Source organism: Capsicum annuum, chromosome 2 (assembly GCF_002878395.1).
Source record: "Capsicum annuum cultivar UCD-10X-F1 chromosome 2, UCD10Xv1.1, whole genome shotgun sequence".
Lineage (NCBI taxonomy): Eukaryota > Viridiplantae > Streptophyta > Magnoliopsida > Solanales > Solanaceae > Capsicum > Capsicum annuum.
In genome coordinates, this window is record NC_061112.1 from 145,005,927 (window position 1) to 145,070,613 (window position 64,687).

The following is a 64,687-nucleotide window of genomic DNA, read 5'->3' on the forward strand; positions in this document are numbered from 1 at the left end:
GTGGTTAAGTAGTAAGCCTTAATTACACCATAAAGGGTGTCACTTTAAACCTCTTATACTCTAATTACATTCACATGCCATGCATATTCATACAACATCCTCCAATATCAAGTTTGGATTCATTTATCCTTCCAACCAATCCATTAAACCAAATTGATCCATAGACATAAATAATCATCAATTCAATAGTATATCACCATATCCACCTTCCATAACTCAATTACCATATCCACCTTCCACAATTCAATACAACCAAACCATGCAAAATAGTCCATAACCCTATTTTCATCACCTTTCAATAACAACCAATACATATAATCCTCTATCACACATATACATATGGAAAAGAACAAAGGCAAACAATATTCATACCTTAGAATTCACCTCTTGATTATGTAATCCTGTTTGCACAAATAATAGGTGCCATTCGAAGCTCTCGAGATGACAAACACAGTTATCAGATTACTTTGGAATTTCTACGGTTGAATTAAAAGTAATTTAAAGGTCAAATTTGGCTAGGGTTTGTTCTTTCTCAATGATTGATGATGAAAATGAGTTTTTGAACTCATATACATGTATATATACACATATTCCCGTCCATAATATAATAGAAAATGACCAAAATGTCTTTAAAATTTAAATAATGTCAAATATGTCCTTTGGTGGACTGTTTTGATAAGCTAAAGTAGATCGACCAAAACTCTTTGCTCCGATATCGTATTTGGGTGAAATTGGTATTGTTAGAAGGAAAATTCAAAGGTATTTCATTTCATATAAAGTAGGCCACTCAGTTCGTCCTGTACAAGGAGTTATGGTCGTTTGAAGTTGACCCTAAAAATCTATTTTGATAGGCTGAAGTAAAACGAGTATAACTCCTTACTCAGACGTTGGATTTGGATGAAACCAATTGCATTGGAAAGAAGACACAAAGATATTTCTTTTCATAGGTTACAGCTCTCCCAGTTCATTATATTAAGGGAGTTATGATTGTTTGAAGTTGACCCAAAAATTCGGCTGGCCTTAGTAGTTTGTGTGCAGGAAATTTTCCTGCACATTTACTATTCCCAAATATCCCGGCCACCGTTTTATAGTTTTGAACGTGCTCGATTATATCCAAAACCTATCCGTTTTGGAAAATCTTTATATCGTTGGAAAGCTTATTCAATAACCTTCACATGGAACCATCGATGGGCAAATTCCGGTATAAATAAAATAAAAAAATTAATTTCATATAAATAAGACCAATACACATACTTGAATACGGGGAGTTACAATTCGGCTCACCTAAAGACAAACTACCATTCACACTTAGTTGGCTACTAGACTCATTCACTAGAGTGCAAGAGTTAGTTTGATTACCTTGTAGCTCATGTATAGCATGTCCACTCACAAGAACTTGATTAGGAAGGTTTGGATTCTCTATCAAGTTATCCAACTCCTTGCAAAGAGAGCTTTCCGTCCCTTCCATTATTCCTTCCACTCGATTCATTATTTTTTCCATTCTCTCCATTCGGCTACTAAGGTCATGTTTCATACCTATTATGGCATCCATCAAATCGTTCATGGTCACCTTTTCCAATGCCATAGTTCCTAACAAAAGAAATTCTAAAATAAAAACACGAAAAACAACAAACTAGTTAATGTTAGAAAATAAAATATCCTCACAAGCTCTCAAGATCTCACACTTTGAAATGCCTCTCAAATAGCCTCATAATTGTTGGTAACTCATTTATACTCCAAGGAGATTACTTGGTACCAATTGGAGCTCGAGGTCGGAATAGATTCTCTTTTGAAATAACTCAAAGAAAATACGTACGGACTTGAACCAAGAAACTACAATGAATTTTAAAAAGATAAAAGCACACAAAGAAATGTAACCACGAATAAACGGACCCAAAAACTAATTTACAACCTAGTAGACAATTACTAGTTTGTTAATTAGCAATAGAATCAACAAATTGCAACTAAGAAACAAAGATTAGAAACTAAGAAATAAAAAATTTGAGCCTAAATTTGTCGTGTGAACCGTAAAACGTAATGTGGCAGCCACGTATTGGTTGCGGTCTTAACAAATTTTATTTTCCAAAATTGAAAGTCTTGAACAATTTGTGATTTGGAATTGGTGGGAATTGATTTGGAGGGAAACAAGTCTTGAAATCCTATTGTCAAATTCAAAAGTGGAAGACTTGATTTTTTTGTACCATCCCCCTTAAAACAAGGAAAGTTGTTGGGAAGTGATTGACTAGTTGATGGGTGATGGTAAGTCTTTCTAGAGTAACAATCTTTCAACTTTTCCTCTTCAACTTTATAGATCTAGTATTCACTTTATTTTAACAAGTCTTGAAAGTGATGAAGAACATCAAGAACAACTTCAACGATCACCAAGAACACAACAATCCCAACAACAACAATGCCAACAAATCACAGCCAAGTCCACCAAGATGACAACATAACCAGCTAAGGCTTTAAGTTCACAACAACACTTCAACAAATACAAGCTCAAATTTAGATATTGACTCAAGAGTGTTAGTAATAAAGAAAACTAACACTTGAAACACCAAGACAACCAAAATGACTCCTAGATCTAATGTTCAAGTCTCGGCCAAACACAATAAACTTTCGGCCAAGATCCAAACTCAAGAATACTACTTTTTTTTTGTATTTTCAAGCAAGCTAGCCCAAGATTGATCTTGTGGAAACAAAATCAAGACAGGCTTTGATACCAAATGATAAAATATTGATAAAGGAGATACAAAACAAACACCAAAATAGTCCACAAGTTGGAAGAACCGAGGACCCCTTTGGTGACCACTCTCGGATTCACTACAACAACGATGAAAACACAATAACAACAAGATATTAAGGTGTTCAACACCTCTAAAATCAGTGAGCCAACAAACTAGATTAACAACACAAGCACAAGAACAAGAAGAACACAAAGTCTCCATTTTGGGACACCAAGCCCGAGAATGAACAACAACAACAATGAAATAGATAGATAGATAGATAGATAGGTAACTTGATATACAAATGTACAAACACTATGAACCTAGGTGTATATTAAACACAAAGACCCAATAAGTCATACAAGTAACACCAAGCTCTACGGTGACCTCAAGGGAACAGGATTTCCAAGCAACCAACGTTTCAAAACTAGCACCAACACAAGTGATATCCACACTTGTTTACAAGAAATTCACCTTGCAAGACTCTCTCTCTAGAGCTCTCAAAATATCATCAAAGTTATGACAAAATGACCCAAAGTTATGACAAAATGACCTAACATGTTCTATTTATAGCCTAGGTTTCAACTTAATATAAAATGACTAGAATGCCCTTAATGAGCCAAGACAAAGGGAGGCCTTGGAGTGTGCATATTGGATGACTTTGGAGTGTTGGTACTTGTTCTCTACACTTCAAAGCTTGTTCCATTGGTTGGGCAGACACTCGAGCTCGAGTCTTTACGTATTGGTCCACAATCACGATCGTACTTGTATCAAAAACTCTTGTAACCAACAAATAGAAATTATAAACTCTAATCCCTATAACTCAACAACTAGTAATTATAAACTCTAATTCCTTTGACTCAACAACTAGAAATTATAAACTCTAATTTCTAACTACACACACCTCCCAAGGTATGCTTTCCCAAAGTCTCTGAGTTTTTCTCAACTCGAAGACTAGCTCCTAATTCAGTTTATAACTCACTGAAACTAATATTACATCAATAGTTCAAACACAATGAACAACTCTAAAAATCAATGCTAAAATTCTTAGCTAGATCTATACTTAGGATCAGGTTCTTCAATGTGTTTCTTCAGTGATTGAGTAGCACTTCGTGGAGTCAATCTGTCGATTGTGATTTTCTGCTTTGTAAGTGCGTGAGTTATTCTGAATAATACATCTTTTATTTAAGCACAGCTCTCTAAAGAGTCATTCTTTATTTTAAACTCCTCCTTTAATCAAAACTCTCATTGCATAGAATTCTAGTTCAAGTGAGACTCCTTCTTTAATTTCAAATCTTGTCTCCTTAGTGTTGTAGTCAAACTCCAACTCTCCAAAGAGTCCTTCAAATTATACGTTTTGCATAAACTTCTGCAATTTTTAGATTCTTTCTCCTTCCACACAAAGGACGCTTAAGAATATGCTCAAAAGTGAAACTCCTTCTTTACATAGGACTTCTCTTTCAACTCAACTTGTTTTCCCTTATAATCAAGTATTTGAATCAAATTAAACTTGTTTTATTCCCCACATGATCAGTAATTTGAAGTTTCCAATTGTACTGATTTAACTCATTCTAATTTTTAATTATTTATACCGTAGACTGCACTTCTGAACTTGTCGGATCAGTGGAACATATATATCAACTTGTTTCATTCATATTGTCATTCATCAAAACTCTAAGGTTCCAATAAATTTCACCTTTTTTATGATGACAAACCTCTTGTCTTTGTCCATTCAAACGTCTTCACCTGTAGGCACTAAAGTATAAAACACTAGAATGAACAAGTTAGTCAATGGGTAATAAACATTGCACAACCCTCCTATCTTTCCCTTTTTGGCATCATCGAAAACCATTTCAATGCAATAATATACTAGCCAAAGTGATTTGTTATGCTATTCATGGTCACTGGAGCTATCATCAAAACAATCAGACAAAGACTTTAGCCAACATAGTAATGTATTAAAGAGAGAAAAAATATGAGTCAATTTAGCAAAGATAACCATTTCATTTAACTACTAGAGCATGTTCCACATTAAATCTAAACTAGTACTGAACAAAGCAAAACAACTGAGCATTAAAAAGGTATAAAAGTGGGACATAGCTAAGGATACGAATAGTGAGGAGCTAATGAGGAAGGTCAAACAGGTGTTATCAAATGTGTCAATTGCCGAATGACATCAATATTTTCATCCCTTTCTCAATCAAGGTCAAGCTTCAAAGTCATGATCCTAGCCTAAAGAACCACTTACTCCGCTTCATGACTGTCAGATACAGCTTCTAGTTCAGAATTTATCTTAGCTAAATCATTTTTCTTATTTTTTTTTAATTTTTGCAATGAGTTTTAGCCTTTCTTGTTGAAACAGGTAGAGCAGCATGATTCATTTGTTCAAAAATATCTATTGTTCTTTGAAAAGTCAAACCTAAACTAGGACTGAGAAATCCTAAAAGATCTGAGCCAATTAAGAACTAAAAGGGAGAGCATGTCCCTTTTCGTTCTTCAGAAACATATGATGCCTGTGATTGATGATCAAGCTTGGCAAATCCATGGTACAAAACTGATATTTTGGTTGAGAAAGAAGAAGGATTTTCTGGTGTAGGATTAACACATTTATGCACACCCATTTGGAGAGAATCAAAGAAAGTTTGGTCAACCAATTAATTAGCTTTATTAGACAATGAGAGGATGAAGTGTGTGAAATTGAACAGGTATGCTCAACTGTTTCAACTTAGACAGCCTATGCTTATGTCAGTGTAGAACATACCTGATAAGAAGAACTTTGTGGTCACAATTGCTTGCTTGTACCTATTTTTCTGCACAATTTAATACAAAATTAGGTTAGAAAAGTCAAAAATCTGGAATTAGGACACACAACTAAATGTGCAAGACTGAATAGAATAACTTTTTAATCATGCAATTTTAATCATCTCCAAGTCTAACCTATTCCTTTCAAAATGCTCTCTACTTAGTGCTTTTGGTGCTTCTCCAGTCAATTAAGTAACCCACATAGTCAACATTTTTATAGCTCTCAAGAGTGAAATTACTTTCATTTGAATAACATAGTCTCAAGCCATTGATTCCTATGAGATATCTTAAGATTCATGTGACAACACTAATTCTTATGAATTACCAACAAAATTATCATTAGCTTGTGTTGGTATTATTGGTGCATCAATTTCTTGATTTGTTGTTCCCCCTGTCAATATGCCCTCAGTCTTTAGAATAGTTGAACCAGGTGGTACAACATGTTCTTGTGCATGCTCATCAGTTTCACACTCATCCTCTTTTTTTATTTTTTTTAAATCTCCCTTGCTTCCCCCTTACACGAGCACTACAAATCTAGCCCATCTTTCAAATAATCCATTCCCTCTTTAAATGTGGTGAGTAAAAGAAACTTTATTTTCTTCTAGTCTTATGCCTTGAGCAAGCTTTATCCATGTACAAATTTTGCTTGCCTCCTTTCACTCTCACCTGCAAAACAAATTAGGGGTTAACTTTAGGCACCCAAACAAGCTTGGGTCCTTTCTTATGAGAAAAAGAATGTATGAGGTTTCTTCTAGCCCATCGAGGCAATAGGTTATGTGACCTGTTTCTCTGATCAAATTTGACATTCTTGTTAGCTTGTGCTAATATGGAATCAAATTTTTTTGCTAGGCTTATGCTTCTTGATTTGCTTTTTGCTGCAACTGGACATTCAGTGGTTGGATTCCCCTGGTTACCACAAATATAACACAGATCTTTAATAGCATTAGAACTTTTATAAAAGCCTAACCCAGCCTTTTCATTATGATTTCTTTGACCTAACTTATGAACAATTCTTGAAGAATGTGTCCATCTATTAGCTCTTTCAAGATCAAGTTTCAATTTAGGAACTTCTTGACTCAATTGACTAAACTTTTCTTTTTCACAAAAGTATTCATGTTTAATCTTAGTCAATTCTGACTCAATTTTTTCTTGTTCTTTACTTTTGACCTTTTTTCCATTTTCAGAAAGAGTCAGTTTCAAGATTTCAGATTTGAGGGTCAGGTTTGATGAATCAAGTCTGCTAACCTATTCCTTAATAGTGCAGTTTTCTTTTTCAACAGTGTTCTTACCAGTTTCTAGATCAATAAAATCAAACTTGAGACTTGCAAGATTGTTGAATAGCTCATCCCTATCAGAAGTTAATTCTTGGAAATCATCAATTAGAGCACTCATTAACGAAATAAGTCTTGTTTTAGAAAACAAATGCAACTTTTCTTTAAGTTCAAGTATACTTACCTCAGAAGTATCATCTTCTTCCTCCAATTTTGAATCTCCAAGAGCCATGAGTGTTGTTTCATCAACTTCATCATCATCTGAGTTAGATCCCCATGCTGCTACCATTGCATATTCTTCCCTCTTTTTGATTTTTTCTTTCAATTCCTTTTCAGCCCTTTCCTTTCTCCATTCTATTTCCCAGACAGAACAATCCCTGATCTAATGATCAGTCTTACCACACTTGTAGCATCTATTTGGATTGTCATTGGACCATTTCTTGCTACTTGTTCCCTTCTTCTTTTTAAAGAATTTGCTAAAGTTCTTAGCTATAAAGGCAAGTTCAATTTCTTCATCACTGTCAGATGCCTTCAGAGCTAAGGTATCCTCAAGGGCTGCTAGCTCTTTAGTTCCATCAATTTCCATTTCATAAGTTCTCAGATTCCCTCCTAGTTCATCTAGTGTCATGCCTGTGAGATCCTTATTTGCCTCCCAAATAGCAGTCACTTTAACATTCCATTTTGATTTTGGTAGCACCCTCAACACCTTTTCAACTTGTTCTTCAACAGTGATGACTTTTCCCAAAGAAGTCAACTCATTTGTCAAGGCAGTAAGCCTTGTCATTATTTCATGCAAGGTTTCATTCTCCTTCATTTTAAAAGCTTCTTATTCAATAAAGAGAAGAGAAATCCTGAATTTTCTTACCTGAGAGGTACCCTCATGTGCATTCACCAGTACATCCCAGATTTTCTTAGAAATGGTACAGGTTGACGCTCTGTTGTATTCAGTCGGTCCTAGTCCACAGACTAAGATGTTCTTAGCCTTAGCATTTTTTTTAATGCCACTAAGTCATTAGCGGTAAACTCACTTCTTACCTTCTTGACCTGTTCACCATCTTCTAACTTCATTGGAATAGTAGGACCATCAGTGATCCTGTCCCATAACTCGTAGTCTTCCCTTTGAATAAATGTTTCCATCCTAGATTTCCACTAAATAAAGTGAGAACCATCAAAGAATGGAGGTCTAATAGTGGATTGACCTTCACTATGACCAGTAGGTGGTGCGAAATTCATTATATTGATCTTTGTCTTAGGTGCCAGACTTTTTTAAGACAACCTCGCTCTGATACCACTTGTTAAGAATTTGTACCCTACTGATTATCTTATTTTTATCAAACTGTTGCTTATCGATGGAACAGGTTGCCTGACGTGTTCCAAGGAAGTAGTAAAATAGAAAGTAAGAACACAATGATTTTTACGTGGAAAACACCCGGCTCAAAAAGTTGAAAAAAATCACGAGATGTACCTCTACAGGATTTAACCCCAACTTCACTAAATAACTCTGAGCCTCAACAACGACTAATTAAAAAACTCTTGTAACCAACAAATAGGAATTATAAACTCTAATCTCTATAACTCAACAACTAGGAATTCTAAACTCTAATTCCTTTGACTCAACAACTAGGAATTATAAACACTAATTCCTAACTACACACACACCTCCCAAGGTATGCTTTCCCAAAGTCTCTAAGTTTTTTCCAACTCGAAGACTAGCTCCTAATTCAGTTTATAACATACTGAAACTAATATTACATCAATAGTTCAAACACAATGAACAACTCTAAAAATCAATGCTAAAACTCTTAGCTGGATTCTATACTTAGGACTAGGTTCTTCAATGTATTTCTTCAGTGATTGAGTAGCACTTCGTGAAGTCAATTTGTCGATTGTGCTTTTCTGCTTTGTAAGTGCGTGAGTTATTCTGAATAATACATCTTCTATTTAAGCACAGCTCTCCAAAGAGTCATTCTTTTTTTAAACTCCTCTTTTAATCAAAACTCTCATTACATAGAATTCTACTTCAAGTGAAACTCCTTCTTCAATTCCAACTCTTGTCTCCTTAGTGTTGTAGTCAAATTCCAACTCTCTAAAAAGTCCTTCAAATTATACGTTTTGCATAAACTTCTGCAATTTTCAAATTCTTTCTCCCTCTACACATAGGACTCTTAAGAATATGCTCAGAAGTGAAACTCCTTCTTCACATAGGACTTCTCTTTTAACTCAACTTGTTTTCCCTTATCATCAAGTGTTTGAATCAAATTCAACTTGTTCTATTCCTCACATGATCAGTAATTTGAAGTTTTCAGTTGCACTGATTTAACTCATTTTGATTTTTAATTATTTATACTGTAGATTGCACTCCCGAACTTGTCGGATCAGTGAAACATGTATATCAACTTGTTTCATTCATATTGTCATTCATCAAAACTCCAAGGTTCCAACAGCTGCATACCTAATAAATAGAATGCCTTCCTCAGTTCTTAACTACAAATCTCCTTATGAGATATTATATAAGGTTCCTCCTTCACTTAAACATCTTAGAACTTTAGGATGTTTATGTTTTGCCAAGACAGTGAATGAATTAGATAAACTTAAATCTAGATCTATTATTGTTGTGCATATGGGATATTCAAACTCTCAAAAAGGGTATATACTATTCAATCTATCTAATCACATATTTTTTGTCAACAGAGTTGTTGAATTTAGAGAAGAAGTATTTCCTTTCAAGTCTGTTGAGAAGAATAAGCAGCTTCTTTTTTTTAGATGTTTTCTCCAATCAAATTCTACTGTACAATGATGAAGTAACAGCTTCAATAAGTGTTGATCAAAATGGTGATTCAATAAGCAGGAATTTAGTTAATCAAGATTCAATTCCATCCACATCAACTAATCCGAATCCTAGATGCCTGCTGCTATATATCAGTTGCCTGTGTTTACAAGTGACAATTTACCATCTATTCCAACAGAGTCCAGGAAGTCTTCAAGAACTAAAGTACCAACTCTTTGGATGAAAGACTTTGTCTTTACTCAAAAAAAGTCAAAAACTTCTTACTATTTAGCAAACTATATATCCTACGATCACCTATCTACCTCTTATCAGTCTGTTATTGCTGCTAGTTCTCAAGAAACTGAACCCTCATCCTACAAAGAGGCTATACAAGATTCAAGGTGGATAGATGCTATGAAGGCAAAAATAGAAGCATTGGCTAGTAACAACACTTGGGAAGTGGTATCACTACCAGAAGGGAAAAGACCAATTGGATGCAAATGGGTGTATAGAATAAAGTATAAAGCTACTGGTGAAATAGAGAGATTCAAGGCAAGATTAGTAGCCAAATGTTACAACCAACAAGAAGGTATTGATTATCAGGAAACCTTCTCTCCCATAGTAAAAATGGTGACCTTAAGATCAATTCTATCTATTGCAGCTATTAGTCATTGGCATATCCATCAAATGGATGTGTACAATGCCTTTCTTCAAGGGGACCTAGAAGATGAAATATATATGGATCTTCCTCAAGGATTTAAGAGCCAGGGGGAGAAGAGGACAGTGTGTAGGCTTCTTAAATCTTTTTATGGCCTTAAACAAGCTCCAAGACAGTGGAATACAAAACTTATGGAAGCAGTTCTTCAACTTGGATTTATCCGAAGTCAACATGATCACTCCTTATTCATAAGGAAATAGGAAAGTGAATTAGTGATTATTCTTGTCTATGTTGATGACATGTTGGTTACAGGTAGCAACTTAAAACTGATAGAAGAAACAAAGACAGCTTTACATAAAGCATTCAAAATGAAAGACCTTGGAGAGTTACAATACTTTTCAGGGATTGAATTTTCCAGGTCTAAAGCTGGAATCTTAATGTATCAAAGAAAATACGCTTTGGAACTAATTGCTGAGCTTGGTGTAGGTGTTGCCAAACCAGTTGCTACTCCTCTTGAAATGAATGCAAAGCTGACAACCAAAGAACTAAGTGATATGATAGATAAGACAAGCTCAAGACAGGGGGAGAATGAAGATCCTTTGGCTGATGTTAGCATGTATCAAAAAATCATTGGAAAGTTACTGTACCTCACCATAACAAGACCAGATATTACTTATGGTGTGCAAACACTAAGTCAATTCCTTCAACAACCAAAAAATTCTCATTTAGAAGTCGTTATGAGAATAAATAGATATGTGAAATTGCAGCCTGGACAAGGAATTTTTCTGTCAAGTCAGAGTCAAGAACAAGTTAGTATTTACAGTAATGCTGATTGGGCAGTATGTCTAAATACCAGAAAATCAGTAACAGGCTTCCTTGTTAAACTAGGAAATTCTTTGATCTCTTGGAAATCAAAGAAGCAGAACACAATCTCAAGAAGCTGAGTATAGAAGCTTAGCATCTACAACTGCAGAATTGATTTGGATACTAGGATTGTTCAAGGAAATTGGAATTCAAATTACTCAACCAATATAGGTTCAAATAGAAAGTAAGGCGTCAATACAAATAGCTTCCAACCCAGTGTTCCATGAGAGACCAAAACCTATCGAAATCGATTGTCACTTCATAAGAGAAAAGATTCAAAAGGGCATGATCAAGACACAGTACATTCCTACAAGGGAACAACAGGCAGACTTGTTAACTAAAGGGCTAAACAAAGTTCAACATCAATACCTATGTGTCAAACTAAGAGTACTAAATGTATTTGCACCTCCTACACCTCCTAGTTTGAGGGGGGAGTATTGAGCAGTCTATTACTTAGAAGTATTAAGGGCAAAACAGACTTTGTATATAAAGTCAAAATAATTAGTTAAAGTGTTAGTTATAGGTGATTAGTTAATAACTACCTTGTGTATAAATACACAAATCGATCATATTGTACAAAACAGTTTTTCATTCTCCATCGATAAGAAATCACTCTCCTCTTCTCTCTTCTTCTTCTTCCTCTTTTCCTTCATCAAATTCTCTGATTCTTAACAATATTCACCATACATGATGATACCAAGTGTTATGTCCCAAATGCAATATTCCTGCAGGGACAATGAACAAGATGAAAAAGTTTTGTATAAATTTTGATCATTGAAAGTTGAGGATGAAATCATTTTCTTCTAACATCGAGCTATGAGAAAAGATATGTATTAACTTTTAAATTTTGATCATTGAAAGTTGAGGATAAGATATGTATCATTATTATTATTATTATTATTATTATTATTATTATTATTATTATTATTATTTGGTTATATAGGACTACACTATTTGTTTTTAGTGTTTTGAAGTAGGACTGTACGAATGGTCTAGCAGGACTTGTTCTTTTTATTTTGTATTTAGTGGTTTAATATAACTTCTTTTAGTTTCCCTTGCTTTTTTAATTTGGAAAGATTTGCTAAAAAAAAAGGGAAGCGGAAATTGAAATATACACTTAGAACTAAACTAATTCATATTCAAATTTGCATAAAGAGACGGAAAGTACCGGGGAAAAAAGAAGCGAGGGACTCGGTGGCGAAAGGAGATATGAAACTCTTCCAACGAACTTTTATCATTCTGCCTTTTTATCTAATTCATAAATTTCAGTAAGCTAATCGATATTTCTATTCTGTAAAGTGTTGAATGCATCCAAGGGAACCAATATACTTATAGATCTTAGCCACAATCAAATAATATGATTACAAAATGGAAATATAATTCTAGAAGTTAATTCTCACACGGACCTCAGCCAAAGTAAAGAAAAGAAATTGAGTCCTTTTCCTTTTCTTAAAGATAGGCAAAACTAACAAAGAGACTAGTAAGTAAAGCCATCAAAAAAAAAAAAACCATCAATGGGAGGAGTGTGTATGTCTATACAAAGGAGAGATGCCTAATCAGTAATCACCCCTATCCTAGCGGAACTCCTGGCCTTATCCTGGCAAAGCAGCACAATCTCCAACCCTTGATCTCTACTGATGGAACTGGAGGGAGCAGAACTGCTATACGTGTTTAGAGAACAAAACAAGGTTGCTGATCGACTGACACGAGAAGGAAGGAAGGCCAGCACTTTTGGTATTACTATGTTATTGCAAGTTCCCCCTGTGTTTGTCCAGCAAACCTTGGAGGTAGACACATTGGAGACTTACTCTGTCAGACTTGTTAAGAACAATTCCATTAACCTACTATGCCCGGATGTGACTGGGAATTCTCATGTTTTGACCCCTGCTCACGACAGGGAAACTACTCTGCCTTAGTTTTTTCTTAATGCAAATCCACCGGTTTACCAAAAAAAGAAAAGATGCAGTTGGATCAGTCGAGTGGCTACAACATTCTAGACTTAGTGAGATAATCAGTCGTAGATCATGGCATTTAGCTATTTTATATTAATTATTTGGTGACAATATTTGAGAAAAAATTCAGGATGAGGTTGATGACTTTATACTTTGATGGGAAGGATAAGAAGTCCCCGGCTTGCTAGTTGTATAATCTAAAGACTATAATATACATTCTTTAAAACTCCCATTAATATTGTTTTCTTTCATTCTTGATGAATCAGGTTTCGCTTCTTGCACTTGATCATCATGGTTGGAGGTAACACTAAACTTTGTTGCAGTTAATATGTACATTTATTTACATGCATATATTTCAGTATATAAGTTCTTACACTTTTGAGACGTTGAGATGAAAATACATATGCATCATTGCATTACTAATTCCTATACTATATTCTCTGCTTGAACTTATCTACCAGCAAGAAAAATACAATTTTATTTTTTAAAAAGCATTTCTACTGTAAGCATATACAAACAATTTCGGAACTCTGCACACATAGGTATTCACACATAGTTGTGCAAAGGAATAAAATAATAGTCAATAGATATTCACATTTCACATAGTTGTGTGCAAAGGAATAAAATAATAGTCAAATATATTTTGTGACTCCAAACAGTTAGCAAAGTAGCTTGACTAATTGTCTAAGGTGTAGGGCTGCTAATCTGGTATATATTTTTCAACAAACAATGAAATGCAAGTTTCTCCCAAGTAGTGATCATAATAGCCTAAAATATTGAAAAGTGCCAAAGCCAATGTGGTTGTGGCGTGGATTTGGTTGTTACACATGGATTGATGTTTGACTAAACTCTGAAACTTTCAAAACTAAAATCGTTCATCACGTTATGAAACCCAGTAACATTTCACTATATTAATATATATGTCGGAATCTCTTTTTATTGTTAAAATAATATAAACATAATAATATAATTTTGATAAAGAACGATTTCTTTTATGTCGTGTCAAATTCACATTCAAAAAAAAGAAAGAGATTTGTCCTCTCCTATACTCCTATAAAGATATATAAAAAAAAAAATCATAAAATTTCGTCTAAGCTAATATCTAATCACTAACTAATCTAAAATGTAATAAAATAATAATTACTAACAATTAAGGTTCATACGCAAAGTATTGGAAATCGTATTTTCTCTTTCCCTAGTCCCAAATATCCCTAATTTAAGTTATAACGCCGACCGTTTACCGATTTCTTTTTATATCAATAGTGTAATCTAACATATTATAGCATGCCACTTAATATCTATTTTAGCACGTTAACGACAATGTTATGAAATAAAATTACATATTAATTAGTTATTTCCAAAATGATTTAATTTTGTAAATATTTTCTCTATACAATCAATTCATAGAATTTACGTGTGCAAAATCATCCCTCCGAAGTCAAACATTAGTTTGGTGAGATTTTATCATAATATATAGCTGGCTGCCTTGACCATTAAAATTAAAATTCAAAGAAACACAAATAAATTTAAACCCTGCTATACATTGGACTATAGTCCGTTAAATTCAATATTTCTAAGCAAATTAGAAACCATAGCGTCTTTTATTTTTTCATTTTCCAAAATTAAGAAACTGCGTGACAAGTTCCTACTTTTGATAAATCAATTGATCTAACGTCATATTCCTCACTGTTCATTTGAATAATGTTATTTGCCCCCATTAGTCCATTGAATGGTCAAATGTTAGCCTCCCTCATTAACTAGTATAAATATGGCATGGATATATCACCAAATAATATACGTACCTACTAAACAACTCAACCAAAAGTTCTAAAGTTTTCCATTCTCTCTCTTTCTTTCTCTTCTTGAACAAATTAAATATGGGTATTACCACAACTAAATGCATGAGCTTCATGTTGCTGCTTATTATTTTGTCTATTTCATTTAACATTTTGGCCTCCGAAGCAAGGCCTCTTGGTGACATCTTGAAGGTTCAAGGTTCTGGTGGTGCTTTTGATTGGTTAAGTGTTGGAAGTGTCCATAAGTTTAACACTCAAATATATCTTGGAATTAAGAATTCAGGTCCAAGCCCCGGAGAGGGACACGGAGTTACCACCACAAGCAATCATCAATAGTTACGTCACTAGAATTGAGCGTAACTTCACTTTTTTTTTTTTTGTTAATAACGAGGGAGATATATGCATTTGATCACTTTTGTCATTAGTTTATTGCTAGAACTTAGCATTATTTTGCAGATATACATCACTTCATTTTTTTAATTAGCAATACCAACGTAACTAGCAAGGGAATACATGCATGTACAACGTGGAATAACGCGATATACTTTAGCATTTCTTTTACATATACGTCTTTATTTTTATTCGATGAACCTTCTCAATACAAAGAAGTTTCAGTAGATCAGTTCTTGTTTTTGTATGTATATCGACTTTGATTATGAATAATGAAGGAAAGCATATTACTCTTAACCGGTTTCAGTTATCTATGTGGATATGTACTGTAAATAGCTTATGGCCTCCAATTAACATACAATATGATCCAATATTGTGCTGATCTTCATTATAATATTATACATCTATAGCTAAATAGATGAAAATAATCAAATTGGACAATGTGATTAATTATGATAGTCCTTAAAATACAACCGTATTAGTTAGAACTTAGACGTTTGAACGACATATTATATTATTACACATAATTGAGCAGCTTTTAAAACATCAGGTCCAAATAAACTACAAAATACTACCCCATGATGAATAATGATAATACAGAGTAGCATATATGACAAAATTGTATAGTTAGTTTTTTTTTTCTTTTTAAATTTAAAAGTTAGGTATTAGTCTTTTAACTTTGTCTAGTCAACATGTATCAACTAAGAAACATAGTCATAATTCCTTAAAATTAAACTCGAGAATATTAATACTCAAACACGCTTATATATACACTACTGTGCAAGGTGACGAATGGTGATATTTTCACATCTTAATTAAATACAAATTTCTCCAAGGGAAAAGGAAGAGCTCTATGGAAAAGTATATTATCCATGCAGCATTTAACCAAATCAAATTTGAACTTTTGAGAGAAACAATTGTTAGGTTGTGGAGCCTGATTAATATGTGATGTACTGTTATATGCAGCAAGTAATTCTCATTCTCTGTGTAATTGTACATGCTTCAAGTTATTAATATAAATAGTCTGTCCGCCGTGGAGGTTACCCGTGTTACCACGAAATTAATTATCTCTCTCCTAAAGAACTCTCTCTCTAGTTTTCTTCACCCTCTCCACAGATTTAGTGTGTGAACTGCTAATCGATCCTAACAACAATGTCCACAAATTGAGGCATTAATTAATTAATCAACCATTACTTATGAGAAAGTATGCAGCAAAATCATCAACAATAAAAATTTATATAACAAAGTCATTTAAAATTTGACAGGATGATAACATTAAAATTTGGGTTATCTTAAGAAGCATGTATAAATTGTACTATCGTTGTCTTTAATGTTTAAACTTGGATGCAATTTTTATGCCATTGAAATAGATCGTGTGAGAAACTCCCACAAATGCTTGCATATTAACGAATTTTCAGATACGAAACATACGCCCTAACTGAGGTAAAAAAAAATTGCAATTAGTCTTTTCCTCTATAAAATACCTAGTAAAAAGTTGATATTTGCTTGAATGGAGAAAAAAATGAGCTATATATATTTTACTTTTCACATTAAGAGAACCTAATACATATTATCAATCATGATCCTCATTCTACTAAGTTCACTAATAATTAATGTTAATGCGTATTAATCTAAATAAATGTCAATGCCAACAAGAAGTTGAAATGGTTGTTTGGCTGAGTTATTGGAAACTAAAAGCACTTTTCTGTTTATTTAAGATTTGAGATATTTTTAAATCAGGTAATAAGTAAGCAATTATACCATTTATCCAAAATTATTCCATTGGTTTCAAATTTATATTGGATACACTTGATCAAAGTTTTTCATAATAAATATTTAAAATCGATTCTTTGATTTTATATGCTAATTGTCTATGTGTAATAAATATTTGTTTTTATGTGTAATAAATTTATACTACATATACTTAATCTATATCTATATCTACAACCTATAATCTATATATCTATATCTATATCTATAATAATATATTAAAAGTGTTAAAACCCTTAAAAAAGTGACTTGAACTTTTTGTCTTTCGTTAAAAGATTCTGCAATAGGCAAAATTGTCTTTTCACTTATTTTCTTTAATTATTATTTATTTTTATAATATTTAAAATTAAGGAGTTCTAGAATATTTTGGTAAGACGTACAGTAATATATTTTAAAAATTGAAGAGCCCTAAATTATTTGGTAAGAAAAAAATTTATGGTAATAAATATTAGGAGGATTAATATTTAAGGAGTTCTAAATTATAGGGTAAGAAGAAGAACTATTTTCTCAAATTAAAAATTCAAACCAAATAATATTCTTTTTACAAGACTTTTCTATTCAATGTTAAAAACTAGATTTACAATTGAATACTATTCAATACTCATCATATTATAAGAAGAGAAATAATCATCCTAGCGATTAATGAATACTCGTTATTGTAGTTTTAAGAAAATATGTCAAAACCATGATAATTTGTTCTTTTTATATTCAAAGATTATAATTAACGTGATATACACGTGCAAAACACATACACTTAACGAGTTGTTTTAATAATTATTGGCTAATCTCTAATATACTTCCATATATGTAAAAAAAAAATTAACAAAAATAATTACCAACAACACTTGTTTAAAAATTCGACCAACCAAACTTCCCACAGCGGTAGAAATTAGCAAAAGAATAGAGAATTCAAAATTTCAACTAGGAAGGGGAAAAAAAGCTTTTTCATTTGTGCGCCTTCGTTATATTTCTTTTACCTAATATAAAAGATATATCGATCAAAATACACGTTTGACAGCGGAGCGTATTAAAAGATGACACGCAACGATCGATGTCTGTTCAACTTCAACTCATCAAGAACAGACACTAGGAATAGTGTTAAGATAAACTCAGAGATGATGTTCTTATGCACTGTAAATTCGAAATAAATGACGCACATGCACCTATCTACCTTCAAAATGGGAAACATTAATGAATGTGTCATCGACCGGTCAAGATAAGCTTGATCCGCCACAGTTCCCGAAGAATTTGAAACTTTTTTTTGTCGGTTTTGTAAATACGTACATAACTCTGTCATGAAGATAATGATAATTATAGGGGTTTCCGATAGTACATAATACGATATTTAGGGTTACATTATAAATTCACCTCTGATACGCGAAAGACAAGAGAAGGCTCAAAAACTACTCAAAACAGTCCACAAATCAACTAGAACCCGAGGACCCCTTTGAGAGCAACTTTCGGCCAACAATAACAACACAAGGATTACAAGATACAAGGTGTATTTTATACACCAAAACAGTAACAATGACACAAGATGAAACAAGTCACGAATTCAACAAAAACACAAGGGAAATTGCATAGAAAATAAAGATAGATAGTGACGCCAATGTTATGACAAGAATCAGAAACCAAGTGTATATCATACATTAAAAACCCTAATAAATGTAATAATAAAAACCACACTCTTATGGTGACCACCAAGGGAATGAACTCACCTCAAGATCTACTGTTTTCAAGCAAAGATCAATATTGGCTTTTCCAAGCCCTATGCTAAAGATGACTTTTCCAAGCCCTACAACTAAGGGTGTTACACTCTCAAAAGAGAGAAAATATGTCTTTCAATTCTTCATCATTCAAAATCTCCAAAGAAATGAGCTAAAATGACCATTTATAGTGTAATACAAAAGAAGACAAAAAGACCACTTTGCCCTTAATGATAGGTGCGGCCACGGTGTGTAAATACACCATGTGTAATGTCCAAAATACCCTTAATTAAGGTCTAAAACCGTGAGTCCTCGATCTTAAATGCTCCAAGCAATCTTCCACACGCGAGATTGCTTTAAGTTATGCTCAAAACGGGTCCTCCATGCATGTTCTTATATTCTTGAGGTGACCAAGTCTTGAGCCTCTATGTGTTGGCCTCCAAAGATGTCATCAAAAGATAAGATGGTCATTTGTCCCGTATCATCCTCCCCTTCTTAAAAAGGATTCAACCTCGAATCCAAACCTTGCAAAACCCAAGAGAAGACAAGCAAATACAAACTCCTCCTGGCATGTGGGTTAGGTTTAGCATAACAAATCATCTCAACATGCCAAGGCTGCACATATTTGCAATATAACCAAGAATCCTTTGAAAGGAATATTAAAAACTCAATAAAAGATGTACAAAGGATTTGATTATAGGATACATCAAGAGTGACACTTTGCTTGTCATGTAGACCAAGCAACAAGTTTGGTGCACCAACATCACCATTTCTAAATTTGGCACCGGGTTTAAATGGGAAAAGTGGCCATAGACACGGGTCTCAACAACACTTCCCTTTCCCGTGGTCTACACCCAAACTAAATGACATACTCTCTACAATAACATACATATCATCCAAAGCAAATAGAGAGTAAAGAAAGGTATCACTCAAATTGACTTTTACTAAGGTGCTCTCATGTGTGTACTCACTACTAGTTTCCCAATAATCACCATGAGTACTCTCAACAATGAAATCACACAAAGTAGAAGAAGAAGTAGCTTCCGCAACTACATATTCCTTACCCTTAAGAGTACTCTCATCTTCCAAGAAGAGATTTCCCTCTTCAGGAGGAATGTTGTCACACCATAGTGGGTTAGCATATAGGCTATAGCTTCCAAGGCAAGCTATACCATCATTTTCACCACTAGGTTCATTAGGAGTGTTTAAATCATCTTCAAACAAGACATTATACCTACAAAGAGTGTGATCTACCTCACGGACAGATTTGGAACAAGCAAGTTCCTCACTCTCTAAATGATCAATATCAAGTTTCAAGGATGTTTCAAACACAATATTACCCCAAGAAGAGCTCTCGGGTTCATTCTCACTTTGTTGACCAACATTTTCAAATACTTCACTCACTTGAGTCCTATTAAGCACATCACACACATACTCAAGTGGTGGACAGTTTTCACAAACAAGTTGATCAATACCCATTACACAAGACGATGTACTTCCATTCAACATATAGGCTTCAACATTAGGTGAACATAAATTGATCTCACAAGAGGAGTCAATTTAGTCATCAATAGGATCAACTAGTGTATCCACACTCACAATATGTACATCATCAACAAGAGGCAAGAAATCATTAGACTCGTAAATAAGTAAGCTACTACTCACACTCAATGGATTACTAGCCATACAATTATCATTCACATGTATTAAAGTGTAAGAATTAGCTATTTTACCTTGAAGATCTTGAGTAGACTCTTTCTTACCGTGAGGTGAAGGTCCTCCATAAGCTTGGGCAGCAACTTCCTTTTGACATTGGTCGCCTTTGCTTGCCATGTTGGTACCTACACAAATGTCCATAGAAATAGAAGGACAACCAAAGTTAGCACGTTTTGGTGGTAATCCCCTCACTTCGCTCAACACAACCTTTCCTTTTTCCACTCTCGGATTACCACCTTTCACTCTCTTACTCCTCTCAATCTTTTGTCTCTCATAATAATTCGAATTGGAGTAGGTAGGAACTTCTTTTTGCGGCCCGGGCAGAATGTACGTCTTGAGGCAATTTCTCCATCGGTCTCTTACAATATTAGGCCAATTTTGCATATTTGGAACTTTATGTTGTACAAACCAATCGGCGCCCAAGCTCACATGACCATAGGTTATGGGAAAAACATCACACCACACCTCCTCATGGTAATTAAATTGGGAGAAGATAATCTTTACCCTCTCGATAACCTTAAACCTGTCCAAGAAATATAGAACAAGTAAAGGCTCGCAAAATAACCCCAAGTAATCAACCATGGATGGAACAATGTAGTTTCTATAGTACCTATCATTTAACACAACGAGGCAGCCCGGTATCCCACAAATGGTCACCTTTTCAGAGTGTACACTCCTTCTTGGATCAATATTATAAAGCTCACGAGTACCCCTCAGTTTTGGAGATGCATATCCTCTTCTTCTCGTTGGACAACCTCCACTAGAGCTAGTATAACCATTCACACTATATCAATCTTGATAAGGAATACTACAAGGTGGAGAATATGAATCTCCGCACTCCTCACGTGTACTCTCATCATAGCTCTCGTAAGTTTTGCGAACGAAAAGGTTATACTAACACCAAATCTAGGTTCAGAGTGAGAATTATAAGACTCCTCACATGCCCCAACGTCGTTATAAGATCCATCACGAGGTCCTATATCATCTCCAAAGTCACCATAAGCACTAGGTACTTTGTTCACCTCATTTTCTCCCTCAAAACAGTAACTTTCAAATCTGCCCAAGTTTTGATCATGGCTATTTTCATAGCCTCCGCAATCTCCCTCAACTTCATAGCCATAAAACCCCTCATTACAATCATATTCTCCCATGTTATAGTCACAATAATCCCCGGCTATCAAAGGCATGTTCCCCTTATATTATCTTTTAAACCTACAAAATGAACAAACAAGATTAGTAGTAAAAGCTCCTCACCAACACTCGTATTCACTCACTTTTGTGATCCTCACAATTTGGAGCAGCGAATATTGAAAGTTGCTTATACTCCGGTAGTCAATAAGATGTCAATTCTCAAGACACAAAACAAATTTACTTACGAACTTGAAACAAAGAAGTTACTACGAGTTAAAAATGAGAAAAACACACAAATAACGAAGACACGAAGAAACGAATTCAATAATTAATCTACAACTAAGTAGGTGATTACTAGTTGTTAATTAATTCTAGAATCAAGACATGAAACTAATGAAACAATAAGATGAAACTAAGAATCTAAAATTTGAGCTCGAAAACATTGCGTGAACAGTAGCAGTGATGACGTGGCAGCCACGTATTGGTTCGGTTTTATCAAGTTTTAATCACCATTCTTGAAATTTTTATTCCTTATAATTTTGGAATGGAAGACAATTAGTATTTGGAGGGAAAGAACAAGTCTTGTAACTCATTTCAAATTCAACTCAAAAGGTGAGATTTGACTTGTACTAGTTCCACAAAACAAGGCTCCTTGAAATATGAAAAAATGGTGAAAAAGTTGATGTCAAGTCTATGAGTGATGTGAACTAGTCCTTTCACCAACAACTACTACAACTTTTCTTTCACCTTTTGTAGATTTAAAGTTCACTTTTCTTGTGTTAACAAAAGATGAAAGGGTGAAGAACAACAAGAACACAACAACAATGTTTCAAGAACGACAACAACAAGTCCAACACCCAACTACAAGGGCACCTTCGGCCAAGCTATAACAACAACATTAACACGGTCAACTTCAAATCCATAACAAAAAGAACAACAACAATTGGCCAAGCTTATGTTCACAACAACAACTTTCAACAAGCTCAAGCTCAAGTTTATATCTAGACTCAAAGTGTTAGTGGACAAGAAAACTAACATTAGAAACAACAAAACAAACAAGAACACTACTAGATCTAGACATACAACAAACAAATCTCGGTCAAGACACAACAAGAACACAATTTTCGGTCAAGAACACAAAGGTGGCAAATTTGACTGTTTTAGGAATTTTCAGATTTCACTTTTTTTTTTTTGTAGTTTTCAAGGTCTCAAACTCAAGATTGATCTTGTTAGAACAAAATTAAAGATGGCTCTGATACCAAATGATACGAGAAAGACAAAAGAAGGCTTAAAAACTACTCAAAACATTCCACAAATCAACTAGAACTCGAGGACCCCTTTGAGAGCAACTTTCGGCCAACAATAACAACACAAGGATTACAAGATACAAGGTGTATTTTAACACCAAAACAGCAACAATGACACAAGATGAAACAAGTCACGAATTCAACACAAACACAAGGGAAATTGCATAGAAAATAAAGATAGATAGTGAGGCCAATATTATGACAAGAAGAACTAAGTGTATATCATACACTAAAACTCCTAATAAATGTAATAATAAAAACCACACTCTTACGGTGACCACCAAGGGAATGAACTCACCTCAAGATCTACCGTTTCCAAGCAAAGATCAATATTGGCTTTTCCAAGCCTATGCTAAAGATGACTTTTCCAAGCCCTACAACTAAGGGTGTTACACTCTCAAAAGAGAGAAAATATGTCTTTCAATTCTTCATCATTCAAAATCTCCAAAGAAATGAGCTAAAATGACCTATTTATAGTGTAATACAAAAGAAGACAATAAGACCACTTTGCCCTTAATGATAGGTGCGGCCATGGTGTGTAAATACACCATGTGTAATGTCCAAAATACCCTTAATTAAGGTCCAAAACCGTGAGTCCTCGATCTTAAATGCTCCAAGCAATCTTCCACACGCGAGATTGCTTTAAGTTATGCTCAAAACGGGTCCTCCATGCGTGTTCTTGTATTCTTGAAGTGACCAAGTCTTGAGCCTCTATGTGTTGGCCTCCAAAGATGTCATCAAAAGATAAGATGGTCATTTGTCCCGTATCAACCTCCCCTCACTCATATGACATCAAATTTTCATGACGAACAATTGCTATATTGCACACTGTAACTCAAGCATTGAAGTTCCTTTCCAGTGACATTACCTTACAATTTCATCGAGACCACTTACTATGATCTTTCTACTCGTTTGTTCATTATTTCCTATTGAAGTGCCTTTTCAGTGGCATTGCCCTGCAATTTGATCGAGATAATAACATTTTTCTACTCATCTGTTCATTATTTTCTGACACAGTTTTAATAATATCTATTAGCAAGTTTTGTGGCACTTGGACCTAATATATGTTCAGCATAACTTAAAAATCCATATAGTACATCACTAACTTAGAAAAAAAATACCGGCACGACATGGAGGTGTTTATTTTTTTGTGACAAAGTACCCTGATTAGTGGTTACTGCAAGGGTAACACGCGCGCATCAACACAGATCCACAATTTTGAAAAACCAGGGAAACAAATCCCCCCGCCCCGTCATACACGCTTCCCCAAACTCTTGTGTGATAAACGGAAAAAATGGTTAGTTCGAAAGACGTATCTTCTACCGACAGCGAAAACTCCTCCGGCGATATTCCTAACACTAAACCTAGTGTCTACTTTGAAGGAGAAAAAGTTCTAGCTTATCATGGCCCTCGCATCTATGAAGCTAAGGCACGCACCTTACCCTCTTTAATTAATTGTTTTTTTTATCCTCTTCCTCTTTGCACATAAATTGAGAATTTAGTTCGGATGTTCTGTAATTTAATGCTGAAATTGAACGATTATATGCTATTTAATGCACGTCTCTCCTTTTGGATTTGTCGTTTATCGTTTATTTTAATTAGCTGTAAGTAAAACCGTCGGTTTTGTTTGATTTCTTCTCGGAGTTGTGTAAATGAATTGGTTGAGAGTTTGTGTGTCATTATTTTAGCATTTTGATGTACTGTTTGCTGTTTGAGATATACACGTGTGGTGATTTCAAGAGGCCTTAATGACGTTTGGGCTGGCTCCATCTATATTGGATGCTAAATTTTGCAAATGATATGGCAATCGTGTGCTGTCACCGACAAGCCTAATTTCATTGTTTTATATACTGTTTTTACTATTTGATGTTTTGAGTTCTCTGTGGAGTCTACTGTCTTTGCTCTACTGACTGGTTTAGCCTTCTCAAAATTAAGGTAAATGTGCAAACGTTTGAATCATTTCATGTTTGGTGGTGTGGGAGGATGTTATGTAAACAAACATCTCCATATAGATTATGTTAGGGTTTCCTAAATAGATTTAGTGATCTTGGGAAAACCTAGGAATCATTATATGTTTGGCGGTGTGGGAGGATGTTACACATACAAATACCCCCATATAGATTGTGTTAAGGGTTCCTAAGTTGATTTTTAGTGATCCTGGGAAAACCTTGAAATCATTACATGTTTGGCAGTGTAGGAGGATGTTTCATATACAAACATCTCCCATATAGATTGTGTAAGGGTTCCTAAATTGATTTAGTGATTGTGGGCGATTTCTCCATCATGATTTTATTTGGATGATCTGATCCATTCCCCATAGCAATCTTTTAGTTTGATTGTTTTCACAATTATAGAAACAATTAATAGTGTCTTAAATTTACACTGTTTCTGTTATTTTTTAATCCATGTAACTTTGAGTGATCTGAGTATAGGTATGGGGATTAGATTCTGGAAAATCCACCTCAACTTTTAACCTATTCCAGTTACTCGACCTTCTCTGGACAGCATGTTTCTGTGCAAGGAGAATGCAACTCTCCACAAGATATGGTTCTTATGTGCAGAATTCTAGATTCACCTCTTATAATTATGTTCTAATGTATTTCTGATGGGATATAGTGCGTTATGTGGGTTAGACTCACATCACGGGTTGAAATCCTACCATAGAAAAAGGCCAGGTATTTAAGTAGACAAGGGTAGATGGGTGGACCGATTACCCACCGAATTTTGAACCGTACTGCACTAGCCGTTGGAAATTTCGCAGTTATTAAAAAAAGTACTACTCGGTTTATTGAAATTACATATTAGTGAATATTTAATTTGAGTTGTTGGGATTAGTTTTGTCTTCGGTGTATATTGGGCCATTGAATTACAAAGTTTGTACCTTGTCAAAAAAAAAAATATTACAAAGTTTGCAAATGTTGTTGGTACCTTTTGTATGTTCTCTAAAGCTTGAACTGAACTTTGAGAATGCATGCACTTTGCTTCTTGGTTATAGCTCTCAAAATCTGGTTGTTTTGCTATGCTTTTGACTTTTGAAAGTACTAATTGTGTATACATTATTACTTACAAAAGAAAGTCTCATTTTCTCTATATGGAAAATAATCATGTGTGCGGTCACATTGGGCTTGCCTCCTACAAATTGTAGCACTCCGGTTAAATCATGTTACCTAATGCATGTGACAATTTTTTTGCGACCCTCCAATGTGATCCTTGCTTTTCTACTGTGAAGGTCCAAAAAGCAGAGCTTCGGAAGAACGAATGGAGATACTTTGTTCATTACCTTGTAAGTTTAATTTTCATCTTTTACCTTATGCTTTATATATGACTATTAAATTTGATGTTTCTTCAGTTAAAAGATGTGAAAAAATTGAAGCATACCCTAGCATTTTTAGTTTATTTAAATTTCTTTCAATATTCCTAATGATATGGAGAAATAATACTCTTTTTATTTATTTTAATTTGCAGGGCTGGAACAAAAAGTGAGTTTATAAAGCTCTTGTACAAAATTGTCAATTCAAGAGTATCTTAATTGCTATTCACATAAGGATAGAAAGGTTGACCAACCGATGTTTTTCGTGAATAAGCTGCCTTAATGTTTTTTTATTAGAGCGTCCTTCTCCAAAAGAGCTTGGCCTTAGCAAGATGCATGGATGTAATTTGATGCTAACTTGTTGATTATGGTAGTTATCTTACAAACTACATGTAAAATGTTGTGCTGCTCTGGATGTAAAGTGCAATTGTGAATGCATGATTTTGATTTGCAGAGCATCAGGTAGCACAATGAATTTGAACTTTGTATATTATTAGTGAAGTCTTATATCTATTATTTCAACTACATGCTCCTTTTCTTTCAAATTGAATGTTTATCGTTCCATTTTGATCTGTTGGAGTGAATGCCCATTTCCGAAATGGGAATTATTCGAAGATTTAATACTTTACATGGGATCTACCTTTACTATTATCCGTAAGCATGTGCTGTGTTTTTCTACTAAACGTTTGCTCAATATTTGAAATGAGCCTATCTTAACCATATAGATTCAAACCATGATTTCCTAATAGAAAAGGATGGATACAAGCACTCTCAACTTTTTTACCTGTGTAATAAGGATTAATTCAATAATCATTAGCAATTTCATTGTACTCCCCCTATCTTATTGTGCATGGTACTATTACTATTTGGATAGTTAAGCTCTTTCTTTGACTACGACTTTTTCAGATTTTTTTTAATCAAAACAGTCATTACAAATGTTTATAACTATGTAAATTTATGCCAAAAATTTCGGCAATTGATGGCTAAATTTTTTCATCAAACTTAGATTCTATGAATTTGGTATTCCAAACCCCATAACTCTTTTCAGCGACGGGGAGTAATAGCTGTATTACATATCTGTGTATGTCTGGTTCATCAGCAAAATATGAAACCAGTTTTTGTTTAATTCAAACAGATTTTTTGAGGCTGTAGTTGAATATTTGTTAATTGTAAGTGTACTCTGCAAGGCTAATTACTGAAACTATGTCTTGCAACAGTTGGGATGAATGGGTAGGAGCTGACCGCTTGATGAAACACACGGAAGACAACGTCTTGAAGCAGCAGGCACTGGACAAGAAGCAAGGGATGGAAAAAAGTACTAGGTCTGGACGTTCACAGGCAAAACCAAAAAGCTCAGCTGGTGTGTTTTCTCTAGGTTTATATTAGAATGTAGGCTATGGATGATCATTTTAGATATTTGTCTGTTCATGGAAATAATTTCTTGCATAAAATATCTAAGTTTATAACACTTTTATGGTATCAAGAAAACTCCTGATGTCTTTTATTGAAGTCAAATTCTATTTGGAGCACTAGGTAATTGCAAAATAATAATTGGTTGAATTAAATTCCAAAAGATTAGTTTCGTAAAGATGTTTGTTATGTGCCTCAGTAAAAATATGGAAGTGCCACCTAAACTAAGGTTGTAAATCATACCTAGTATAACTAAAGAAAACAACATGAACTCTTTTTGATGTTCTAACTCATGTTTTCAATTTCAAAAGCTCTCTTGGCATATCTAACAGTGAACATTAATTACAAAACCTAATGCCTTCTGATTACTTGTCTCCTCTGAAGGAAGGGATCACATAACGGAGTGGAGGCTTAAGTCTTAGGATTGAATGTCATTGTTGTTACTAACTTACTTTTCATTTGCAGATGTTAAACTGGATAAGGAGGAAACTAAGAGCAATGGTATGATATCTTCTGTTTTGATCCTTATTCTTTTCTTTGAGCTCTTCTGCATTATTTGTTGGGGGTCGGGGTTAATTATGCTGGTTGGATAGTAGTCCTCTTAGAATCGTGTTTGCTTTGAGTTAATTTAGGCCCAATGTTAAATAATAAGGCCAAAAGGTAGGGATGCCCCTGTCCTCCATATAAGTAACTCAGGTTGGTCTGAAGATGTAACATCCCTTGTTCTTTTTTATATAAGGAAATCCATTTCTGATTTTTGACCCTTCCTTTTAACTTTTGTTTTTAAAGAAAGTGCAGATTCATCTTCTTTTTCAGGAAATCTACCTCCAAAATTACTCTCCTTCCTGCCTTTCTTCTTCTTCTTCTCCTTTCCCCACATTAATTTCCCCCGCCTTAGGAATCTAGGATACTGCAGCGTTGAAAGGGAGCATCGAACTTATAAAAGTTCATTAGTCCGGAGTTCTATCCAGAGCCTTGCTGAACTAAAATGTAGTTTAAGAAATATTTCCATTTAACAAAAGCTTTTGGAAAAAAATATAAATGCTTGTCCATAAGGGAAAGGAAATGAATGTAAAACGTTATCCATTTTGAACTTAGACAAGCGGAAACCGAGAATGTGCCTACAATAATCCTTAAGTTTGGGATATGAATTTAAATAGTCCCTTTTCTTAATGAAGTGCTAATATTCCTCCAACTATGTAAAGTAAGCACAGTTTTAGTCCACTCTATCATAGATCCACCTTTCAGAAAGACCCAAACCACCCAATTCAGAATACCTCACAGTTTTCTTCCCAAACTAAAGCAATATTAAACCCACCCTTCCCGAAGACCATTGGGTTCCTTTATTCAACCAAGAAAGGCATGGGGCCTTTGGACATGGTAACTGAACACCTAGTTAGCTTTACAATCACCGTCTCAAACCCGTTGTCAAATCCTACTTAGCAGAATATGGAGGTACTTATGGCAGAACAAACCAATCTCCTTTTTTGATTCCTTCGAAGACCAGATATAAGCCGTGCCAGGCAAGGCAGGTCATGGTGGGTCCCGTAGTTCTCTACTTCTCTATTTGAGATAGGTGGTCCGGTGAATTAATTCAATTAGATGTTGCTTACCTAGATGTGGTGCTTGTCCCTCAAAACGAAGGTAAATATTTCATTCAAAAAAACCTCACGTTTTTCTCGCTACCAGTTTCAAAAGGAATTAAAAAACCTCACAATTTCTTTCCAAATTAAACCAATATTCATTTATTCAAGCCTTAGTCATTAACTTATGATAGCTGCTATCAAAATTGAAGACCATATCTATCTCTGCCCGCTACGATTGAAAGGGTACGAAGCTCATACACATCAACCTAAGTCCATAATTCATTGTCTGTCTTCAATTTATCATTGAACCAAATCCAAGTCATGGTGATGCAAGCTCCTGTGAAAATTTAGAACTTAAGTAAAATGACTAAGAAGATTGTTCTTTTGAAGCCTGACATTGTGGTTCTATAATTAGAACAGTAAATTGAAAAGATTTTATAAATCCTAAGGCGTATGATTGAATTAAATTTGTGTCAACATTTTCATGTTCACAACGGTCAAAGATTTTATAAATCCCAAGGCATACGAGTAGTGAGAAACAATGTTTTCAAAGGCGTTTTCGAGGTGAGTCGGGGGTTAACCAAAAGACGCAGATCCATAGGGTGTAAGTCCTAGTCCATAGGCGTAAAAGCATAAGTCCCTGGTGTAAAAACGTATGTCTGGACGTTAATTCTATTTTTGTTACTTTAAAATTATTTTTGCTATTAATCATATTTTTTTAATTATTGGTGTAATGGTATTTATACTTTATGCTATCATGTTTTCATATTTTAGTGATTTTTTCCAATTTAAATATAAATAAAGAAATTAAAGCAACTTTCTTAGAAAATAATTATAATATTATTTCTGTATATTGATGATTTATTTAAAGTTATTTGTAGAAATTATTGAAAATCTTACTTTTACTTATTTTCTTTGTAATAAAATTATAAAATTGATGATATATAAGATACACCCCATAGATCCATGGGACTTAAGCCTCGGCCCATGCTATGCAAAACGCCTCACCTCACGCCCTTGCCTTTTAAAACACTGGTGAGTGGTGAGAAACCGAGCTCAGAGTTGTGCTTGTTCATTCAATCGTTTCTTCCTTTTATGCGATTCCACCGCCAAAACAAAATGAATTTTCCGAAAGTTCAATTAGGTCTTCATTTCTTGGCTTTTAATTTCCTTTTCTCGTGTTTCATGTTTTATTATGTCTTTGTTTACTGTCTTTTTGTCCTGAACCGGGGGTCTATCCGAAACAGCCTCTCTACCTCTTCAGAGGTAGTGGTATAGACTGCCTACATTTTATCCTCCCCAGACCCCACTATGTGGGAATACACTGGGTATGTTGTTGATGTATATTCTATTAATGGGTCTCAATTCAGTAGGAAACCTAGATTCATAATTTATGTGTTTTCCTTTTAAAGATTGTTGAATTTGGGAATGAGTACATTTTTTTTGGTTGTGCAATTATGTATGACTTCAATCATTCTCTTGATTGGGAAGAAAGCTGATAACTTTATGGGATGGGTGGACTGAGTTTGGCCCTTTTTTTTAACCCTCTCCCTAGGAGCTCCCACGTTTTTGCTCCCTTAGGGTTTGGAAGTGGAGGGTGTTTACCATCCGAGCAACCCCCTCCCTAGGAGGTCCCACGTTTTTGCTCCCTTAGGGTTTGGAAGTGGAGGGTGCTTACCATCTAAGCAACCCCCTCTTGTCTGAGTTGGGCGTGTTTGGGGGTTGTTCCGTTAATATTCAGTGCTTCAGTTAGAGTTAGATTAAACTGCTTTAGCGTTGCTTAGTTGGAGGACTATTAGTTCTCCGGTTAACGAATAATAGACTAGTTTAATTTAAAACATAAATTTCAAGGACTATTTTTATAACCTTCTGTATTACGTAGCCTTAAAGCTCTCTCGGACATAGTAGAAGTTTCAACTGAATGTGCAACCTAAATATTGAAAGAAACTTGCATTCAAAGGGGGTACTGACGAATCAAGGATCATCAAGTATCCTGGACCTCAAACCCAACTTCTTTAGAACAATTATCACTGCGTGTTACTTTATTAATTTTTTTTTAGTTTTCAATTAATGTGTTAGACGGTAGTCTTCTTGCATATACTGGAAATCTTATCCCAAACCTTGTTATATGTATTTTTTGACATACCATACTACTATACTATGTTGCTGACCTTTTGATACATTATAAATTTAGGCAATGTACATTTTTCTCAGAAAACTTTACCCTCATGTTTAAGCTGCCTAAATCAAGTGTTTCATTCAAGTATAAGAAACCCTGTGTTACCTAGTAGTATTTCATTTGCCTGGTAAATCAATTAGAGAACTCTGGTAATTGCATTTATGAGGGTATCACAAGAAGCATGTCTGATTGATGCCATGATAAGATAATTTTAGTATTGATCACATGACTGGGAAGAAGTGATGCAAGTACTAGGATGTTAAGCATTGGTGGAAGAAAAATAAGAAAATCAGGAAAATCAGAAGGATTGCCAAGAAGCATGATGTAATTGCAAAGGAGAACTAATGATTGGTTTTGGTTATAACAGAAGAAGGTAAGGGGAGACAATCTTCAATTTATCTTTTAGCTTACTCAGAGAGAGTGGAGACTCATCTTTCTGTTTATAAAATCTTGGTTCATAACTCATAAGAAACACAAAGATTCGGGAAGAAAAGTGATCATTACTAGAATCTCTTGCCTTTGCTTTCTTCTTCAGATAGACTTGCTTGTGCATATTTCTCTGTTCTATCATTTAGAAGGGAGAGCTTCTTTCCTCTTGCCTTTGCTTGCCAAGCTTCTTTCTTCTAATATGCTCTAAGAAATGTATGTTATGATCACTTTTGAGTGTTGACTACTATGATTGCTAGCACGTACACATTATCTAGTTTAAAATTTGGTATTCAAGATCTAATTAAAAGATTTCACTCTTTGACTGGCTTTTCGACACTTATTTGAGTGAAGCTGTATCTGGGCAGTACAGAAACATTAGTATAACTCAGTCAAAGTGTCTGATACTGTTCAAAACTTCAAATTGTTTTCCCCTGATGACAACTTATACAAAATGTTTTGGGTTATTAGATTCAGTTAAACATTATGTGTTCTTCATGACTGTGGAGTTCCGCTCAAAATGCTCCCACTGTTATGGGTAACATCCTTGTGAAGTGGATACGATTGTTAGGAACATATGCTAGATGGGAAGGTAAAAAGCAAAGCTAACAGTATTTTCCTTAACTTGCCATTGGTGTTTGTCTACCATTGACGCTGTGGAATATTGTAGATGTAATAGCCTTGAGTTGGTCAAGGTGTCAACTTTCTACTAGTCATGTCATACTATGCTGGAGTACACTTCTTTTACCTCAGGATTACCAAATCAAACAGATATAGTCTGTTAAGTCTTTTTGTTTCTATTAGTTATCTGCTTATAAGATATTTATCTGTGAAATTGAACTTTTGTTGCAGTTCCAAAAGGGAAAAAGCGCAAAGCTGACTCAGGCACTGAGGTTTGCTTAATTCTGGACTCTATGACATGTTGCCTTTTTTTTGCTCCTTATGGTTATCATTGACACTCACCTTGTGTAGGGAGGCCCAATGTTTACTTGCCTCTAATATTGTTGGCCTAAATCTCTTTGTAGAGTATTTACTTATCGCAGAATACTCCATTAACACCAACATTTTAGTCTAATCACACTTCTTTTGCCTGTGAAGATATTTTTTATCAAAATGTTTCTCAGCCATTATTTTCCATCTCGGGGATGTTTCTTGTTGTTGATTATGTTCTGGATTAGCTTTTAGATAATCATAATTTTAGTGCTTGAATTGCATTGAAGGAAGTGGTCTCAAGAGACTTGCAATGACTTGGTATGCAGACTTAACTAAAGATAAGGCACAATGGAAGAAAAAAATCCATATGGGTGATAGCTACTAGTTAAGGATAGGTTTTAGATATGTATGGATGTCTTTTTTTTTTTTTTTTGGGGGGGGGTGAGGGGTGGGGGTGGGGGTGGGGTGTAATTCATAATAGTCGTAGTCGTAGTTGTATGGTATTAGTGCTTGAAAGGTATTGATTTGTAACTTGGTCATTTGATTGCAGAAGGGCAATGTATCTGCGGAGAAACTTGTGAAGATTCAGATTCCGTCTACTTTAAAGAAGCAACTGGTTGATGATTGGGAATTCATCACACAGCAGAATAAGGTGTGTATATATATATATGTAGAGAAATGACAAGGTTTATCTGTCTTGTTGACAAGCTCATTAATAGTTGAAGACATATGTGGCAACAACAACTACACTTTAGTCCCAAATAAGTGACATTGAGAAATATTCATTTAGAAGGTTCCTTGTTGCATATCAATAGGCTTTTTGTTTCTGTAGTTGATAGAAAACCCAATTTGCAAAAAAAACTTGCACGAGACCTTTATTGGAACTGAAGTTCTCAGCGCACAAAAAAAAACTTGGATTGATCGTTTTCTTGTGTTAGCTGCTGGTTTGGAGCATAGATGAGTGACCAGTCATGGAAAATGAGTAGCCGATACTAGAGCAATCAACCAGAAGTGAATTCCTGACTCATCTTATCTCAACTTGAAACCCAAAAAAAGGCACAGACAAATAGATATGGCGATGCCCTAATTGCTTTTGAGATCTTTGCTGATTTTCTAAACCGAGTTCCTCCCTGCTAATCTGAACTGGATTTGTTGGGATTAAAATAGTTCATACTGGATAATATGACACTGATCTGTCCAGCTATCCATCTGTATTCTTCCCTACAAGTGGCATGCTGGAGTTGATCAAAATCTTTTTCTTCATTTTATTCCGACTACGTTAGTTCTTATTGTTGGTTGCTATGCACTCTTGCCAGTGATGAAGTTTGTTGTGTTCTTCTTAACAGCTTGTGAAGCTCCCACGATCTCCCACTGTGGATGATATATTGGCCAAGTATCTTGAATACCGATCCAAAAAGGACGGGATGTAAGTTCGCTGCCCCTCTTTTTACATGTAAAAGATGGATTTATTGCTGAGCTAAGGTTATGCATCTTTGTTTCATTCTTCCATCCCTACCATTCTTCTATGGGGGATCTGGCGTCCTGTAGTTTGCATGGTCAATGTTGGAATATATGTTTCTTTCAATTTTTTTTTTATGATGTTGGTGTTTGGACCAGTTTGTGCGCACCTTGACTAATTCTACCTGCTACCTCCTACCGGCACAAATATCCAGTAACCCTACCCACCAAGGCTTGGCCAGATGGAAAGAAATCACCTAGTAGTTTTTGTTTCCATTGGTATTTGAACCTAAGGCCTCATGATTCTCTCCCGCTTCATAGACCACTCGTCCACGCCTTTGGGTGCTATTGATTCTTTCAAAACTTATCTTCTAACTCTGTTAGAAAAACTCATGAATGTTTACGGACATATAGACTAGTGTATCACGCTGTCAATTCACTAAATTATGCTTACCAGATGTCAATTTAGTATTTGATTTATTGCTAAATGTTGAGGATATTCCAACTAAGAAAATAATTTACTTGTGAACTTGTTGAACTGCTTCTTGTCAGATTCATGTATACTACAAGGTAGCTTCAACTCCTATGTGTGTGCACTAAGTCATTGGTAATTGCTACAGTTTCAGAATAGATCTAGTTTCCCTTCTGTTGAGTGTTGACTACTATTTGCAGAAGCATATAATATCAAAGACCAACACTATTTGCAGAAGTACATCATCTCTGCTGCTCACAAGTATTTTCACATGAGCAGTGGATGCAAACACAATGTATTTACTATTTACTATGGCATAAAGTGACTTTGGAGGTGTATTCCATTTAATATAAATGTCTTTTCCCTGTCTTTCAAATGTTTGATCCTCGTAGGATGACTGATCCAGTTGCGGAGATACTGAATGGAATTCGATTGTATTTTGACAAAGCACTGCCTGTTATTTTATTGTACAAGAAGGAGCGCCAACAGTATCATGAAGCAGTTTCAGCTAATGTCTCTCCATCTAGTGTATATGGTGCTGAACATCTGATGCGCCTTTTTGGTATGAAGAAGTACTAAATGTTTATGTTGTTTATAATTATAACCCCAAGACAGAGATATGAACCTTAAAAATATCATGTTGCAGAGGATAAAGCATAATAGCCTTCATATGTTTGTTTGTATGCTTGTATATCTATACTTGATCAAAAGATATTTTTCTTACAAGATTGTGAAGCATCCTCTGGGTTTCAATTCTACCAAATGTGTTCCACAATGTTTTACATGTATTTATATGAATTTGACATATATATATTATGCCAAGTATTTAGATTTGTAAAGTCTTAATTTGTTTGCTGATGTTGTAGTAAAATTGCCTGAGTTACTTGCATATGCAAAAATTGAAGAGGAGACATTGAATCGAATGCAGCAGAAATTTCTAGACTTTCTCAAGTATATGCTCTTTTCCTCTACTGCCTTCTGCACCAGTGTTTTTATTATTAATATTTTTATTATATGTATGGAATTTTTTTGTGATTGCATTGCTGCCTAGAAGCAGTCCACAAGCTTGAAGTGCTCACTGTGGGGGTAGTGTAAGGAGGAGGGTCTAATTAGATAACTGCTGCATTGGCTGGCCTTACCTAGTCTTTTTTTACCATCGGTCTAATCCCGTGATTCTCTTCTGGAAAGCACCAGAAAGTTCACTAGCTTATTGATTCCTCGTTTTAACTACCCTGACAATTTTCAAGAAAAAAATCTTAAGCATTGAGAATATTTAATAATATTCTTTTCTTTAACTTCTGAATATTAGGCTAGCCCGGCAATTTCATAGTGACTTTAACCACTGTGATTTTTACTTGAAAAAAGGAGTTGCATCAGATTTAAATGAACAGGAGAAGGGTGTTTTAGGTTTTCTTGAAAAAGAGCAGCCCAGCCTGGTACTTGAAGCATCCCACATTCACTCTGACCCAAGGAAGAGCCTGTTATTGATTCTTTTGTCGGGAAACAATATTCCAGACGCAAGAAGTAATAGGATTAATAGGACTGATAATGATGTTTATTTTCTGAATTATTTTGTTAGTAGAATAGAACTTCCCTTAGTGGATTAGAACAATTGTTAATTCAGTTTTATGGGGCTTTTTCTATTTCTAGTTTGTTAGGACTCTTTGCTATTGTAAACCTCTATTTAAGAGAGTTGACGTTCTTAATAAAAACAAGTTGGATTTTATCAGGAGAGTCGGAACTTTCTCAGGTCTGCAGTTCCCTGATTGAACTGCAAAATTCAGCAATCATAGGTAAGTCACGAAACAAAAACAAGGGCTTAGACCATAACGTTAGGTCTGACTTCCAAGTTAATCGTCCAGCAACTCGATCCAGAACTAGGGGCCATAACAGAGCCGCACCCCAATGGGGTTTTTCAGTTTACCTTACCAGAAAAAGGGGGGTGGAGTGGGGTGGGGGTGTCAGTTTACCATATCTTATCTAAAGAGAAAAAGGAACGGAAGGGTGTATTGTAAATGATGAAAAGTGAAAGGAATAAAAGATAACCATATGGTTTCTGCCTTTCTGTAGGAATCAATTCAACAGCAACGTTAAAGAATTTCATTGTTCTTTTTTTCTAGCAGAGATTTGGTGTTTCTAGAACGACTTGGATACAGGAAACAGCTATTATGTTGATGTATTATTTTGCGAATGAGCCTTTACTTTGTGCGTGCGTGATTGCAGGTTTTTACAGAAAAACCAGGGTACTTTCTTCCTATCTGCTTATGATGGTCCTAAAGCCTCTGAAGGAAGTGGTACGGATAAAGATAGCTGACCAGTCCACCAATTTAGCCATAGCCAGATTGTTTCGCATCAGAAGCATTGTCAGTATTTCTTGAACATGCCAGTATGCTTACATGTCAGTTATAGGCGAACTCTCTGTTGTTGTATGTTGTGGTCTGTAACAGTATATCAGTTTTTTCTTTCCTAGAGAACCATTCAATTTCAGCTTATATAGTCAGGTGATCAGCTTTAGAGAGGAGAGTTCTGCCTGTAAAATAGTGTACTTATTGTTGTTGAATTGCATGCACCTGTAGAGTTTAGTGTCATAAAAAACTGTAGATGATTGCGAAACTTCAGTTACAATTTGCAGCTGCCAATGTACTGGAAGGTGTTTGTTGTTATTTTATACTCAGATTGGACTCATTAACTTGACTCTATTGACTGCATATGATACTCTTTTAAGGACACTACCAGTGTCACACTGGAATCATTTTGCTGTTATGTAGAGCTGTTAAATTATTATGTGATGTTCCGTTTGTTGTGCGAGGATCCGTCTTAGGGTGTGTTTGGTATGAAGGAAAATGTTTGCAGAAAATACTTTCCTTCATACCAAGCACACTTATTGTATTCTATTTTCATCTCCATTGAAGGGAGGAACTCCTCTGGCAAAGATTTAGGGCCATGGAATTTTCTCTTTTTTCCAGAATCGTGTTTGGATGTAGAATTTTTACAAATTTCTGGAATTTGAAAAACTCCAACTGCATGTTTTCATATTTTTCACTCCAAACCACATTAAAAAATTCAACAATTAAAATGTCATTTCAATTTCCAAATACTAAATTTTAATTTATTTTCCTTCAAATATTACATTTTAAACTCACTTCTTTAAATACTGGAGAATATGGTTGGTGGTCCTAATGACATAATCAATTCGTTGCATTTGGACCCACTTATTGTTCCTTTACATTAGGTCTCGTCCTTTAAGTACTTGTACCTAAATTTCATCTCTTTTTCCTTTTCCTCACATCAAATACTTAGTTCTTATTCGAAATTCAATTTGTGCTGCAAAAACCCCATACGCGAACATTTATAGCCAACAGTTGATAGGAGTAGAAGGTATCTTTAAGATATACTTTGCTAAAAAGTAGTATCGATTCATTTAGCTATAGCTCGTCCACGATATGAAATTGTTGGAAAGGGGATATAACAATAGCTATGACTTGGAGATGCAGGGAATGTTACCAACAACATAAATCTCGATAATTTGGAGTTTAATTACAGAAAATTTTGACATTTTATATAATTACTCAAAATTCTGATTTTGGGTCTTGAGATACATAATTAACTTTCCATACATTCAATGAAAATATATTTTTTCCTTTGTAAAAATACATAATTAGCTCCTCATATATTTTTTTTTCAATTTTGGGTCTGTCGAGATACATATTACATTCATCGAAGATATAATTTTTCCTTTGTAAAGTTACATAATTAGCTTCTGGTATATTTTTTTTATTTTGAATATGTCGAAATGCATAATTAGTTCCCGATACATTCAATAAAGATACATAATTAGTTGAAATTTTTATAATTATTTTATAAGAATGAAAATTTACATAAATATGATAAGTTAAAGAGAAAATGGTCTATTACCTCCCAACCTTTAGTCAAAATCCCAACTACACACTCAATCTTTAAAGGAGACCTATTACCCCCTAAAATTTTTTCACCCAATTTATTACCCCCTAGTTGCTGACGTGCCAATGAACGTGACTACACTGTCCATGGGTGCGTCAGTTGACTCTTTTCACTTTAAATTTTTTATTTTTTAATTGTCACGTCATTATTTTTAATAATATAATAAATATTACATTACATTATATATTATTCAATTCTCTCTTCTCTTTCTAATTAAGAATTTCTAATTTCTCCACTTTATTAAAGTGTGTGTCCCAACAGTCTAAACTCATCCTCTTCGATGAGACTTTTTAGCCATTATAAAGCAAGTGTAAAACACTTAACCTTCCCGTTTTACTTCTACTTATCCAAGATCATCGAAAATTTTAAAATCGATATTTTCCATTATTTCCGACTTCAAAGTCGTCGTAAATTTTAAAATGGGTATTGTTCATTATTTTTGACTTCAAGGTCGTCGAAAATTTTAAAATTCTCTACTGTTTCTAACTTTAAAGCCATCAAAAATTTTTAATTCGGTATTATTCATTGTTCTCGACTTCAAGGTCGTTGAAAATTTTGAATTTAATATTGTTCGTTGTTTCTGGATTTAAGATCGTCGAAAATTTAATAATTAATATGGTCATTGTTTCCCACTTCAAGGTTGTCAAAAAATTTCAAATTCGATGTTATTTATTATTTTCGACTTCAAGATCGTTGAAAATTTCAATTTCGGTATTGTTCATTATTTTCCATCATCCCACCGCCGTCACCACTACCGGATTCACCATGAAATTTCAGAATTCCTCCTTAACTCTTGAATTATGATTCTTCAATTTGTATATAAAATTATGACATTTTGAAAATAAAATTCTTTGTTAAAATTCAAAAATGATAATAAATTTCTCCACCGTCTCCCTCGTCGTTCCTACCACCTGCGACAACTGTAGTGTCGATGAATGGTGGTTTCTCCACCAAATCTTACTGGTTCTATTTCAGGATCAAGAATATTCCAAACTCTTTTAAGATCTACTGCCAATATATCTAACTAGTCTAATGATTAAAGAATACAACACCTTCAGAATCTCAAAATAAGAAAAAGATTTAACCTTTTCAAGAATCCAAAATCTGCATAAAGGGTGTCACCAAAACTAATTGTCTTTTTCAAACTACGGTTTTTTCAAGAATCCAAAATCTACATAAAGGGTGTCACCAAAACTTATTGTTTTTTTCAAACTAAAGTTTTTTCAAGAATTCAAAGATAGTAAAAAGGTAATTTTGAAACTTTTATTTTTTACCCAATTTTGAATCAAATGTGAACAAAAATTGAAAAAGAAACTTGCCTTATATGAAACAAAAGACACAAACTTATAACAACAATAAGATGATTGCTTGAAAAGTCACAATCAAAAGTTTAGATCAGAACAAAAATCTTTTAAAAAAAAGAGATAAATCTTGGTTTAGAGATAAGAGAGAGAGTAGAGAGGAAAATGAAAAGGTTAGAGAGACGAAAGAGGAGAGAGAAGATTAAAATGAAAGGATGAAAGAGTTTTTTGTTTTGTTTAGAAATGAAGAATATTGGCATGGGTTTAGGCGCGTGGAATGCACCGATCTGTTATTACTTGGTTTATGTTGATACGTCAGTAATTAGGGGTAATAAATGTGGTAAAAAGAAGTTTAAGGGTAATAAATCACTTTTAAAGATTGAGTGTATAGTGTGATCTTGACTAAAGATTGGGAAGGTAATTGACCATAAAATATGTGTTTATGTTATTTTTCCTTTAAAAGGAAATAGCTCACTGGTAAAAAGGGGGATTATATGGATGTGACACTAGAAGGTCAACTTTATAACGTGAAAAGCATATTTTAATTTTGTTTTCCCAGGACCTTAAAGGTAGGTGGAGCCGCGGAGGTCGGTGAATCAATCCAACACAGTAAAGACTTGAAAGATAATTTTGGACTTCTATTTAAGAATGCTTGTTGTGGATTTATGTCGAGACAAATTTAAGTTTTAGCTTATTGAGGCAGCAGCGCTTGTAATAAAACGTAGTATAATTTCAAATTTGCATACTTTCTTAATTAGTACTGTACACTAAAAAAAAAAGGGACAGTACCATACTCAACTCTAGCTACTGTAAAACTTGAGAATTACAGTAACAATTGTACTTTTTACAAAATATGTCCACACACTTCTGTGGAATAGACAAAAACGTGCTCATCCACCCCAAAATTATCAAACAAATCCCTCAAAGCACAAACTTTTGACAAGTATAGAACGATGAGTAGACCATAAAACCCCAATTTCAAAATGAGCACATAGTGTTTGTTAGATGATTCAACAATAGCCACACTCCTCCCCCATTATTATTTAGAGAGAGAAAAAGGAGAAAAAAACAGAAACTGTATTGAGCAAAAATGGAAGCTCTTCGTCTTTCTGCTTCCTTTACAGGGGTCAATTCTTCCTTCCACAAATCCAAAAGAAAACTTAAAGTAAATCGGAATGCATTCTTCTCTTCGTTCAAACCTAAATCTCCAATTTCCATTCGGAGCTCCGATCAATTCCGTAGACCGACCCACTTGTCTGCTTGCAGCTGTTCACATAATCACAATCACCATCATGACCATGATCATCATCATCATCATCATGGTCATCATGATGAAGGTGATGTTCAGCTCACGAAGTTTCAGCAGGTATTTCTCAAGTTCGCAAATGCGATTAAATGGACTCAGTCGGCAAATTACTTGAGGGAGAATTTAGAGCTTTGTTGTTGCTCTGCCGCTTTGTTTATTGCTGCTGCTGTTTGCCCTTACTTTTGCCCGAAGCCTGCCGTACTGCCTCTTCAGCGTGTTTTCGCTCTCATTGCCTTTCCTCTCGTTGGGGTATTTACGCTTTTTCTCTTTCGCTGTTCGTTATTTTGCATTATGTACAATGAAATTGTTTAATTTGTTGAGTATTTTCTCTTATACTGTCGTAGTTTATAATACAAACTTTGGGATACTGTTTTGACTATGGAGTTACTTGAATAAAATGCGTTGTTGAGGATGTTCATGGACCACTAAAGTACAAGCAATGGTTTTCCAGTCATTATACTGAGATAGGAGGTTGTAGAGCGCAGATTAGGCTAGAAGGTTAGCAGGTAGTAGTGTGTTATCTTGTTATCCATCCATACTAGTAGTTGTAATATTGCTGCAGTAGTTTCTTGTCCTTCGATTTCTGTTATTTTTGTTGTTGCTTGTAATCAACTATCATATTAGTTTGTTGGAGTACTCTGTTGTTTCTTTTACTATCTCCTATTTCTTGTGCATTTGGTACTTCTTCTGCTTTGGATGATCTTTCCTTGAAACGAGGTTCTATTGGAAAAAGCCTCTCTACTTCGATAGGGACAAGGTCTGTGCACACTCTACCCTTCCCAGATGCCACTTTGTGGGGGAGTTGTGATACATTCATAAGTCTAATCTGTTTAGTCACAAATTTTAGACTATAGATTTGAATTACATTATTCGTACTGATTATAAGGTGTCAAGTACCCTTCAATTGAGAACAATGAACTTAGGATCTTTTAAGTCCTCAGGATCTCGCTTCAATGGTGTTGTATAATGTTGTGGATATCAAACTGTGTAAATGCATATGTAAAAAAAATTACAGTTACTGTGTATTCTCCTACGATGAAACGTTATAATTCCTTCGGAAAGTGCTGTGTTTAAAGCTTCACGTTATTGTCAGGTCTCAGCATCACTTGATGCATTGATGGACATTACTGGTGGTAAAATCAATATTCATGTACTGATGGCTCTGGCAGCTTTTGCATCAGTTTTTATGGGGAACATATTGGAAGGTGGCTTGCTTCTTACAATGTTCAATTTGGCTCATATAGGTAAGTAAAAAGTTTGGGAATGTCCTTTGGAGGACTTGGAACTATTTTCTCTAATGCATATTTGTTCGTGCAGCTGAAGAGTACTTCACTAGTCGCTCCAAGGGAGATGTGAAGGAACTAAAAGAAAACCATCCAGAATTTGCCCTTGTGCTGCACTTCGACAATCAAACTTTGCGTAGTTTCTCAGACTGTCAGTATACTGAAGTTCCCGTGAGTGACCTGGAAGTTGGGTCATTTATATTGGTTAAAGCTGGTGAGGTCTGTATCCGCATTTGGTTTTGGTTAGTTGCATTAAAAACTTTTCTATGTCATCTGTCTCTTTCTTTTGGATTAAATGTGATATTTTGCATTAGACATTATGTTCTTCACATCTGTGCAATTACTCCTTCGAAAATTAGATCATAGGTTGTTTGTATAAGCTTGCACCTTCTACTTGGGCTGACGAAGTGACAGATTAAATAGCAGCGAGTTAAGTGTCTTATGTAGGGTTCTAAGTTCTGTATATGTCTGCGTACTTACGACTCTTACGACTTTTATGATTAGCAGTACAAGACATACCAATAATTTTTTGTGATAAGGGAAATACTTTTATTGATGTTAGGGAAATCCCCGTATACGAGCAGCATACTAAAACACAGATATCATACAATAAAACATGGTTCTCCTATTATAGTCACCCAATCATCTATACAAGACATATAGTAATTAGACCTTGAAAGGTGGTACAGAATTTACTTTGTTCTCAAATTTAACATCAATAAGAATGATTTGGTAGCTGGAATTATAAGAATCTAAGGAATAGCACCTGTTGAACTCAGAGATTGCAACATCTAGGTTATCATTACATCAAACATGGAGGAGATGATTACTTACTTTGTTTTTTCTCATACTGACTCTTAGCAGGGAAAGACCGCTCCCTTAGATAATTTTTGGCCTGTTAAAATATTTGTACCTCTAGATTTCTTGGGTTGATATATATATATATATATATATATATATATATATATTCTGCCGTTTTGAAGCATTCATTCTATTCTGATTCATGAAAAAAGTTAATTATGTTTTTTTCCATGATCAAATTTTGTTCCTACACTTGTATTTAGTTCCCATAATCTATATTTTTACTTGTAAATTACTATATTTTGTGCTCCAACCTTTTTATTATGGTGAGCTTCTACACGCGTCTAACTCTTCCTGCTGCTTTGATCAGTCAGTACCAGTGGATTGTGAAGTCTCCCGCGGTAGATCAACAATTACTATTGAACATTTGACGGGAGAAGTCAAACCTTTGGATAAGAAAGAGGGGGACAGTATTCCAGGAGGTGCACGAAACCTGGACGGTATGTTGATAGTGAAGGTATGGCCTTCAATGTTTGATTATTTGGATTGCATTCAATTGATTTAAGGTGAAACAAGTTAATAAAATTGTCAGGTTGCAGCCAAGATGGAATTAAAAAGAAGACAAATATATCTTCTTTTATCCTTTTCTTTGGGGGAAGAGGAGGATTTGTGTTTCTTTGAATTTCCCAGTTCAGAAAATTCTATAGTTTACTTTAGATTAAGAAATTTCCTTGCGTTTATTCATTGACTCTATTGTGGATAACCTTTTAGTATCAAGTCCTTATTTTACATTTACATTCTGCTCCATGGTCTATGCATAATCTTGTGTCAACTATCAGAATGATTTATCCCAAAAACAAAAGAGAGAGAGAGAGAAGAATAAGAAGAGTCCTTTATCTAGTGCTTGTGATATAGAAACTAGTTTGCCTTGTTATTTAATTTCTGAGTTGCTTATGCTCATTTTGATAGAAAAATTTTGTTAGCTTGTCAATGAAAATAGCAGTTTCGTTGGTAATACCTTATGCTACGAAGCATAACTAAAAAACAGGCCTTGAAAATTGTTTGATTATGTGGGTGAGAACATGTTTGTTTTGGAACTATCATTGCAAGATAATGTAAGAGAGGTAGCGCCGGGATTCTACTTCTAATAACTTATTTTGCAATATTTAGGGTTAATTTTAGTTGTGAAGTATTCAGATTAAACATGATGCCAGGTATCTTCGCTCGGAGAGATTCCATAATGAAGGTGGTGACATGTCCTTGATGAACTTGTATTCTGGACATCCATTTCTTCCCATCTATCCTAAGAGAAGCTTGAGTACAAGCTATGAAGTGGCCAAACATTGGTGCTACAAGGAATTATGATGCATTATGATATAAAGTTTAACGGATAAGTGACTTTAAATATTGATTATCCATTAAGCAGTTACAGCATACGGAGGACATGACCCTTGATAGGAAGGTGTGGAGGACGCGGATTAGGGTAGAGGTTTAGGGGGTGGGAGTGCATCGGTAACAGTAAGTGAGCGTTCTTTTGTTTCTGTAGTTTCTTGTTCGTGGTGTTGTGTGATGTCTATGATTTCGGTTAGATAGTTCTTAATATTATCTTGTGGTTGTAGTATTATCTTGTGGCTGTAGTATTATTTTGCATACCGTACTAGTTTATATGTACTTATCTTTTGTATTTGTTATATTGTTATCGGTTCTATGCCGGGGGTCTATCGGAAACACCCTCGCTACTTCACCTGTGGTAGTGGTATGGTCTGCGTACACTCTACCCTCCCCAGACCCCACTATGTGGGAATACACTGGGCATGTTGTTGTTGTATCCATTAAGCAACTTCCTTGATTAAATAGATTCTAGAACTCCTAGACTTGGAAATCCAAATTGATGTCATTCTAAAGTCCCTAGATCAACCAGCGACTATTATTTAAAACCATAGGATTTTTGAGTCTTAAAAGTTTGAACTTAGCCAAGAGCGACTTCAAAGTCATACTATGAAGCTGGTACCTCAAAGTTAAGGTCCTATGTGAAAAACAATGTTTAACAGTTTAATTAAGGGGTTTTGAACTAAAGCATTGTTATTTAAAAATCATCCTTTTAATTGGTCTGTTTAAGTCTTCTGTGACCTTCAGTTTTTTCTATAGGCAAAGAAGACATGGAAAGAGTCCATGCTCAGTAGAATTGTGCAGCTGACAGAAGAAGCTCAGCTAAGTAAACCAAAACTCCAAAGATGGCTTGATAAATTTGGCGAGCAGTACAGCAAAGCAGTTGTGTTATTATCTCTATCAGTGGCTTTTCTTGGTCCATTCCTTTTCAAGTGGCCTTTCTTTAGTACTTCAGGTACTTTTAGGAGCCTTGTTTTGAGCATATACCTTTTTATTTGTGTTTATTTGTTGCTATCCGCATCAGTCTTTCTTGCATTACTATGCAGACCTTCCAATCAAGAAGAAGGGATTTTAATACATATGTTTTTAGGTGTTAAATGGGTTATACAACTGTTATTGAACTTTGTGTGCACTCTTGGCTTGGACATGGATATCTGAGACATCTGCATAACTGTTTACCCATTATCAAGTAGAATTTGTTTTTGTTATTTATAATGCAAGTGAAAAGCGGTATGGTTCTGTACTGCTGTATCCATTTCATCATATTCTCTATTAAATCTGCACTGGTTGGTTACCTGGTGTTTTCATTTCTTCTTCTTTTTTTCAGCTTGCAGAGGATCAATTTACCGAGCATTGGGCCTCATGGTGGCTGCATCACCTTGTGCATTAGCTGTAGCACCATTGGCTTACGCAACTGCCATCAGTGCCTGCGCAAAAAGGGTAGCTTTTCAAATTGGAATACATTCTACTTATTATCCTTGTGGTGTCAAATCGTTGTCACCGGTCTTTTTTTTTTTCAATATTTCCTAATAATATTAAACTTGTATAATAACTCATCATAGTCTTGCAGTATGTTTGAGCTGTACACATCCTGTTACTATTATAAATGGTACTGTCAGTTTTGAGCAGAATTGTTTCTAAATATTGTTCTTATTCTGTTAACTTGTATAATTCAATTCATATTTTCACTATTAGAAATGTTATTACCAGAATCTAAGCAGAGCGATAATATCATATGTTGTTCCAGGCTCAGCCATTTCTGTTCATCGGTTGTGATGTGGTGAATTTTCTTTCTAGGGCATATTGCTAAAAGGTGGACAGGTGCTTGATGCCTTGGCTTCATGCCATAGTATTGCATTTGACAAAACTGGTACACTGACAACTGGGGAGTTCATGTGCAAAGCAATTGAACCGATACATGGACATGCTAGGAGTGTTGGAAAAGAATTTGCTTCTTGTTGTATTCCCAGTTGTGAGAAAGAAGCACTTGCTGTTGCAGCTGCAATGGAGAGGGGTACAACTCACCCAATTGGAAGGTGTTATGCATGATAATCCTCTAGATATCTATTTATTTATTTGTTTGTGATCTCATTTTATCTATTTATTTATTTGATATGTCTCTATATATGAATTTTTAATGCTCGTCTACCCCTTTCTAATATTACTATTATGTACTGTCCCTAAACCCCCTTAGACCTCTTAATGCCTACTCTTTGTTGCTTCTTCGTTCAAGCAGAGCTGTTGTAGATCATAGCACAGGCAAAGACCTTCCTTCAGTTTCAGTTGAAAGTTTTGAGAATTTACCTGGTAGAGGCATATCTGCAACATTATCAAGCTTTGAGGTATTCTTTTTCGTATCAGTTCACTATTAATTCTAATTTTCTCCATTCAATATTTTTCTGTTCCATTAATTGTTCGGAATTTTGTACAATCAACATAGATGAACCCCACTTGGGCCTATTGATACTAATGTTGTCTGCAATTTTGTTTGAGAGCATCACACTCTTTTCTTTTTCTCTGCGACCAGCTTTATTATCTTGAATTTGCTATTAGTTAATTCAACTTAAAACTTAATTTTTTATTGTGTCTGTTTTGTAGCCAGGACTAGGAGGCGGTAAGCCATGGAAAGCTTTTCTTGGTTCTGTGGAATACATCACATCACTTTGCCACTCTGAAGATGAATCAAGAAGAGTTAAGGAGGCAGTAAGCACGTCATCTCATGGAGTTGATTTTGTCCGTGCTGCTCTCTCTGTTAATAATGGAAAGGTCAGTTGTTCCTAATGCGTATTAAGAATTCATAAATCTACATTTGCTTTTATGACTGAGGGTTTCAAGTTTTCCAGTTTCTTTCAATTGGATGCAATAAGCTACTCATACTTCATAACATTATAGAATGTTTTGATATTACCACTCATTTGTGAGAATCAAAGTGATCCTTAGCATGTTGATTTTAAAAGTACAGCTTGGTTGACCCATGTATTTTTTGTTGGGTTGTGATTTTGTAGCTTATAATGGTGAATACTCAATTAGCTTATCCATTTATATCGCTGGAACAATAGTTTGGACTAAAGCTTGTGGAAAGGCGTTTATAGCAACAATTACAGCAGTATTAATCAAAACACCGGCTTGAGGGTCGGGGTAGAGAAGTGGCTGAGAGATGTACAATAGGGCAAAAAGACCAATTAAATACCAAATTCAACAGATAGCTTTTTTCATGTTACCTAACATTTGATAATTTTGCTATAATCCAGATCCAAGATTTTGGACGTTATCAAAGGCAGGAACTTATTCCAGCACACTCGTCTCTCCCCCAATACCGAGAATCACAAAATGGAATTTCAGAGATCTTTGACTGTATCCCTGGTCCTTCTATCCCACCCCATGATTCTGGGCTTGCTATTTTCTGTGAAGCGTTAGTAGTTGGTTTGTTATTCTGATCTTGAGCCTGAACCTCATCCAAAACCAGCTAATGCTCACAGTGGACAATCAAGAAAGATCTTATTCCTCTTCTCATGTCCTTTGAGCTACAAAATGCTTCAGTCCTCTGTCCTCTCATCTGATCACAGTTTTAAAATCTTTCACACTGTAGACCTCAAGAACATCTCCCACTCGACCTTTTGACATTAAAATTTCAAATTGTTGAACTGAAATCAATGTCAATTAATTCAAATTTCATAAATTTACATTTCTATATACGCTTAATGTTTGTTTTTTCAAAAAAGATGGGCAGCAAAAAGAGGGTTATAATGGCTCTCAATGAATTGAAATGACTTTCAGTAGCTTTCAATAATTTTCTCAAGCATAGGAGGGCTTTAAATAGCCAACATAGACCTGATCAAGAATTACTTTGCAGCCAGATATCTCGATTCAAATTTTAATAGGTCTCAAAGCTACTTTAATGCCATAGTTTCACCCTTGAGAATCAAGAGATAGTTGAACTCCAAATTTCTCTCAAATGACACCCTGAAATTTAGAGGAACAAGTTATCAAACTAACCTTGGAATGAAGAACTCTTGGAAGATAAAAACTGAACAGCTGTAACTCAATAATGCATTTAAAATTGAATTGGAAAAACTATTAAGACACTTCTTGTTAGAGTGAAGAATTTTCTTGCTTGTATTAATCATGCATGCTATATAAAGTATACATGAACCTGCTTTCCATTTTTGTGCACTTTCCGGAGTGAATGTGATTGCCCATTTTAATGATCATATGAAGAAAGTGTTTGAAGCAGTAAATTCCTACAATATCCCGTTAGTCTAGTGGAGCCAAAAGAGAGAGTGACTCCATGAAGCACCCAAAGATCCGCCTCAGTTGAGTGGATAACCTGCAGAGCCAGTGTGTTGGTTACGGGTTCAGTCGAACCCAGTTACTTTGGTTCAAACTTTGTACTTGTCTTGGATTCGTACAATTTATTAATTTAGAACCCAGTCGACTTGCTTGTTTCTCAGTGCCTAGTGCACAGACCATTTTGCTGATCTAGTCTTGGTACCAGGTAACTCTCTTTCACTTTGAGGATAAGCCTCGACCTGGAGTTTTAGACGTTGTGCAGACATTGCAGAATCAAGCTAAACTTCGTGTCATAATGTTAACTGGTGACCATGAGGCAAGTGCAAGTAGAGTTGCTAAAGCAGTGGGCATCAAAGAAGTGAACTGCAGCCTAAAACCGGAGGATAAACTTTATCATGTTACAAGCATCTCAAGGGATACCGGTGAGTCGCAAAAGCTGGCAACAAGAGGTCCTCGTTCCATGTTTTTTGAGACCCATTTAAATTTCTAAATTCTACAGAAAAGTCATTTGTGAACTGCATGTTCTCTCACGTAACTAGTTCATGTTCACATTTAACTCGAATCTTGGTACACATGCATCGTGACAACTTATCAAAAACAACGAAAAACTACTCGTGTGAGGTCATCAGATTAATTTTTTTCTTTTTTGAAACTGGTAACTTAAAAAGTCATCAGATTAATTTAAAACATAGATTGGGAAACTCTGTCTGAATGCTTCGTTAGAGTTAATAATTGTCCTATGACTAGTTAATAATATCTGTATCGCTGGTAGTTCTATGCAATGAGGTAGCACTTGCCTCTTTTTGTGCCGTACAGCTTGTGTACATTTCCTATACTTTTGACAATCCAGATGGATAGGTTTTTATGTTTTCTCCTTTCAGTATGTAACATCAACTACTATAAGAGTGAAAAGGTGTTACCCTGGTTAGATTTCCAGTTTTCTCCCAAATACAAGGTGCTACCCTGAAGTTCATGCAGTAAATTTACCTCTTCTTTTTTTATTGGCTCTCGTGTCATGGAATGACTGTAGTGTTCTAATAGAAAACTTCTGACAATAATACATGTGCCCTTGCTATGCTAGATAACCACTTGCTATATTTTTGAGCAGGAGGCCTTATAATGGTAGGTGACGGCATCAATGATGCCCCGGCACTCGCTGCAGCTACTGTTGGGATTGTGCTGGCTGAGCGAGCTAGTGCCGCTGCCATAGCTGTTGCAGACGTACTGTTGTTACAAGACAATATTTCTGGTGTCCCATTTTGTGTTGCGAAATCTCGCCAAACAACATCCTTGGTATTTTCTTTTCCTTTTCCTTCTCTGTAATCAACATGTGTCTTTTTATTTGCAACTGATACTCGACCCTTATCTTATAGATCAAGCAAAACGTGGCACTTGCGTTGGGTAGCATTATTTTGGCATCTCTTACATCAGTTATGGGGTTCCTCCCACTCTGGTTGACGGTACGACTCTTCCAGATATTTCTCACCTTAAATTTATCCATCTTGTTTCAATCAATTGTTGTAGTTGTGCCTGCTTGTAGTATCTTGGTTTTGGAGTTTTGGTTATGTTGTTTGTTTAGGATAGGTGAGTGTAGTACTACTTTGTCGTAGGCTTATTTTTGTTATTATCTGTTGTTTGTTTCTACCTATTTGTTTCTTGTTCTTATATTAGGTCCTCTAGAATGTTTTTGTCTTGAGCCGAGAAACAGACTCTAAGACCTCACATTTGAGGTAGTGGTACGGACTGCGTACACCTTACCCTTTCCGGACTCCACTTTGTGTAAATATACTGGGAATGTTGTTGTTTTGTTTCAATCAATCGGCATACCCGTCCATTTTGCTGCTGTTAGGTGAAAATTTCCTGTTGAGAAAAGAATAGTTATGCATTGCAGTCTTCCGTGGTGCAACTATGGAAAATGAGAAACCGTTTCTCCCTAGCTCCAGGTGCTATCATAGTTAATTCATGTGAGCGTGTATGTCAACATTGCAGGTGCTCTTGCATGAGGGTGGCACACTTCTTGTTTGTCTCAATTCCGTTCGTGCCCTAAACCCTCCAACATGGTCATGGAGAGAGGATATTTCACAAATCATCGACAGATTCCGTTCTCTGATTATGTTTTTGAGGCATGGCACACTACCTAGCACCATTCAGGCTGCACACTTGTGATGATTATTTACCCTTGGATGCAAAGATGTATATATTGTCGTCAACTAGATTGTCAATTCCATCATATGTATATTCTTTTGTCTATGTTTCTAACTTTCCATCATGTTTAGGCTGTAAAAAAGTGGTCGGTAAAAGTAACCGGCGAGGCATCTTATTTTAATGCAGGAAGTTAGGGAGCTACCATTAATGATGATATTTCTAGATTTGTACCACATAAATACAAGTCTCCTAAAATTAAATTTCTGGTCTTATCCCTTTATCTCAGTAGAGTTTGGTCAAACGTGCAAACGTTCAATTTCAGTTGTGATTATGCAGTTGAACGGGTTTTTTCATGTGTTTACAATTTACACGGAATCTAAAACGGTTTTTTCATGAGTTCACAGTTAACAGGGAACTAATCTTTATGCGGCAAATATGTTTTATCTCGATCTGAACTTCCAACTTTGGGTGATCTTTTCTTTTTGTTGATCAGGGTACATTCGAGTTTAGCTAAATCTAAGTGCATATACTCCTAATCCTACCCTCCTCTTGTTATTTTAAGCTAATGTCCACGGCATTTAAATGGATTAAAAGATTTCAGGCATTTACTCATCAACCACAAATTTGAATTAGGGAAAACATAAATTACTTGTGAAAATAATAAAGTTGATAACTTTACTTCATTCAAATTCTCTCCCTTTCTTCCTTTCCTCAGCGATAAGTCTTCTCAAAACATAAATTTACTTTTAACTAGTATTTTCTTGTTCTTCTAAATCTGCCTGAATAAAAATTTAACAAAACGTTTCTTTTTTTAAATTTTTTGGTATTTTTTTTCTTATTTGTTCCAGCATTTGCATTTCTGCCCATCAAGAACTTATACTCTCTCCCCCTCGCCCTGTACAACACTCCACCGAAAACTATTTCTTCTTTCGACAATTCCACAGTTGGAACATTTGTCCTAATAAACAACGAGAGAACGAAACAAAGGTGGTTTCTTTCTTCTCTAACTCTAATCAAATTTGCTTATTCCCATGCGATTAGCAGCCCTATCCCTGTATCCATCAGAAGCTTGTTGCATACATAAGCCAAGTCCTAAACCACTTGGCAATTGATGAGTTTGCTGCTGAAATTGCTGCTGTTGTTGATAATGTTGCTGCTGCGGATGCTGCTGCTTCTGTTCAATTCCCATCATGTAGTTCCTCACTTCAGTCTTTATCATCTCCTGCATCACCCTCAACAACTCCTGGCTAAAAGGCACAAATATCTTGTCTTGCTGTTCGAACGGCACCGCCGTCACTGGCTGAGGCTGCGGTGGTGGAGGTGGAGGCGGCGGTGGTGGTGGAACCTGCACCGGTGGAGGCAGCGACAGTTGAAACGGATTTTTCGACTGAGTCGACTCGGCCGAACGAGATGATAACTCAGCCAAGTCAGCACCGGGAAGCGAAAGGCTAAGAGAAGTTGGAGGATCAATTGATGGAGATGAGATATCAATCGACGGCGGCGGAAAAATTCCACCAGTTTTAGCAACAGGCTTAAACACATGAGATTGAGACGACGAAGTAACATGAAGACTCGAATCACTATCCGAACCCGACGGACTACCCGGACTGAAATGAAAACCCGAAACCGGCATAGCGGATCCAGCACTAACGGATCTCTTCAACGGCGGTTGATGATTTTCAAAAATCTGATCAGCAAGTTCTTTACCTTCATCAGCACTCAACGAACAACACTTCCTCTTCAACGTAGAATTCCAGTGATTCTTTATTGCGTTATCGGTTCGCCCGTTAAGTAATCGGGCTATGGTAGCCCATTTGTTACCAAATCGGGCATGAGCCCGAATAATAGTCTCATCTTCTTCCGGTGTAAAAGCCCGATGTTCAACTTGAGGAGATAACTGATTACACCATCGTAACCGGCAAGATTTACCGGATCGACCCGGAATCGATTTGCTAATCAAAGACCAATTTCTCGGCCCGTGTTTCTGAACAAGCTGTTGTAATAGCTCATCTTCTTCGGGGCTCCATGGACCTTTAACCCGATCCATATCTCTCTTTGAACTGTTACTAGTATTAGCCATTTTGGAAAATTTCGAGTGTTTTTTTTTTTTTTAGAGAGGAAATGTGAGGGGAAGGAGATTTATTTATGGAGGAAGGAGAAGAAGGTAAATATAAAGGCGAAAAGGGATGACCGGTTTAGCCGGTGAGTGAAGAGGAGTTGTAAGCGTTATGGGCACCGATTGTTATTATTTTTTAAATTTTTTTAAAAAAGGGAAAGCGGTTGAATAAAAGGGAGATGGAATACAGCTGTAAAAGGGACACGCGTCATTAAGATAGGCACACACTGATTAACACAATAACAGATGGAGTGGTATAGGCACCTGTTTTCAGTTTTAGGGAGACTGTTTTTCCTCTTTTTAAATAAGCTGCGTGTGCATTACTCTTCTTTTCTGTTTTTTTTTTTTTTTTTTCTGACGGGGGAAGGGGGCATTTTACTTTGCCTGTTTCCCACTCACCTACGTATACTTAAAGGAGATTTGTTTGGTTCTGATGGAAAAAAACAAAAGTTAGAAATGTAACGTATTCAGAAGTTGTTACATGGTAATTTGGGTGTGACTGCAGGAAAAATGAGAAGCAAATGTGTCACTGGCTTATTAAAATTATCGTTACGGGTGGAGTTTTAAAAATGGAGTGATCATGAGACTTTATTGTATACAAATTTTGTATATTTGCTAGAGATCCTCTTCATGACTTAAATTTATGATCATATTATAACATCTGAATATGTAGCAATTGCTTTAATTAATCAAGATATATACCAACAAATTGACTACCATGGTTATAGTTACCTCAAAAGTAGTAATAGGAGGAAAACATTGAATGATTGTATATGTATGCAAGTAGCTTCTTTCTTCTTCTCAAATTATTCGTCTTAAATTTTTTAATTTTATTTCTCATTTTACTTATATTTTCTCATTAATCAAGAATAGATAAATTTTTTTTCATGTTTTACCCTTTATATTAATTATTTTTTTGTTTAAATTAAAATGTAAACATCATTTAATATTATGATAAACTAATCATGTTATTAATTATTTTTCTTAATTAATGTATCATCTCAATATGAGACGAAGGGAGTATTAAAGAAGTTAAAACCTACTTATTACATTAATCTAACTCCGCAAGATGAATTATTTTTAACTGTAAAAAACAGTTAAAGAAGGATGAAAATTGTGTAGATTTACGAACTTTTATTTATTGAAGAAAAAAATATAAAGTAAGTGAGTTGTAACTGAAATCATGAGTCACAGTTTAATTTAATTTAATATAATATAATAATAGTACTATTTAATAAGTATGGGGGTGAGTGGAAGAAAGAGAGAGGAGATTAGGGTAACGGTTGAGAAGATGATTGAAAGGACAAAGAAAGAGGCCATCAGCTTTGACTGAAAGCAAGCAAAGCAGAAGAAGCTGCAGTTTACAGCCTGGACAGCATATAATAACAACTTTATATTATATATTTATTTTTCTAATTGTTATTTTTATTGGGGATGGGATATTTATCTACCCACTCTTTTTTTCTATTTTTGTTAAATTTAAAAAATTTTGTGTAACCCCCTGAAAATGAAACGGCCGCACGGACGTGATGAGGTGGCAGTAAACGACAAAATCGGTCGCCGAATCGGAAGGAGAATCATTACTACAATCCTGTCAGTCCAGCCTGTCTTCTTTATTTATAATATTTATATTATTGTTTAAGCCCTCCAACTTTCTTCTATATACACTCCCATCCTTTTTAATTGCGCAACTCCAGCGGCCTCAAGTCCAAAGTTCCCAACGCTTATCACAACAATGACCTCCTATAACCCGTCAATCGGTCACCGCCTCACCTTCATTTAAAATTAAGTTCATAAGTACTCTCCCTCCGTCTTATTTTACTTGTCCCAAATTAAGATGACATAATAATTAAAAATAATAATAAATAATATGGCTAGTTTACCAAAGTATCCCTATTAAATTATGTTTACATTTTCATTTAAAGAAAAGATAATTAATGTAAAGGATAAAACATGAAAAGAAAAGTTTATCTTATTTTGATAAGTAAAATGGGACATCAACTTAGCCAATTTGAGACGAATAAAATTGGACGGAGGAAGTATTTTATTTTCGATTGATTCATCTATCGAGAAATAAATTAGTACTCCACTGTTAAAATATTTTTTAGTATTTAAAATAATTGAGTTATTCATTATTAAAGATAAATATTAAAATTTTATTTTAATTTTATCTTTCATCACTTAAATTTTCAAGGATGAGTTTCAATGATTATTATTAATGTTTTGAAATTTAAAAAGGACAAAAATACAAAAAAAAAATTATTAATTTATATCTTTATCTTTTTTTTTTTTTAAGATATGTGTCATATTTCAATAATTCAATTATTTTAAAATATAATATGTATTTTTCTATCTTGAGTCGGGGATCTATCGCAAATAGCCTCTCTACCTCTTCGGAGGTAGTGGTATGGACTGAGTACATTTTATCCTTCTCATACCTCACTTTGCGAGAATATATTGGATTTGTAATATGTATTTTTCTACTTAAAATGTTTTCATTCTATTAATGGGTAATATTTCAAAGTTGTACTCCCTAGCTTCCTACCGGCTTGTCATTTTTTAAGAGTTGCACATTACATAAGAAATTATTAACTAAAAATTAATTTAAAATTATACTTATTTATTAGTCATTTTATTTAATTTATTTTTTATTATATTAATATTTTTTTATATTTATAATAAAGTATAAAAATGAAAATAAATAACTAACTGTGTATTAATTTTGTGAAATGATAAGTACTCTCTGTTTCAGACTAATTGATTTTATTGACTAGGTATTTTGAAAAAAAAAATCTTTATTAGGAGTTTATTTTATAAAATTAATCTTATTAATTATGTTTTAAAAATAAAAATTTTAATATATTCACTTTATATATTCATTTAATGATAAGAAATTCTCTTGATTTCGAGAGTGCGTCAATCAAAATGAAACAAATAGTTTTAGGCCAACTAAAATAACACGAAGAGAATATTTATTTTTAGCAAGGACGACAGGTAATTAAAAAAAAAATCCTACAAAGATTAAGGAAAAGTTTGTTAATTATTTATTTGGATGGGGTTGATCATCTAATCTAGTAATATCATACAAAAGTTTGAGGAAAAATATAATAGTTTTTATATTTTCTATAGTTATGTTTGATTTCAAATCTTTTTTAACAAAATTTCAAATTAAAGAAAATCACAGCTTCAAATTAATAACTTGTGATAATAATTTGAAATTTACATGAAAAAGCTCGTAGTATTAAAAATGAATCTCGTCATAATAATTTTTAATGATGAAAAACAAATAGTACTAAAAAATGGTTGCTTTAAAGAAGAGCATGAAACCGTGCTTTCCGCATAAAGCTTACCTGTACGGATCAGGTAACCCACGCTCTCCTACACACATCCCTAAAACACACACATTAGTCACTTTCCTACGGACCTTCCCTTCTCATCCACTTTATTTATTTTACTCTAAAAATAAAAAATCTCCATAATAGAGCCCCCCTAGATTTTAGTGTGAATATGGGTATATTAAAATATTGAATAAAGAAGAAGAAGAAGAATATTAGTATTAGTGAGTGATAAAATTTTAAAAAGGTAGATGGGGGGGCAGGGAGAAAATAATAAATGGAAAAGATATGCGTATCCGTTTCTGTTACTCTGGTACGTCGTACCTACTACCTAATGCCCAGCTGTTTGGCATGGCTGTTGGGTTGTACTCTTCTTCTTTTTCTCCAACTAAATTCTCTTCAATTACTTGCTAGTCGGTTGTTATTTATTTTTAGAAATAATAGTATAATATAGTGTATATAAATCTAGCAACTTTTTTGCAACATTGAGTTTTACAACATTTGAAGAAGGATTATTTCTAACCACTTGAATTAATTTGTTAATTTAGTTATCTAACGTTGGTCTTTTTAATTTAGCTTATATCAAAATAAGGCCTATTAAAATTCATTGTTAAGCCTTCATACAATTTATTTACTTTTTTTTGGTAAACAAGGGAATACCGTTGAACCAACAAGAAAGATCCATAATTACAAACTAAGAGCACCCTTCCTTCCACCACATGTGGCAAGTATTAGGCCTCAAAATCTAGAAACACTAAACACATAATCTTTAATGAAAATTTTTAAGATATCTATACTGGCCACCACTTCATCTTTAATCCTTGCAATAGTAGTGCTGGGACTAATATTAATTTTCTTGAACAATCTTCAATTTCTGACACGTCAAGCATAATACATCATTCCACTTATTAGAGCAGAAACAATTTCCTTCACAAACTTTCTCCAATGCCTTTTCTTTACAACTTCTAGCACTTGTTTGATCTCTACAGCAGGTAACCCAATACGTGTCCACTGCATCACTTCATTTCTGATTTCACAGAATCAACTGACTGTTAGAGTGGGTAAAAGTCGCACATTAATTGGGCAATGGATCAGTGGTTTGCTTATATGGGTTTGGGTAATCCTTACTTGTAGAGCTAACTTTTGAGGTTAAGTTAGGTCCAAGGTCTATTTCTTGACATGGAATGAACTTGCCTCTGATACCATGTCAAGAAATAAACTTTGAGCCTAACTCAACCTCAAAATCTAACTCAAGAGGTGAGGATTACCCAAATCCATATAAACAAACCACTAGTCCATTCTCCAACCAATGTAAGACTTTTACCCATTCTAACAACTGCAAGTGACAAACAGATGGTGGTTGGTTTCAAGATTTTGTTTATCACGCAAACAACATACATGTTGTTTTAGATGGATATTCAACTCAGTCATGTACATTGTCATTTTGAGTCAACTACACATGTTGGCATGGAATTAATTGTATTTTTAGATTAAATGATCTTGAACAATCTTCACTTGATTTTTGTTGTTGAATTTGACTCATTAGCCCATTTTGATGTTATGGTACCACAACAAGGCTCATCTCAATTTCTTAGCTATTCGATATTAGCTCTTCCATCTTATATTTCTTATACGATCATGTTTTTTTAATCTAATTTAAATAGTTCCACATGTTAACCTACCTTTGAAGGTCTTATTAGATCCGGTGGACATTCTTTTTTTCTCTCCACACCCATTTTACAAAGATTTGCTTGCTAATAATAATCCATAAACATTTAGCAGCAATTGGCTATAAATATTTATATTTGAAATCTATATAATTGGAATTAAGGATGAATGCTTTTTGTACACTTTTTGCAAAGAAAAGCAAGAAACATCATTTGAAATTTAAGACTATAGAGTAAAGAAGCATCTTTTGAACAGCTTTTCAAAATTAGAATCCAAAAATAGGATTTAAATTTTTTATAACCTAGTACAAATTTCAAAATTAGAAAAAAAATAAAAATAAAACAATAAAGATGCTGAAATCTCCACGGAGTTGGAAAATGTTTCCCAAAATCCAACTGGAGTACCAGATTCCAGAGAAGCAAAACATTGGACTTACTAACATTTCAAATTAGTTAGAAGCAATATGGTAGTACTAATTGGATAGGCATAAGGCCCCCTATCGGGTAGCCAATCAATTCATTCCTTAACTATAACCTTATCTTTTTGGATCACCATTCTCATTGCTTTCACTAATGTCGTCTCCTCCAAATACCAAAACATATTTCAATATATATCTAGAACAAGTACCCGCATTTATATTTTTGTTCTCTGCTTAAAGTAATATTCCTCTATTTCAAAATAAATGATACTTATTTAACAATATTAAGAAGATGTTAATTTTTCTAAAATTTGATTCTTATTTGAGTTTTATATATTTACTAAATCATTAAAGAGCTATTTTGACAAATAAAAAAAATAAAAAAAATTAGTAAAAATATTTCTTCCGTTGAATTACTTTATCCTTGCAACCTTTAAGAAAACTTCAATTCGAGAAGTATTTTATTAATCTAATTAAATTAGTGATGTTTGAAATTCTAAATTTTAATAATTTGAAATTATTTTATTAAACTAATTAGATTAGTATTTCATGAGCTAGCTTTTGGGTTGAGTTAGAATAGGCGTCATATTTTTATATAATAACATAGTCAGATTTATTCCCGATAGGCTCCCGATCCATGCGTCAATTGAGCCTTGAGATTAAAGGGGGTGTTGAAGTGGATGAAAGTCCCAAAAATAGCTTTGAGGTTGAGTTGAGTCATATCTTTACGAACACAACGAGAGGGCAACGAAAGGCTACCAACAATAACGACTGCCCGCGAAAGGAGAGATAGGGAAACAACATATCATAGCTCTCAGAAAGCGCAGACAGTCCTCGACAGATCTGTGCTAGACATGGAATATCATGTTGGCAGCCCCCAACAGTCCCTCAGCAAGTGGTATTTGATCATTGACCACAGTATTATAGGATTCTGGTGACACTCTTATTAATCATAGACCTTGCATAATCTAAATAAATACCTTTCTCTATCGTAAAAAAGTTTCTAATTTCTCATCTCTGTCTACAAGCAATAAAATTCTTTTAGATTTGTCTCCAAGTTTTCTCTATTATTTTTGTTTTACTTTACTAGTTGCTTAACGTAATCTGATATTTCGATCGAAGCCGACTCGTAGTTGGTGAAATCTGATCATATGCTCCAGGTCGTGCTTCAGATATGTTCTCTAATCTTAGCTTGTTTGTTGGTTGCATTAATTATTTACTATTCTTTTACCTTTACTTGTTATTCTCAAACTTTCGTTACTAGTTGGAAGTTAAATCACAACGCGTACTCTTATCATATTTATAAACTCAACTATTCCAAATCATTGATAAATAATACCAAGGAAAGAATGAGAAGAAAGTAATAAAACTCTTCTTATTTTTTAAAATAAATAAGTAGAAAAATAATTATCGATTTTTATTTACATTTTTTTAGTTTAAAATCATAGAATTTACTTTAAAAACTTTTATTTACCACCTTATAGTCAAATACCAAACTAAAATGAGAAGAACAAATTGAAATGAAGGGATTAAATAGTTTTACTAAAAAATAAAAAAATAAAAAAAGTTGAAATTAGTCTTTCTAAATCAGGGGCCAATAGGCGACAAACAACTTTCTGGGGAGTATAAATGAAAAACAGAAAAGTAGCGTGTCGCAAACCAACAAAAACAAAAAGTAGTCTACTACTCCGTATGGGACTTCGTACTTTCGTAACCGTTACCACATGCCACGTGGCCACTAAGCCGTAACTTCCCTTAAACCGGTTTTTTTCCCTGACCCGTTTATTAAAAACCGTTACACTCATGTGGAAAGTAGGAACTTTATCACGTGTGGCAGACCTGGTAAAAGGAGACACACGTGCGCCTTGCATCCTCTGTAGCAGCAGCAGTGGAGAAATGGAATCTTCATTGTTATATTATAGTTGCACTAGTACTAAATTAACATATCTAACCTCACATTCTTATCTAAATATGGTGATAAAGTCGAGGTTAACAGAGTAATTTTGGGAAAAATTTGCAAATCTTTATTCCAACAGTTTTGTCGTTTAGTAAATAGAGATAGATATGGATTGAGTTCACGCAGATCGTGTGATACAGAAGGGTCTAGGAGCTTTCTTACTACAATTAATGGTATCTTAAGTAAGGGCAAAACTATATATTTCTCCGGGGAAAATTATTTAAATTAGTCACTATTAAAATTTTATTATCACTTAAAATTTAATTTTGTCATAATTACATTTTGTAGCTGGAAGTGTGAATAAATTTTAAGATAATTACAGATCCTGACACACGCTTATTTTTAAATCAATAAGTCAACGGTACTTTTTTTACTTTACTCGAACTCTCCTTTTACCCCCAAATCACTCTTTCTTTACCCCTAAATTTTCAAACTTAGAAGCGGTTTCTTCTTCAATCCACATCATTCTTACGGTAACAATCAATTAATCCTCATAATCTATCAACAGACATTCATATTTTAGGTTAGTTTTACCCTACTTGTGTGTATTTGATTAATTTATAATTTGAATAGCTAATTTTTTTTTTTTGTTGCGCAGATCCTTCATTTTGATTTAGCAATGGTGGATAATACTCCAACGAAGATGGTTACTAGAAGTATATCGCGTAGTGACCCTGATGCACGTACGGTTCCAACATTTGACTTAGAAATTTCTCAATCCGAAGAAGAAGATGCATTGCCTTCGGAAGAAGTTAGAGGTATTGGGCATAAAAGAAAAGTTAGAGATGATGTTTCGACTCCGAACAATGATGATGATGATTTGGTGAAAGAGGTATTTTGTTTTTAAATTTTTTACTTTGTTTTTCAATCTCTTACTTTGTACTGAATGATTGTTATTTGTAGTGTATGCATGTATTTATGTATGCGTATTTGTCCTATTAATGTGTATTGAATGAGGGTTATTTGTTGTATGCATATTTGGTACTGTATGCATGATTTATGTATGTGTATTGGTATCATTATGTGTTCTGAATGATGGTTATTTGTTGTATGTATATGAGGTACTGTATGCATATATTTATGTATGTGTATTTGCCCTATTAATGCATACTGAATGATGGTTATTTGTTGTATGCATATGAGGTACTGTATGCATATATTTATATATGTGTATTTGTCCCATTAATGTGTAATGAATGATGGTCATTTGTTGTATGCATATTTGGTATTGTATGCATGTATTTATGTATGTGTATTTGTCCCATTAATGTGTATTGAATGATGGTTATTTGTTGTATGCATATTTGCTAATGTATGCATGTATTTATGTATGTGTATTTATCCCATTAATGTGTACTGAATGATGTTTATCTCTATTGTATTCATATACTGTATTTATATTTATATTCACTGTATGATATTCATATGCTACTATATGTTTATATATTCAGAATGTGCGATATTATGTTGAGGAACTTCCTTCAAAATCACCACATATGTGTTGTTATTCCAACAATAACATAATAGCAGATTTGAAGAAAAAACTTTTTGTTACGCAGTTTCAGATGTTTACCAAGACTTGTTTTGGGGTGTATATGCAAATGCATGATTGTTCTGTTCAAGCACAACTAGTTAGGTGCTTTATGTCTTTGGAGTTGGAAGAAAGTTCAAAAGATGCTCTGGTGATATATGTAAATGGATCGACATTTTGATTTTTTCTTAGAGAATCTGCAATCATAACAGGATTAAATTGTGTTGCTAATGAAGATGATTTTGTGATTGAAAATAAAGAGCCTAGCTGGATTGTTTTTCGGTATTTTAGAGGTCAAAAGACCATAAAACAACTTTGATTAAATATTTTAAAAATCGAGAATGGGGTGAGGATAATGATGATGATGCTGTCAAGATTGCTATATTGTATTTGATTAATACCTTCATTTTTTCTGGCGAGAAGCATTGTGTATCTGTCCCTAAAATTCACCTTCATTTGGTTGAGAATGGTAAATACAAGGATTATCCATGGGTAAAAAACCTTTTAGGGACTTAGTGAAATCTATTTTCAAAAAGATGGATGTGCAGAAACAGTACTATAGAATTCATGGTATGCCACTTGCTATGCAAGTTTGGCTTTATGAGTGTTGCTCTACTGTTGATCCAAAAATTATTGTTAAACATGGTAGTAGAATTTTGAGATTACTAAATTGGGAGACCACTGATAGACGTCCTCATTTTGAGGCTTTCATTGAAGGGATGTTAGCTGATATTGACAATCCGGTAACTATGACATTATGAATACATTATTACATTTAGAATTGAATTATTTATATGTATTCAAAATAGTACGCTAATGTATCTATTATTTGCAAGATGTATACAGAAATATAATAGCTACTTCAAGAGAAATGGCAATTTTACAATTGTCTTGTGTAAATGTTGTAGAAGATACAACCTCAGATGATGTTTCTTCTGATAATGATTTTCAAGATGCTCCACTAGCTGAAAAAATCAAAGGAAAGAAAAAAGTTGATACTGCATCTTCTCAACCACATAAGAAACAGAAACAACTGAAGTCAGTACCTTCATCTTCAAACATTCCTAGCAATTCATCCTTGAGGAATACAACAAGCACTCCCATTTTTGTTTCAAAAGCATTGAAGAGAACGTTGTCTCCTATTGCAAAATATCAGACAAAGAAAGTTGTGACTCAAAAGACTGTTCCTCAAAGGGCACTTCCTAAGCAGTCGTCTATCCTAGAGAAAATAAAATCTATTGTCAAGCCTTCAGCTAAACCCAAACCATCCAATGTTCCTACTGATGTACCTTCCAACGGCAAGTCGGATGAAGAATTCATTTTGGTTAAACAATTTGTCATTTTTCAGAAATCGATAAATATAATTTTAATTTTTTAAAAATCTTCTGTATTTTTTTTTCACAAGTTTCTTCTTGATTTTTTTTTGTTAAAAGATGAAGGCTGAGATTGATGATCTGCGTAAGTTGATAACTGACAACTTCAAGAGTGTTATGAAAGCTATCAAATTAATCAAAATTGTTGAAAAAGTAGTTATAATACTATTTACTTTCATTATTCTATATATGTAAATATAGTCCATACACTAATAGTATTAGAAATTTCATTTACAGGGTTCTAATGTTGAAGCTGCAGCTGACATACCTACTGTTCCTCAATCGTCACCCCAACATATTAATGCTTCTTGTTTCAGTGTTTCAAATAAGTTTGATTCATCTACGGTTGAACTACAACGGGTATCAAATTAATAAATTTAATAATTGTATATATATGCAATGTATTAATTTTTTCAAGTACGTTTGCATTCATGTTTTCTTACAATATAGAAGTATATGAGCAATATATTAGTTCATCATATTTATCTATCTTTTATAGGATGACAATGTTGAAGCTGTGGAAGATATACTTGTTGTTTCTCAACCGTCATCTCAGCATATTGGCACTGACCGTTCTAGTAATCCAAAGCAAGGTGATACTTGTAGCGTTGAGCTACAACAGGTAACAATGTATAACTGTATTTTAAATTGTATAATTGTATACGTATGATATGTATTAAGATTTATGTATTCATGTATCTAAGAAAATGTGTGACGCATATATTAGTCCATCATATTTTGTTGTTGAACCGGATGATGACATACAATTTAATGAGGTGCCAAAGAAAAAAGAGGTACATTTATATTTGTGCATAACGTTTATAGATAAATTGTGTTTGTATTTTTATTTGACACAGTGTATTCTATGTTTTTAGATTCTTGAAGAAAATCCACATCAAATGCATACAAGTGATGACCAAGTGATTGAGGAGACTGAATCACAGTATGAGATCCCTGATGAGCTCCTTCCAAGCTTAAAATTGGTGAAAAGTATCATAATACATCCAACTAGATGAATAATGATACAACACCTGTACTGAAACAAAGGAACGGAAAATTTAGTCGCTCGAACTTTTCTCCTTTTACAAAAAAGTTTGGATCATCATCTGGTACTCTATAATATTTGTCTCATTATATTTGTATTCATTATTTATCACATTATAAATACATCTTAAATAATTATG

General features: G+C 34.4%; 3 protein-coding genes across 3 annotated transcripts; 2 read left to right on the plus strand and 1 right to left on the minus strand.

Moving 5' to 3' along the window:
- The first annotated feature begins 23,791 nt into the window (after positions 1-23,791).
- LOC107860237 (protein MRG1) lies at positions 23,792-37,315 on the plus strand. Its single transcript, XM_016705513.2, has 11 exons — positions 23,792-24,285; positions 26,086-26,139; positions 26,322-26,335; positions 27,384-27,526; positions 28,042-28,077; positions 32,620-32,660; positions 33,251-33,352; positions 34,047-34,126; positions 35,023-35,192; positions 35,497-35,581; positions 36,854-37,315. The coding sequence occupies exons 1-11, from the start codon at positions 24,151-24,153 to the stop codon at positions 36,942-36,944; spliced, it is 951 nt and encodes a 316-aa protein (XP_016560999.1). The 5' UTR covers positions 23,792-24,150; the 3' UTR covers positions 36,945-37,315.
- A 3,418-nt stretch (positions 37,316-40,733) lies between these two features.
- Positions 40,734-51,390, plus strand: LOC107860238 (probable cadmium/zinc-transporting ATPase HMA1, chloroplastic). The gene is made up of 13 exons (XM_016705514.2): positions 40,734-41,446; positions 42,291-42,441; positions 42,515-42,699; positions 43,652-43,798; positions 45,430-45,625; positions 45,998-46,110; positions 46,468-46,706; positions 46,907-47,012; positions 47,269-47,436; positions 49,166-49,382; positions 50,069-50,253; positions 50,334-50,420; positions 50,950-51,390. Exons 1-13 carry the CDS (start codon positions 40,982-40,984, stop codon positions 51,124-51,126), a joined length of 2,436 nt encoding a protein of 811 aa, XP_016561000.1. The 5' UTR covers positions 40,734-40,981; the 3' UTR covers positions 51,127-51,390.
- Positions 51,391-52,114: 724 nt separating this feature from the next.
- LOC107860239 (transcription factor MYB44-like) lies at positions 52,115-53,152 on the minus strand. Its single transcript, NM_001324785.1, is given in 1 exon segment — positions 52,115-53,152. A coding segment is annotated over 1 exon segment (1,038 nt).
- Between the last annotated feature and the right edge of the window lie 11,535 nt (positions 53,153-64,687).

Coding starts and splice junctions, on each gene's coding strand:
- LOC107860237 (XM_016705513.2), top strand. CDS start 24,151: ATGGTTAGTTCGAAAGACGTATCTTCTACCGACAGCGAAAACTCCTCC. Junction 27,527..28,041: donor AAAACCAAAAAGCTCAGCTG/GTGTGTTTTCTC, acceptor TTTCATTTGCAG/ATGTTAAACTGGATAAGGAG. Junction 35,582..36,853: donor AAATTTCTAGACTTTCTCAA/GTATATGCTCTT, acceptor GCGTGATTGCAG/GTTTTTACAGAAAAACCAGG.
- LOC107860238 (XM_016705514.2), top strand. CDS start 40,982: ATGGAAGCTCTTCGTCTTTCTGCTTCCTTTACAGGGGTCAATTCTTCC. Junction 47,013..47,268: donor CAACATTATCAAGCTTTGAG/GTATTCTTTTTC, acceptor TCTGTTTTGTAG/CCAGGACTAGGAGGCGGTAA. Junction 49,383..50,068: donor AAGCATCTCAAGGGATACCG/GTGAGTCGCAAA, acceptor ATTTTTGAGCAG/GAGGCCTTATAATGGTAGGT.